At 34.6% G+C, this 71,179-nt stretch overlaps 9 protein-coding genes across 10 annotated transcripts; 2 read left to right on the top strand and 7 right to left on the bottom strand.

Moving 5' to 3' along the window:
* The first annotated feature begins 23 nt into the window (after positions 1-23).
* Positions 24-4,060, top strand: LOC140805900 (probable 1-deoxy-D-xylulose-5-phosphate synthase 2, chloroplastic). The gene is made up of 10 exons (XM_073162260.1): positions 24-263; positions 544-687; positions 1,228-1,392; positions 1,473-1,623; positions 1,711-1,982; positions 2,103-2,376; positions 2,464-2,771; positions 2,862-3,143; positions 3,297-3,581; positions 3,691-4,060. The coding sequence occupies exons 1-10, from the start codon at positions 153-155 to the stop codon at positions 3,838-3,840; spliced, it is 2,142 nt and encodes a 713-aa protein (XP_073018361.1). The 5' UTR covers positions 24-152; the 3' UTR covers positions 3,841-4,060.
* Positions 4,061-14,366: 10,306 nt separating this feature from the next.
* Positions 14,367-15,815, top strand: LOC140805898 (zinc finger protein CONSTANS-LIKE 5-like). The gene is made up of 2 exons (XM_073162258.1): positions 14,367-15,166; positions 15,251-15,815. The coding sequence occupies exons 1-2, from the start codon at positions 14,456-14,458 to the stop codon at positions 15,617-15,619; spliced, it is 1,080 nt and encodes a 359-aa protein (XP_073018359.1). The 5' UTR covers positions 14,367-14,455; the 3' UTR covers positions 15,620-15,815.
* Positions 15,816-26,682: 10,867 nt separating this feature from the next.
* Positions 26,683-30,032, bottom strand: LOC140805897 (probable alpha,alpha-trehalose-phosphate synthase [UDP-forming] 11). Its single transcript, XM_073162257.1, has 3 exons — positions 27,676-30,032; positions 27,328-27,601; positions 26,683-27,248 (listed from the first exon to the last, which is right to left on the bottom strand). Exons 1-3 carry the CDS (start codon positions 29,673-29,675, stop codon positions 26,955-26,957), a joined length of 2,568 nt encoding a protein of 855 aa, XP_073018358.1. The 5' UTR covers positions 29,676-30,032; the 3' UTR covers positions 26,683-26,954.
* A 3,938-nt stretch (positions 30,033-33,970) lies between these two features.
* Positions 33,971-36,573, bottom strand: LOC140805895 (uncharacterized). 2 transcript variants are annotated; one of them, XM_073162254.1, is made up of 5 exons: positions 36,363-36,573; positions 35,447-35,565; positions 34,601-34,714; positions 34,392-34,493; positions 33,971-34,293 (listed from the first exon to the last, which is right to left on the bottom strand). In XM_073162254.1, exons 1-5 carry the CDS (start codon positions 36,427-36,429, stop codon positions 34,249-34,251), a joined length of 447 nt encoding a protein of 148 aa, XP_073018355.1. In that variant the 5' UTR covers positions 36,430-36,573; the 3' UTR covers positions 33,971-34,248. The 2 variants fall into 2 exon arrangements, with proteins under 2 accessions (XP_073018355.1, XP_073018356.1); XM_073162255.1 differs by having other exon boundaries at positions 35,447-35,525; positions 36,363-36,561.
* A 1,068-nt stretch (positions 36,574-37,641) lies between these two features.
* On the bottom strand, positions 37,642-39,549 carry LOC140805893 (RING-H2 finger protein ATL13-like). The gene has a single exon (XM_073162253.1). It carries the CDS (start codon positions 39,297-39,299, stop codon positions 37,839-37,841), a length of 1,461 nt encoding a protein of 486 aa, XP_073018354.1. The 5' UTR covers positions 39,300-39,549; the 3' UTR covers positions 37,642-37,838.
* A 1,825-nt stretch (positions 39,550-41,374) lies between these two features.
* LOC140805892 (mannosyltransferase APTG1-like) lies at positions 41,375-45,009 on the bottom strand. The gene is given in 10 exon segments (XM_073162252.1): positions 41,375-41,618; positions 41,714-41,876; positions 41,974-42,125; positions 42,288-42,489; positions 42,712-42,993; positions 43,707-43,828; positions 43,830-43,994; positions 44,169-44,273; positions 44,486-44,603; positions 44,678-45,009. Coding segments are annotated over 10 exon segments (1,611 nt in total). The 5' UTR covers positions 44,896-45,009; the 3' UTR covers positions 41,375-41,534.
* A 1,002-nt stretch (positions 45,010-46,011) lies between these two features.
* LOC140805891 (GCN5-related N-acetyltransferase 7, chloroplastic) lies at positions 46,012-48,871 on the bottom strand. Its single transcript, XM_073162251.1, has 5 exons — positions 48,497-48,871; positions 47,854-48,009; positions 46,871-46,966; positions 46,455-46,575; positions 46,012-46,319 (listed from the first exon to the last, which is right to left on the bottom strand). The coding sequence occupies exons 1-5, from the start codon at positions 48,794-48,796 to the stop codon at positions 46,147-46,149; spliced, it is 846 nt and encodes a 281-aa protein (XP_073018352.1). The 5' UTR covers positions 48,797-48,871; the 3' UTR covers positions 46,012-46,146.
* A 978-nt stretch (positions 48,872-49,849) lies between these two features.
* Positions 49,850-53,691, bottom strand: LOC140805890 (very-long-chain aldehyde decarbonylase CER3-like). Its single transcript, XM_073162250.1, has 11 exons — positions 53,435-53,691; positions 53,073-53,293; positions 52,360-52,592; positions 52,014-52,233; positions 51,774-51,901; positions 51,332-51,588; positions 51,131-51,238; positions 50,839-51,045; positions 50,636-50,746; positions 50,384-50,557; positions 49,850-50,246 (listed from the first exon to the last, which is right to left on the bottom strand). Exons 1-11 carry the CDS (start codon positions 53,483-53,485, stop codon positions 50,076-50,078), a joined length of 1,881 nt encoding a protein of 626 aa, XP_073018351.1. The 5' UTR covers positions 53,486-53,691; the 3' UTR covers positions 49,850-50,075.
* Positions 53,692-64,074: 10,383 nt separating this feature from the next.
* On the bottom strand, positions 64,075-65,831 carry LOC140805887 (tetraspanin-8-like). The gene is made up of 2 exons (XM_073162247.1): positions 65,230-65,831; positions 64,075-64,549 (listed from the first exon to the last, which is right to left on the bottom strand). The coding sequence occupies exons 1-2, from the start codon at positions 65,725-65,727 to the stop codon at positions 64,247-64,249; spliced, it is 801 nt and encodes a 266-aa protein (XP_073018348.1). The 5' UTR covers positions 65,728-65,831; the 3' UTR covers positions 64,075-64,246.
* Positions 65,832-71,179: the final 5,348 nt, after the last annotated feature.

The raw sequence follows: 71,179 nt of genomic DNA, 5'->3' as shown, positions 1-71,179 counted from the left end.
TTTCTGCCGAATATATTCTATAAATTACAGTGTCTCATTTCATTAATCATCTAGCCATCTCTCCTGCTTGAGCCAAAAAAAAAAAAAAAAACTATATATATATACAGAGGTATATATCTCTCAAAATCTCCAACTTCGAAGCAATATCAGATATGGCTTCTTGTGGCGTTGTGAGGAATAGTTTCTTTCAGTTGCTCCATTCTCATGATAATTCAAGCTTGCTATCTTCATCATCTTCCACACTTCCCAGCACAAGGCAGAAGGTAAAATTTCCATTCTTTATCTACAATCATGTCTGGGGAGAGTAAATGAAACGTGACGCGTAAGCTATGGTATATGTGATTCGACACATTTGAGTTATGCATGTTACACTATTGTTATTATTATCATCGAGTGTAGCTTTGGGTAAAGTAACAAACATAGCGTATAGTTCGACAAGTAAACCATGATATATAGCAGAAATAGTGCCGAAGTCATCTTGTTTATATAACAATCACGGCCTAAATATCATCGGTCAAGCTCATGGAAACCATTGATTTTCAGTTTTCGGGGATTAAAGCTATCAAAGAGGACAACGATGGCAATGGAAGGATAACAAGACCCCTCAATTTTACAGGAGAAATGCCTTCAACTCCTATATTGGATACCGTAAACTATCCCGTTCACATGAAAAACCTTTCTATTGAGGTAAACTTCACGAATATAATACTATTTTTTTTATGATGTATTATTCAATTGTGCAAAACATGTATTACGCTAATAAATTAAATTTCTAAGATTCAAAAATTATATAATTAGAAAATTTTATAATTAAATTTCAAAATTTTATAATACAATTGCTGTTGCATGTAGTATTACTGCTGTTATTTAGGTGCAAAAATTCTTTCGTAAATTAATTTTATTAACTGGGTGGCGAATAGAATTTGGCTAAGTATTACAATACTTAGTCAAATAAATAAATATTTAAAAAAATCCAAAATTTGAGTGCATGAAATTTGCTACCACTGAATTTTCTTGACTAACCATGATAATACAAAAGGCCGTCAATATTTCAAACTTTGGCTTCTCTGTGCTAGAGGTAACTATTACTACGAGTAATTTCCAAATAAACCATGAAAAAAGATATTAAAAAAAAAAATCGAACTTCTTTATGGAATTAAATATGTTGTTTTCTTACATTCAACGTATTGTTACATTCTAGTTTTAATAATGTTTCCCCCCTTACAGGAACTAGAAACATTGGCTGATGAATTAAGGGAAGAGGTAGTCTACAATGTGTCGAAAACAGGGGGCCATCTGAGTTCAAACTTGGGTGTGGCTGACCTTACTGTCGCACTCCATCACGTTTTCGACGCACCTAATGACAAAATTATATGGGATGTTGGCCACCAGGTATGTATGTTTGGTTACGTAAGGTCGATTTTCTCGTATGAAGCCAGAGTCTGATGATTGGTTTTATGCATCATACGTAGACGTATCCGCACAAAATATTAACCGGGAGGAGATCGAGAATGCATACGATGAGACAGACTTCCGGGCTAGCTGGTTTCCCGAAGAGGGAAGAAAGTGCTTATGATGCCTTTGGTGTAGGTCACAGTTCAACTAGCATCTCAGCTGGCCTAGGTAACCATTTACACTAAGATAAGAATAAGACTGATTGTTGAGGTAGATTTATTTAATTATGTGAGAGAAAACTTTTGTCCTCCTCAGGAATGGCAGTAGCAAGGGATCTACTAGGGAAGAAAAACCATGTAATATCGGTTATTGGTGATGGGGCCATGACTGGGGGACAAGCATATGAAGCATTGAACAATGCCGGATTTCTTGATTCTAATCTCATCATCATCTTGAACGACAACAAACAAGTTTCCCTACCGACTGCAACTGTCGATGGACCTGCACCTCCTGTAGGTGCGTTGAGCAAGGCTTTGACAAGACTTCAAGCCAGCCGAAAATTTCGCCAATTTCGCGAAGCAGCTAGAGTACGTAACTATTAATGTTCCCCTAAGTTGTTTTGTAACTTTCGAACTGTCTCCTGCATCAAAATTTTTGTCCTGTCCATGCTATTGAATCAGATTTCACGGGATTCAACTTTTTGACAGGGCGTAACAAAACAAATAGGAAGCCAGGCTCATGATGTAGCATCGAAGATGGAAACTTTGGTTAGAGGGATGGCAGGGAGAACTGGATTTAGTCTTTTTGAGGATCTCGGCATATACTACATAGGTCCCGTGGATGGTCACAGCGTGGAAGATCTCGTCCATATTTTGAAGAAGGTAAAAGAGATGCCAGCACCAGGGCCTGTAATGATTCACATTGTCACGGAAAAAGGCAAAGGATACCCTCCTGCTGAAGTTGCTTCCGATAAAATGCATGGTACGTGTGCACAAGAATCTAATTCATCGGGTTTCCGCAACAAGAAAGTATGATTTTACTCACGTATAAGAGTTTTATTTTGATCAGGTGTAGTGAAGTTTGATCCCAGTACAGGGAAACAGATGAAGGGTAAATCGAATACGCTTTCCTATACTCAATACTTTGCGGAGTCCTTGATAGCTGAAGCGGAGCGAGATGACAAGATTGTAGCAATTCATGCTGCTATGGGAGGCGGCACCGGGCTTAACATATTTCAGAAACGCTTCCCCGACAGGTGTTTTGACGTGGGAATAGCCGAGCAGCACGCTGTCACCTTCGCTGCTGGTCTAGCTACTGAAGGGATCAAGCCATTTTGCTCGATTTACTCGTCTTTTTTGCAGAGAGGCTATGATCAGGTGAAAAGAACTAAAAATAGAACCTGATCTCTAAGCCAATTTCTTATCAAGTACTCGGTCTTTTTACCAGTGGGTGATGATTTGATACAGGTGATACATGATGTAGACCTTCAGAAACTCCCGGTGAGATTCATCATGGACAGGGCCGGACTCGTTGGAGCAGATGGCCCGACTCATTGTGGTGCATTTGATACTACTTACATGGCCTGTTTACCGAACATGATAGTCATGGCTCCATCAGACGAGGCTGAGCTGATGCACATGATAGCCACAGCTGCGATCATAGATGACCGGCCTAGTTGCATCAGGTACCCCAGAGGAAATGGTGTGGGCACGGTTCTACCTCCGAATAACAAAGGAATTCCTTTGGAGGTATAATAGAATAACCTTTTTTTTCCCTGATTCTCAACATGTTGCATAATTTGTTCCAAAAACAAACTCCATTAATTCTTCGAGTTTAAATGGCCAAATTAAATATTGCTGATTCGTCCCTGTATCTTAATGTTACATTCCTTTTCTACACAGATTGGCAAAGGAAGGGTAATAAGGAAGGGAAGTAAAGTGGCACTTTTGGGTTTTGGAACAATGGTACAAAGTTGTTTAGAAGCAGCAAAACTTCTTGAAAATTATGGCGTCACGGCCACTGTTGCGGATGCACGATTTTGCAAGCCTCTCGATGGAGACCTGGTTCGGAAGTTGGCTCAGGATCATGAGGTCCTCATTAGTATCGAAGAAGGGTCGATCGGAGGATTTGGTTCGCATGTCGGGCACTTCTTGAGCTTGAATGGATTACTTGATGGAAATCTCAAGGTAAGATTGTTTCTTTTGTAGATTAACTATATACAAGACTCGCATGATCACATGCATAAACAGAATTCAGATTTTGATCGATGGTTTTGTTTTTACTATGTTGATGCAGTGGAGGGCAATGGTTCTACCAGACAGATACATTGATCATGGAGCTCAGAATGACCAAATTGAAGAGGCGGGTCTCAGCCCCAACCATATCAAATCCACTGTTTTGTCGCTCATTGCCGAACCTCAAAGGGCAACAAAAATCTCTCGTTGATCTCGGGAAGAAATCTTCCCCAACTCCATGTATATCCGCGCCGACCCCGAAGATTTTGTTTAACGGCTTAGCTACTTTATAAATAAATAATCTTATATAAGTAGCTAGCTAGTTCTTCGTGTGTGATGTGGTTCAATTCGTATTAGTTAATTTTTTGGTAACAAAATATTACAATATGATAATCTTTTGTATTTATAAAATTTCAGATGCTTCATTTTTATTATTGTTTTAGGCTTTAAATGAACATGCTCCTCTCCTCCGTTACAATATTAAATTGCAGATATAATTTAGCATAAAATGAAATACTTTTAACATATTTTCTATAGAAGGAAAAAAAAAGAAAATATATTTTTATACAATTTTTGAATAATTTAATTATATAAAACAATTTGTCAATACCAAACCCATGCCCAACAGCATTTCCAAGGAACGAACTCATCGGTATTCTTAGAATTAAATAATATTTAATGAGACACCTCAATTAAATTATATTTTTTTCATCGAATTTTATAATAACATATGCTTTGAAAAATACACACACACGTGCGTGTGTGTGTGTATTTGAGGTGTATTTTTGGGAAAAGAACAGAAGGATCGAGTTCGCACAGCAGTTAGTGCAAGATGGGTCATAGATTTGAGAAACACTGACTGCTTTGGAATGCATTATTGTTGTCCTTTTTTTTTTTATTTCATGACGTATGTCATTGCGTCATGCAAACAGGGGCCAACTTCAAAAATTTTGTGTTTTATCCCACTTGGGTAGCTCACCAAATTTAGTCATTATACCTCTACCGAGATTATCAACCAAAATTAAACGAAAAAAAAATGAGAAAAAAATATAATTATTTTGTTTTCTGGATAAAAATGAATGATTATTGTTGGGATGGACTGATTTCTATGTTAAACTAACAATCAAAAATCAATGTATTTTGTAAACTGTCGTAATTTTCATGGGCTTGACCTATATGATATGTTCTTGAGCTCGATCTTTTTTGAAAAAGATTATATGTTCGAAATTTTCAAGCCCCTAGTTAATAATGACGTCTAACTCTTAACGGGCTAGGCCAATTTCATATATGAGCTCGGATCCGGCTATATGTGGTAATTTTAGGGGATATCGATATCGATTGAAGCATTTATTTTGCAAAATTTTCTCATTCCATTTTCCACCGTTTCAAGTAATAAAACACGCATTTTTTACTAAGTATATTATTACCCATACGATTAATGAGACATGATGATAAGTATAATTTTCAATTATTCTCCTAACTAAATTACAATAGTTTTGAATAATAAAATAACAAACATGTATGTTTATAAATGTAAGATAATATATTTATCCACACTTTTAAATAGGAAATAGATTAATTAATTGATAATAACAACGACAACAATATGTCATAAAATGAATTGAATCCTATGTATTTAATTTGGAATTGCTCCAATATATTGGAATTTATATGTTTTTAGCGACAATTAAGCTAATTTCTATTAATTTAATTGATTATTAATTGATCGATATATTAAGCATAATGTTAAAAAAATTATCAATAACTCTTAATGCTTTTGTTCATATGAAACTAACAATATTTTAGAATCATTTCAGTTTAATTTTCTCTCTTCAATCCTCTCATATCTCTATTTTGAATATTTTTGAAATAATTTTTTTTATTTTTAAATTAATTATTAAAAAAAAAACCCTTCAAATGTTAACATAAGAGCAAGACAGAACACACCAAATGTGTAATAATGGCTTTTCTTCCTCGATTTACAGACAAGTGACGAGATGAATGGAAAAGAAAATTTATTAAAAATGTAATAATATACAATTGTGAACACTTGAACATATGTTTTCCATAGCTAATGTAATTTTAAATATTTTTCAAGATAACGTCAATTACTCGATAAAAATATGTATAATATTAAAGGCAAAATTCATTTTACGACAAAAATGGTCTATAAAATGTTTTAAGTTGAACCCATAGCAACTTTTCATGGCATCCAGTCAAGTCAATACGAGGTATCAGAAATTTTCAGTCCAATTTCCTAATTACTTGGATTGATATTAATATTTGCCAAAATTGAGATAGTCTTTTCTAAGTTGAAACACTTAAAAAAACGGATGACTTAACAACGGTTGTTTACAAATAGTCGCTAATTTGCGACGGTACAACCGTCGCAAAATAAAATAAACGACGGTTTAATAAACACCGTCGCTTTTTTAGCCACGGTTTAATAAAAACCTTCGTTTTTTTAGCCACGGTTTACTAAAAATCGTTGCTTTTTTAGCCACGGTTTATTAAACCGTCGTAATCTTTTGCGACGGTTATAAACACACGACGGTTTAAACAAAACAGTCGTTTTTTTAGCCACGGTTTAAACAAAACAGTCGTTTTTTTAGCCACGGTTTAATAAAAAACGTCGTTTATATTGAAAATAATTATGTTTTATTTTAAAAAAAAATTTATTAGCACCATTAATTTTTATTTATTTTTCATTTTTTGCTACATAGTTATAAAAAAAAAAGAACAAACATGGTAAATGGTTGGAATAATAATAATAATATTACTAATAATAATAATAATATACAAAATAAAATAATATTATTAATATTACTAATAATAATAATAATATACAAAATAAAAAAATATATCTAACCTTACGTCCTAAGACTCCTAACCCCTCAATTCCCAAATCCCATTCTCGGTTCTCCTATTCACTCACGCCTCCAAGCTCCAGTGCCCAGTGGTCTAATAATCCAGTCTCAGGTTCCACTCTCGATTCTCAAGGGCCAACCAACACAAGAAAGGTATTTATCAATTCTCAAATCCAAATTTCCTGTTTTTTTAAATCTGATTGTGAGGTGGGAGTTTTGAAAATATTTAATCTACTGGATGAATGTTTTTTGTAGTCAAGAGTAAGCTCTCTCTGTTTGTAGTGATTATGAAGGGAATAAAAAGCTTAGATTGTAATATTGAGGTACCCTTTGCTTCATACTTTGAGAGAAGAAGGATTTGATTTCCTACTTAGTCATGTAAAAGAAGTTTGTGTCAAGTATGACATTGAGATGCCTCACATGGAAGCTCGTTATAAATCTGGTACAGGCCGTTCTTGTCAACATATTGATTCAATCACAGTTGAGCACCACTATCGATTTGATGTATTTACAGCTGCAATAGATTTTCAAGTTGAAGAGCTTAATAATAGATTCAAGTATGAGGCAGTTGAACTTCTTAAACTTAGTTGTGCTTTGGAACCTAAAGAAAACTTTAAGCTTTTTAATGTTGATCATATCTGTAGTAGTCCGAATTCCAAATTGGGTAATTAACGGATTATTGGTGATTAAGAAGGTTTAATGTGTAATTTTGACCAGGGTCATGATCGGACGGACCGAAGAGTTCGGAAGGTCCGAAGTGGGTTCGGTGGATCCGATCATGAGGTGTCAAGAGCAGCTGGACACGTGCATGTTCGGACGGTCCGAAGTGTATGATCGGAGGATCCGATCATGAGCTGTCAAGAGCCAATGGACACGTAAGAGTTCGGACGTTCCGAAGAGGGTTCGGACGATCCGAACATGGCCTATAAATAGTGGTCGGATTTCCTCATTTTGACTCGCCAATTCAGAGAGTTCCATAGCATTTCAGTCGTTTCTGACAGGTTCTAGTCTTATTTCCGAGTTTTGGGCACTAGCGGGGAGCTGCTGGTCTTGTAGCAGAGCTGTGCTCTAGTTGGGAGCTAGCGGCATCAGCGGGCTAGCGACGGACGAAGGTTTGGAATTTTATCAGTATTTATCTCAGGATGATCTAGTTAAGTCTGGTAGATAAGTTTAGTGATGGTTTTCACTTGTTGAATAGGCTTGGATTAGACCTGTTGTCTGGTTGTTCCAGTGGATTAGGATTGCAGTGATAGAGGTACGAAAGTACTATCCGAGATATCCTGGTTGAGTATACATTCATATATGTGTTGCATGATTATGTGGTGCATTGATATATGTCATATGATGCATGCTATTATGTCACGTTTATTACTGCACGTTGCATTTCACGTTGAGCCGTATTCTCCTTTGAGATAGCCTTTACTGTTGAGCTGTATCTCTTTCGAGATAAGCTATATCTTGGGGCCGCTCAGCCCTGTCTTGTGGACGCATGGACACCGAGAGTACACAGTGGCCGACGGGTCGGGAGGGCTTCGGTGGTCCGGGACATTTTAGGTCCACGTCTGTCTTGTAGTGGATGCAGTGACCCAGAGGTTGGACCGCGCGGCACTATCCACTTGGCGCCTCTAGACTGAGCATTGTTGAGATCCTTTTGTGACTCCTGTTTCTTGACTACCCCGGTATCATGATCATAGCATGTGCATTTCATATAGGTCTGTATACTCATACTTTTGTACTGGGCGTTCTTATCGCTCACGTCCTCGGTTTTGTTTATCTTGGACACCCCATTTCCACGGGGCAGGCCTCAGGTTGGACAGCTCAGGAGGAGCAGGAGGAGGACGTTGAGTAGCTGGTTGGTTTAGTTTATCGGTATTGTTTTGATTCGATATGGTTGTACTTGTATTTTTAGTTGAGTTATTATAGACTTCGATTGGATTGTATATTTATAGTTTGTTGACTATTTCCGCTGTTATCTCTGATTACTGTTATTAAGTAAAGTGCATGCTTAAGTTCTTGCTTAGTAGGTGATCCTGGAACGGGTCACTACATTTATGGTATCAGAGCAATGCAAAGATTTTTGGGACATTAGTAATTCTGTTTTGAGGATTTAGGAGTTGATTTTAGTTTCCTTTCAGATGTCAGGAGATGGAAGCAGTCACGGTAGTGTGGGACATGGCCGTTATGGCGACGATGAGGCTGGCCGAGAACATCATCGTAGAGATCGTGATGGAGGACGTCACCGAGATCATGATGAAAGGAGACGTAGGAACCGTGTCAACATTATAGATTTAATGAAGATTGGCACCAACAGAGATGAAAGAGTTGAAACAACAGTTAGCAAGGTTAGCTAACGGAGACCACACATCTGGTTTTGCAATCCAAACAGATGGAACCTTGTGTCTGTCAGGAAGAATCGTAGTTCCAGAAGATTCTAAATTGAGAGATGAGATTTTATCTCAAGCTCATAGGAGTAAGTTGAGTATCCACCCTGGAAGCATGAAAATGTATAAGGATTTGGAAACCAAGTTTTGGTGGAAAGGTATGAAGAGAAGTGTTTACCAGTTTGTAGCCAAGTGTTTGGTGTCTCTGAGATGTAATAACAATGATTGTTATTTCATTTTGTTCATCCTCTAAGCTTGATTTCGAGGACGAAATCTTTTTAAGAGGGGGAGAATGTAGTAGTCCGAATTCCAAATTGGGTAATTAACGGATTATTGGTGATTAAGAAGGTTTAATGTGTAATTTTGACCAGGGTCATGATCGGACGGACCGAAGATGGTTCGGAAGCACCGAAGAGTTCGGAAGGTCCGAAGTGGGTTCGGTGGATCCGATCATGAGGTGTCAAGAGCAGCTGGACACGTGCATGTTCGGACGGTCCGAAGTGTATGATCGGAGGATCCGATCATGAGCTGTCAAGAGCCAATGGACACGTAAGAGTTCGGACGTTCCGAAGAGGGTTCGGACGATCCGAACATGGCCTATAAATAGTGGTCGGATTTCCTCATTTTGACTCGCCAATTCAGAGAGTTCCATAGCATTTCAGTCGTTTCTGACAGGTTCTAGTCTTATTTCCGAGTTTTGGGCACTAGCGGGGAGCTGCTGGTCTTGTAGCAGAGCTGTGCTCTAGTTGGGAGCTAGCGGCATCAGCGGGCTAGCGACGGACGAAGGTTTGGAATTTTATCAGTATTTATCTCAGGATGATCTAGTTAAGTCTGGTAGATAAGTTTAGTGATGGTTTTCACTTGTTGAATAGGCTTGGATTAGACCTGTTGTCTGGTTGTTCCAGTGGATTAGGATTGCAGTGATAGAGGTACGAAAGTACTATCCGAGATATCCTGGTTGAGTATACATTCATATATGTGTTGCATGATTATGTGGTGCATTGATATATGTCATATGATGCATGCTATTATGTCACGTTTATTACTGCACGTTGCATTTCACGTTGAGCCGTATTCTCCTTTGAGATAGCCTTTACTGTTGAGCTGTATCTCTTTCGAGATAAGCTATATCTTGGGGCCGCTCAGCCCTGTCTTGTGGACGCATGGACACCGAGAGTACACAGTGGCCGACGGGTCGGGAGGGCTTCGGTGGTCCGGGACATTTTAGGTCCACGTCTGTCTTGTAGTGGATGCAGTGACCCAGAGGTTGGACCGCGCGGCACTATCCACTTGGCGCCTCTAGACTGAGCATTGTTGAGATCCTTTTGTGACTCCTGTTTCTTGACTACCCCGGTATCATGATCATAGCATGTGCATTTCATATAGGTCTGTATACTCATACTTTTGTACTGGGCGTTCTTATCGCTCACGTCCTCGGTTTTGTTTATCTTGGACACCCCATTTCCACGGGGCAGGCCTCAGGTTGGACAGCTCAGGAGGAGCAGGAGGAGGACGTTGAGTAGCTGGTTGGTTTAGTTTATCGGTATTGTTTTGATTCGATATGGTTGTACTTGTATTTTTAGTTGAGTTATTATAGACTTCGATTGGATTGTATATTTATAGTTTGTTGACTATTTCCGCTGTTATCTCTGATTACTGTTATTAAGTAAAGTGCATGCTTAAGTTCTTGCTTAGTAGGTGATCCTGGAACGGGTCACTACAATATCTATCGACTTGCTGAGAAATTCTATTATCTTGATTTCGATTCACAAGATTTGCATCACTTGAGAATGCAATTGGATCACTATAAACTTGATGTTGCTGGCCATGAAAGATTTCAGAATTTATCAACTATTTCTGAATTATGTCGAAGATTAGTTGAGACAAATAAGTCAGGAACCTACGATTTGATTCACATGTGATTTATATATTTTTATCTACGTCGTTTACTTATTTATCGAATCTGATATATTTATTTAACTGACAGGTTGATTCGTCTTGTTTTAACTCTCCCTGTTTCTACATCAACAACGGAACGAGCATTTTCAGCAATAAAACTTGTTAAAACAGCTCTTCGTAACAAGATGGAAGCAGAGTTTTTCGGAGATTCTATGGTAATCTACATCGAACGAGATTTGGTTGAAAAAATTGATAACGATTTAATAATTAATGAGTTTTATTCTAAGAAGAATCGAAGAGCACAACTTCAGTAGCGTTTTAGCTCCATGTTTTTGAAGGTATTAAATATTAAATACTCTTGTTCTATGTTTTCATTAATTCAATGTTTACATATTTTTATTTGAATTTTTTAGTTAATTATTTATTTTATGAAATGCAGCATGGGACGGAGTCAGCCCCAGGTAATTTTGAATCCTAGCTCCGCCCCTGGTTTTACTTATCGTCGCTTATTATAGTGACAGTGTTTAAAACAGTACAGACCGTAGCCTAATATAGCGTGTATTTTCTAGTGTGTTTTCAGGCATTTATAGCAACAAAATAGTTGTCGATAATTTTGATCCTAGAAAATTGTTGCGAATGCCTGCCTTTCCAAATCATTTCCAAATGTGGCCATTGTTGGTCATTCCATTTCCATTGTTTCAGGAAATTAAGCTCATGTTTTGATGATAAATATATATTATTTACCATTTACTTAGTACTGCATAATGATAAGTGTAATTTACATATATGTCCTAACTAAAATACAATAATGATGAATAATAAAATGACAAACTTGTAAATTCACAATTCTAAACTAATAGATTTATTCACACATATAGATAAGAAATAATTAGGTAGATTTATTCATATATATATTCACATACAAAATGTTTTAATGATAATTATATCGACAAATCATTTACATTTATGTCATAACTAAAATGCAATAATGTTGAATAATAAAATGACAAATTTGTAAATTCACATTTCTAAATAGGAAATATATTTTATCAATTAACCCAAGGGTCAACCCAAAAGTACTTAATTACTGTGGTCCTTAATTAGATGTTAATTCCTCGTGTCCCCAATCTAACCACTAACTAAAGTATTGTTTCAAATGGACTAAACAAGTAAAATGTGAATGAAGGTCTTTGTAAGACGGTCTCACGAATATTTATTTGTGAGACAGGTCTATCTTACCAATATTTACAATAAAAAGTAATACTCTTAGCATAAAATGTAATATTTTTTCATAAATGACTAAAATAAGATATTCGTCTACAAAATAAAACTCGTGAGACCGTCCCACACAGGTTTTTACCAATGTGAATATTGATCTTTTTATTTCAATGAAATTTCGTTTTAATTATGTGGCTCTACCAAAATATGGAAAAATCGTTTATTTAATGCACTCATCTATATAAGTTGGTGTTAAAGTCAAAAAAATATTTCATTTCTCGTGATCTCACTTGATGATTCTAGCCAGCCTTACATCTTTAAACATTACTTTTAATTGGTTTGATACATGATATTATAGTATCCAATAATATGAATATGTAATATCGGCGAAAAAAAAATTAAAATATAAAATTTATTTATGTAGTGCGATTAATTATAGCAGTTAAATTTTTTTATGTTTATGTTATGTTTTGTTGAGCTGAATTTCAATATTAAAATATATAATTTATTTATTTAATGCGATTATTAATTATATCAATTAATTTTTTTTATATTTATGTTATGTATTTGTAGGACTGAGTGCTTGTCGTTTTACCAAAAGTTATTGCTGGTGGTAATGGTGCAACTCAAATCATTTAAACCACACAACAGCTCAAGCACCACGGTTCGATCGCTCTACCAAGCATGGACAATTATTGCACCCAACAATCTCTCTTCCAATAATTGCACTCATTGTAATCAATGGGAATCGAACACGTGATCAATTGTAGGTCCGAGTGCTTGCCGCTTTACCAAAAGCTATAGCTGGTGGTAATGGTGCAACTCAAATCTTTTAAACCGCTCAGCAGCTTAAGCACCACGGTTCGATCGCTCTACCAAGCAGGGACAATTATTGCACCCAATAATCTCCCTCCCAATAATTGCATTTTGTACAATCAATGAGAATCGAACTCGTGATCTTAGCTCTGATACCAATTGTAGGACCGAGTGCTTGCCGCTTTACCAAAAGCTATAGCTGGTGGTAATGGTGCAACTCAAATATCTTAAACCGCACAGCAGCTCAAGCACCACGGTTGGATCGCTTTACCAAACAGTGACAATTATTGCACCCAACAATATTGTTGAACTGAATTTTAACTATGTTTATAACTTTATATGACATAAATAAGTGATGCGAGAGAGTCAAATAGGTCGGGAGGAAAGAGTATGAGCTCCCGTTGGATGACATACACCTTGGTGATTCGAATTGTTATGAATTCAACGTCTAACAAATGTTTTTTTTTAATTTCAAATTGATCACAGATGAGCTTCAAAAACACTTTAATAATAAAAAAAAAAAAAAAAGGCTTTTGAATTTTTGTATCGTAACACCTTCCTTGTGAATGCAAGGAAAAAAAATGTATTTAAATCTTCAATGCTTATAAATTTCATACCTACCCCTTCTCGTTTGATTGCTTTCTAAATCAATGAAATATAAATTTGTATTTTACCGTACATATATATTGTTTGGAACTGAAATAAAGGCATCTTTATATTTTAAAAAAAAAACTTTTAAAAATCCGAAATATTTCTACAATTTTTTTAAAAAAATTCGTAGAGAAATTTCTACAAAAATTTTTAATTTGGAAGCCTACTTTAAAAAATAATAATAATTTGCAATCTTTCTTTGCAATAAAATAAATTATTACAGATCTAATATTTATTTTTTCAATACTATCATGTAATACTAGCGCAAAAACTTTCATTTTGTATAATTAATTTGATTTATATTTAAATATGAGAATGCTAAAAATTAATGAAAAATTATATTATCATTTAAAATTATTATATTTAAATAGAATCATATCATAATTATGAAAATTAACGAGAAGTTAAATTATAATATAAAATAATATAATTAAAAAATAAAAAAATATAGAAAAATTAAAATGCAGTTTGAAATAATGAAATTAAAAAAAATAAAAAAAAACTGACACCAATTTGTTTATATTATAGATATTTTTTAATAAATAAAAATAGATTTTTAAAAAACGTAAAAAAAGAAAAAAGAAACATAGATGCATAATTAATAAAATAGAACTAAACGATATTCCAAAGAATTCCAAATTGTGGGCCCTATGCCGGTACCTATAACTGACAACAATAGCTGAATATAAAGAAAAATGTAATATATATAAATTGAGTTATAAAATATTTTTATTTTATTTGGATTAACAATATATTTAATATAATTTTATTAGTTTACATGTATTTTTGTAATTTAATATATAAATTTTAATCTGGTCTTAAAAAGAAAACATTTATGTGGCTGAAAACATATCCACGTGTCCAGAAATAGTTCTACCTGTGACTCGGATATAGATACACACTCTGCTCTGGTAACTGGCACCCATACATCCCACTATTTCACGCTTACTCATCACCATCATTTTCCAAGAGAAGATCCAGATTTACAGCTGAAATGTCCATGCATGGAGATGGAGGACCGGGGACCAAGTATTTTCCGGCGGCCAGGAGCTGCGACTATTGCGAATCAGAGGCGGCGCTGCTATTCTGTAGGTCTGACTCGGCCTTCTTGTGTATCGCTTGCGATTCCAAGCTGCATGTTTCCCACACAAAACACGAGCGCGTCTGGATGTGCGAGGTGTGCGAACAGGCCGCTGCTGTCGTCGTCTGTAAAGCTGACGCCGCCGTGCTTTGTTCCGACTGCGACAGCGATATACACTCTGCAAACCCCCTAGCCTGCCGCCACGACCGGACGCCGGTGGTTCCCTTTTACGAGAATGCCGAATCTGTTGTCTTGAAGTCCTCCGCTGCGCCGTTTGTGCCCATCTACAACCTCAACAGCAGCAGCGGCGTAGAACAGGCAGACCTTTTGACCAACGCATCTTCATGGATGCCAACAAAACTTCCTGCTGAAGGCCCGGACGTTAAATCCATTGAATTCTTGTTATCTGACTCAGATCAGCTCCTGGATTTCGAAATCTCTCAGCAAATCTCGTCACACCTTCTCGGCGACTGTGTTGTCCCTGTACAAACAACCACCAAACCGCCGGTGCCGTCTCTTTCACCCCAGAACTACTCATCCGATAAACGACTCGAGATCGATTTCACGACATCCAACGTTAATTCTTACCACAGCAGCTACACCACCTCATCTCTAAGCCACAGTGTAAATTTAATACATATTATTTTCTTTTCCATCCAAGTTAAATTGTCAATGATCCTCATTGAATTTTATTATTTAATCTTTCAGGTCTCATCATCGTCCATCGATTTGGGTGTTGTCCCCGACGGTAGCGCCCTGTCGGACATATCGTACCCTTTTCCGAGCAACGTCATGAATTCCGTGGTCGATCTTAGCGGACATCAAGGTTTCCCTGCCATAGGACTGGACAGAGAAGCCAGGGTGTTGAGGTACAGGGAGAAGAGAAAGAATCGAAGATTCCAGAAGACCATCCGATACGCTTCCCGCAAGGCGTACGCCGAAACCAGGCCAAGAGTCAAAGGCCGGTTCGCCAAGAGAACCGACGGCGAGCTGGAACTGGAAGGCGAACCGGTTTTCATCTCCGGCTCACCTGATTATGTCTTCGATGCCAGATACGATGTCGTTATGTCGTTCTAATTCGGAAGATTGAATTAGGTTTGTTAATAATATTATATATTATAAAATATGAAATAATTGAACGCCATTCCTGCATCTTTTCTGTCTCATCGTAAATTCCAGGACAAGTGGCTCCTCTTCCTTCATTAGGCAATAATTTGGTCAACTTTGCTTTATTTTGCGTTTCGTTGTATGATTATTAAAGTGAAATTGTGGATATATATATATATATATATATATATATATATATATAGCTTCAATTAAATATGTTTGACAAGATTCAGACGGTTACCAAATCAGCTTAATAGCGTCCACACATCATGATTTAGCAACCATTAGTTCCAGCTTCAAACCATACGTTATTCATACGCAATGAATTTGAAATTCGGCTTTATTGATGTAAGAAGAAAAACATAGTAGAATATTAATTGTCTCACGTTGGTTGGATAAGTAACATTTGAGTTGTATATATGGGTTTGGACAATCTTCTCTCTTTGAGCTAGCTTTTAGGGTTTAATTAGGTCCAAGTTTCAATTTTAACATGGTATCAGAGCTCGGGTTCCACTGTTATGTGTTGGACTGTCTATAATTAGGCCACTCGTTCTGCCCATAATTGGATCATTTGTATATTCCACGTTCCAGATGTTCATTCTTGGGCGTGAGATGAGTGTGTTAATTGTCATACATTAGTTGGATAAATAACCTGAGAGTTGTATATAGGGGTGCAAACGAACCGAATCGAGCCGAATAATAGTAAAAAAGTCAGGCTCGAATTCGGCTCGAAATAGGTATATTCGAGTTCGAGCTCGATTCGAAGTTCGATAATTTCAAATATTTGGGCTCGAGCTCGGCTCGAAATGAAGTTCGAGTTCGAGTTCGGCTCGAAATATTCGAATATATTCGTGAACTATTCGAATTATTGCTCGGATATTAAGGTTTGAAAGCTCGAAATGCTCGAAATATTCGAAATATATTTATATATATATAATTATATTATATTGATAAAATATTAAGGCTCGCGAACTATTCGCGAGCTATCGAAAAAAATAATTTGGGCTCGAGTTCGGCTCGAAAAAAAGTTCGAATGTGTTCGAGTTCGGCTCAAATTCGATAAGTTCGAATACGAATCGAATATTTATCGAGTCGGCTCGAAAAACTCGCGAACATGTTCGGTTCGTTTGCAGCCCTAGTTGTATATATGGACTTGGACAATCCTCCCTCATTTAACTAGCTTTTGAGGTTGAGTTAGGTCCAAGTTCCAATAGAACACATAAAATTCTTTTTTTGTTGTATTTTTGGATGTATTTCAAGATATGTTGTAGTCAAACATTGAGCATAACGAGTTTTCGATAGATGAAAAAGACTTTTCGAATTATGATGCAATTTCCATTTATATTTGTTTCCAAGCGTGGAATAAATCAAAGCTGGGTTTTATATTTTCTTTACTATATTTCTTACAACAATTAGAATATCTTCCTATGTTTCATTAAAAATGTCGTCCAATCAAAGGTGTCATTCAATAACACATGTGGCAGGGATATAATATAATAAATAAAAATAAACGTGGCAATTTATTTTTAATACCGAATAGCATAATAGATTTGTACCTTTCATTCCTGATACATACATATATATATATATATATATATATATATATATATATATATATTACCTTATATATATATATATTACCTTTGATGTTATATATATATGTATGTATGTATGTATATATATATATGTATGTATGTATGTATATATATATATTATGAAAGTTTGGTGTAGCAAAGATTAAATCTCCAAGGTTATATTTGGAGAAATTTCAAATTCATAACAACAAATCAATTGATTTGTTTGGAAAGATCCACTTGAGAGATTTGAAATCTCATATAGTTAACTTTTAAGTCATTATTATAACGGTTTTCGAATCTATAAATCCTCTCGAATGCTTTTTCAAGTCCAAATATTATAAGGCAAAAACTTGTGTGAGACAACTTTACATATCGTATTTTGTGAGGCATGTCTGTTATTTGAGTCATTAATGAAAAAGTATTACTTTTTATGCTAAGATTATTACTTTTTATTATGAATATCGTTAGGGTTGACTCGTCTCACAGATAAAGACTTGTGAGATCGTCTCACAAGATACCTACTCATATTACAATTCAGATTCAAAACAAGCCGTATCTAACGAAAATTAGTTATAGACCAACAAATTGGCAAGAATTGACTCTTTTTTTAAGCATAATCAATTTCAATTTTATATCATAATACATTTTCTTGTGTTCCCTACTGAACTTGGTCCCCAATTTTATATATTTCGTTTATTGCTCTCCCAATATTTCACTTTGATTTATTCTTGCCAACTGTTGGTGGAATGCCAATGCAGCAATCAACTGTAGATTTGATTATTGTGCTAAGAAAATGGTCCCATAGACGTGAAGTTCATGTGGGTTGCCCATACTGTTGCATAATGGGACCGGTGATTGTCGGGCGTAGCCAAGTCACTTTCTAATCTAACAAAAGATTGCCCATCTGATTGTCTCCAACTACGTTTCAGTAAAGGATTGATTTTATGAAACACGACATTTCCAATGATACCATGTTACACTGGACTTGTTTTAAAACTTTAATATGGTTTCAAAGAGTATTCAAAACCGCTCGATAATGATAAGATCTTTATCTTTGAGCTCGATCAAAATATAATCATGTTATGATAAGTGACAATATCAAGTATCGGATATGTCCACGGATTAATTATTACCCAAGATCATTGTAGCGAAACCAATGGGCACATTGACATTGGTTGTCAGAACTTTTTGAGAGATCATCCTACGACCTCCGAGGTTAAATTTCACTTTCCACCCCCTTCAAAACTCCAATGAACACAATCTTCATATTTAATCATGTTTTCAATGGGTCAATGTCAATTTTTTTTAAAAATGTCCAATTCACATACTATTTAAATGTAGACATCAACAACATGAGACCAATGATTTTTTTTGAGTCCCAATAAAGGCCGGGCCCTGAGGCGATGGCCTCTCTCGCCTCACAAGAGGTACGGCCCTGGGTAACGGATGGAACCCGTTCCCCATCTTCAGCCTCATCTTTTGTCTTGTCCAACCTAAGCGCCTCCAAAGGAGCAAGATCCATGGCCATCTTTCTCCACTTAGTATACCGTCTACACGCCACCTGGACGAAGCAGGCTGCCCTTGTAACCCATTCTCCTAATTAACTTATCCTCATTTCATTATGAACCAATATCAGTTAAATATATCTACACTGAATTACTCTGTTTACATTCTTTCAACTTAAATTTGTATATATTTATCTGATTCAACAACAATTATACGACCTGTACTATTTGTCTACATTTGAACAACTGAAAGACAAATAATGTTACATAAGATAATCATGTTCAACTGCAGATATCAATTTTTTTTAATAATGAAGTCAGTTTGTTAAGAAAAAATAATAGAGGTGAATGAGTTAAAAATATATTATAGAATATTGGGTGTAATAATTGTCCCTGATGAGTAGAAAAATCGACCGTGACATTTGTGTTGTTGTGCTGTTTAAAATATTCGAGTCGCACTGTAAACACTGTGTATAACTTTTGATAAACGGTAAACATTCGATTCTACATATTTGATTTACGTTATTTGTTTATTTTATATATGTTGCTATTAAATGTATATTTTCATTTCATTATAATATAATTATTGTTCATAAAAAATTAGGTATATTAATAAATATTTTATTTTACTTTAGTTGTCCAATTGTGAAAATCCAAAATCATCTACATAAATCGAAAAATTTCTTAAGGACATATATTTAAATTTTTAATATCCTAAGATATATATGGAAATTGTATTATATATTATATTTATTAATTTTAATTTTCTAACATAATTTATTCTTTAAGTTAATGAGTCAATCACTATGAATGTCAAATTAAATGCTAATACTAATCAAGATTTAAATTCTATAATCATTATTTTTCCATATAATTTCTTTGAAACTCACAAAGATTCCACATTATTTCAATTGTTGTTTAGAATATTTGTAAATGGCTAAAGACTTAAATTGACAAATTTGATATTTTCTTCAAATTGCCTTTGGAATCATAGTTTTGCCCTTCATTTTCTCTCAAAGATATAATTGCACCTGGATAAATGCAAAAGGAACAGAGAACAGTTCATTTGACTTACTTGTTAGTTGTCCTTTTCTTTACATTTTTCAAGTGTTATTTCATCATTTTTTTTTCCTAATTGTACTTATTATTTACTTCTAGGATATATATTTAATGAGATGTGCAATCATAGTAGAGGATTTGAATTGGCATATGATGTATTATTTATATATTATTCGTGTCATTTCATCTCCATCTAAATTGATTTTAAAATTTTCCTAATATATAGTTTGTGGATGAATAAATATTTTTTTGATTTGTTTCCATCCATATTATTTTATATGTGTTTTGTGTATTATCATTCGTTAATATATATATATATATATATATATATATATATATATATATATATATATATATATATATATATATATATATATTATAATTCACATATTATATATAATTTGTATCAACGTCTTCATGCTAGTTATTACAAGTGCCTCCATTGTAATAATTCCATCTGAAAATGTATTAGCCAACATTATATTTATTTTTTCCATTTATTACCAATTTTTCTGGGGGAAAAATAATGAAAACTGTTGAAATAATATATTTGAATATTGAAAAAGTAATAGTTGAATATTTGAATGTTGAAAATAAGAGTTGTAAAGTTAGAAATTTGTGTGTGATGATGTAGGTAATGATGTATTTTATTTTTGGATTATGTGTAATGAAACTCTATAAATAGATCTCTCATTTGTGAAGAAAATCACAATTGAGTAGAGAGAAAAATATTATAAAGTGTGTAGTTTGATAAATTTTGAGAGTTTGAGATTTTTACTTTTTACCATAAATTTTTACTTTTTCACAACACGTTATCAGCACGAAGCTCTAAAAGTCCTACATACCTTTTCCAGCTCCAAACAGAAGAAAAAGGTAACAAAAGTAATTATATTTATTTTACTGTTATTTATTTATTGTGTATTTTATTTAATATACAATATAATGTTATTATTAGAAATAATAAAAATAAATTTTTCATAAACTTGTTATAAATCCTGGGAGGATGTTAAGACGACATCCCACACTCTCGGTAAGGGATACGACAAGTATAAAAGCCTATAAGGTTTTTTTTAAACAAAATAAATTATGACACTTATTATAATATTATGATATGATATACATAATTATTTAAACATATCTAATATTATATATACCATATTATTACCATAAAATTATTCAAATACATATCTTTTTTTTTTGTACACCAACGGTCATAAATGGTAAAAAAACGGCTAGTTTTTGCCCTATAAATATGATCTCACAAACACATTCAATCACTCCAACTTTCTCTTCTTCTCTAAAAATTATTCATCATCAAATTTTTCGAAGAAAAAAGAAGATGGCTTTCTCAAAGATATTTTTAATTATTTTAGTTATCATACTCACGAGTCTTGTATTTATCGGAGAATATCCTCCTCGTGCGTTTTCTTTATTTTTACAAATACTTGTACTTGTTGTTTATCCGTTACTTTGGATTGCAATATTTATTAACTAATAAAATGCATCGTAATTTTTTTTTAGTACCACCATGTCAAATTTAACAAAGCTCGAATTTGTTGCGCTCGACATCACGAGAAAGAATTATATGCCATGGACTCTCGATGTAGAAATGCATCTTGAGTCATTGGGTCTAAGCGAGACTATTAAAGAAAATGACATATGTACATCACAAGAAAAGGCAAGAGCCATGATATTTTTGCGTCGACATCTCGACGAGGGATTAAAATGTGAATATCTGACTGAAAAAAATCCCATGGCTTTGTGGAAAAGATTGAAAGAAAGATTTGAACATATAAGGGAAGTTATACTTCCGACCGCCCATGATGAATGGAATATGTTAAGATTCCAAGATTTTAAGAAAGTCAGTGATTATAATTCAGCGATGTATCGAATAATCTCGCAGCTAAAATTTTTTGGACATGAGGTCACAGAATCTGAGATGCTTGAAAAAACATTTTCCACGTTTCATGCATCAAATATTACTCTACAACAACAATATAGAGTACGTGGATTTGCGAGATATTCTGAGCTCATCACCTGTCTTCTTGTGGCGGAAAAAAACAACGAGCTATTAATGAGAAATCATCAGTCTCGACCCACTGGATCACCAGCATTTCTAGAAGTAAATGCTGTAAGTAATAATGAATTTAAACCTCCGAACCAAAATCAAATTCAAAGACAAGATTTTGGTCGAGGTCGTGGACGTGGACGTGGACGTGGAATTGGCCGTGGTCGTTGTCGAGGCCGTGGTTTTGAAAACAATAGAGATAGTTATTTTTATAACTCATCTCAAAAGAGCGTCCCAAACCATCCACAGAAAAGGCATCATGAGAATACAAGTGTTAATGAGAATCACTCAAAAAGATATGAAAGTTCTTGTTACAGATGTGGTACTCCAGGACATTGGTCCAAAGTTTGTCGAGCCCCTGAGCACCTTTGTAAACTTTATAAAGAATCATTAAAGGGGAAAGAAAAGGAGACCAACTTCACTGAACGCAGTGAGCGTTTGAGTGATTCAACTCATTTTGATGCTGGTGATTTTATGAATGATTTCTCTGGAAATTATCAATATGTTGGTGGGATAGAAATGAATAATATTGATGCTGCAGATTTTTTCAACGATTTCTCTGAAAATGAACAATATAATGGTAGAATATAAATGTATAATAATTTATTTTTCATGTATTCATAGAATAATGTTTTATTGTATAATTATGATATGTGTTGTATTTAAATATATATTGCCAGTAATTTATTTCATTGCATATTTTTTTGAAGTTCAAATATGGAAAATGCTATGAGCAAAGCTGAAGTTTGCATACCCGATAGTGGTACAACGCACACTATCCTCCGAGATAAAAGATATTTCTTGGAACTAAAACCAACAAAAACAACGGTGAATACAATATCAGGTCATGTAGACTTGATTAAAGGATGTGGTAAAGCACAATATTTGTTGCCTAATGGTAGAAAATTTTTGATCAATGATGCTTTATATTCACCACAATCGAAAAGAAATTTGTTGAGTTTTAATGATATATATTCTCATGGGTATGATACTCAAACAATGAATGAAGGGAATGAGAATATATGTGCCTTATCACATATAAATCAGGAAAGAAATATGTGATTGAAAAACTACCAATGATCCCTACTGGATTGCATTATACACATATAAGTCCCATTGAATCAAACATGGTAGTTGATAATTCTTGGATATTAACCAATTGGCATGATCGATTGGGACATCCTGGTTCAACAATGATGCGAAGAATTATAGAAAATACACATGGTCATCCACTGAAAGACCAGAAGATCTTTCAGAATAATAAGTTTCAATGTAAAGCATGTTCTCTTGGAAAACTTATTATAAGACCATCACCGGCCAAAATCCAAACTGAATCACCAATGTTTCTTGAACGTATTCAGGGTGATATTTGTGGACCAATCCATCCACCATGTGGACCATTCAGATACTTTATGGTATTGATTGATGCCTCCAGCAGATGGTCACATGTATGTTTATTGTCAACTCGAAATGTTGCATTTGCAAGATTACTTGCTCAAATAATAAAATTGAGGAATCAGTTTCCCGATTATACAATCAAGAAAATGAGACTTGATAATGCTGGTGAATTTACTTCCCAGACTTTCAATGATTATTGTATGTCTATGAGAATCATTGTTGAGCATCATGTTGCTCATGTACATACACAGAATGGATTGGCTGAATCATTGATTAAACGTCTGCAAATGATTGCTAGACCACTGATTATGAAAACAAAGCTCCCTATTTCTATATGGGGACATGCAATTTTACATGCTGCTTCATTAATTCGCATCAGACCAAGTGCATATCATAAATACTCCCCATTACAGCTTGCATTTGGTAAAGAACCAGACATTTCTCATCTGAGAATTTTTTGATGTATGGTGTATGTGCCTATTGCACCACCACAACGAAAGAAAATGGGACCTCAAAGAAAGGTTGGAATTTATATCGGTTATGATAGTCCATCAATCATTCGATATCTTGAACCTCAGATAGGCGACGTGTTCACAGCACGTTTTGCTGATTGTCATTTTAATGAGGAAATCTTCCCGATGTTAGGGGGAGAACAGAAACATACCGAAAAAGAAATTACATGGTATGTATCATCATTGTTACATCTGGATCCAAGAACAAAACAATGTGAAAAAGATGTACAACAAATTGTACACTTGCAAATAATAGCAAATCAAATACCAGATGCATTTGCAGACACAAAAAGGGTAACTAAATCATATATACATGCTGCAAATGCCCCTGCTCGAATTGAAATTCCAAAGAAATAAATGGAAGATACTCATGATGTCATTAAACGCCTGAAGCGTGGAAGGCCAGTCGGTTCCAAGGATAAAAATCCTCGAAAAAGAAAATTCATAGAGAAACACGATGATCACAAAATAAAGAATGATGTTTCAGAAGAAACACATGATGATCACAAAATAGAGAATGGTGTTCCTGAAGAAACACATGATGATGAAAATGTTCTGTCAGAACCACAAACTGACGAGAATCATGAAATCTCTATCAATTACATTAATACTGGAAAAATATGGAACCGAAAAGATATAGATGAAATTGATGATATATTTTCTTATAATGTGGCAATCGACATCATAAATGATAACGAAGATCATGAACCAAAATCTTTTGGTGAATGTAAAAATCGGCAGGATTGGATAAAATGGAAAGATGCCATCCAGGTTGAATTAGATTCGCTAAATAAACGTAATGTTTTTGGACCTATAGTCCTTACACCTGAAGGTGTAAAACCTGTTGGATACAAATGGGTTTTTATTCGAAAGCGAAATGAGAAAAATGAAATAGTAAGATATAAAGCTCGACTTGTTGCACAAGGTTTTTCTCAAAGGCCTGGAATTGATTATGAAGAAACATATTCTCCTGTGATGGATGCAATTACGTTTCGGTATTTGATTAGCTTGGCGGTATCTGAAAATTTAGAAATGCGTCTTATGGATGTTGTTACAGCTTACTTATATGGATCATTTGATAGTAATATATATATGAAAATCCCTGAAGGATTTAAGATGCCTGAAGCACAAAGTTCAAAACCCAGGGAATGTTATTCTGTGAAATTACAAAGATCATTATATGGGTTAAATCAATCACGTCGAATGTGGTATAATCGACTAAGTGATCACTTGATGAAAAAGGGATATGTAAATAATTCAATATGCCCTTGTGTTTTCATTAAGAAAACAACATCCAGATGCATAATTATTGCTGTATATGTTGATGATTTAAACATCATTGGAACGAATAAGGAAATTCAAGAAGTTGTGTCATATTTGAAGGAAGAATTTGAAATGAAGGATATTGGAAAAACCAAGTATTGTCTGGGTTTACAAATTGAACAAAAAGAATGTGGAATGTTTGTTCACCAGACAAATTATACAGAAAAGATCCTTAAACGTTTTAATATGGATAAAGAAAATCCTTTAAGTACTCCAATGGTTGTTAGATCATTAAACATAGAAAATGATCCATTCCGTCCATGTGAAGATGATGAAGATATTCCTGGTCCAGAAGTACCATATCTAAGTGTCATCGGTGCCCTTATGTACCTTACAAATTGTACAAGGCCTGATATATCTTTTGCCGTGAATCTGTTGGCAAGATTTAGCTCATATCCAACAAAGAGACACTGGAACGGAATTAAACATATATTCCGTTATCTACGAGGAACGACAGACTTGAGACTTTTGTATTCAAAAGATGCTAATCCAAGTATAATTGGTTATGCTGATGCTGGATACTTATCTGATCCACACAAGGCACGTTCCCAAACTGGATATGTATTTACTCGTGGAGGCACTGCAATATCTTGGCGTTCACAGAAACAAACGCTCGTAACAACTTCATCAAATCATGCCGAGATTATTGCACTACATGAAGCAAGTCGTGAATGTGTGTGGTTAAAATCAATGACCCAACATATCCAAATTTCATGTGGATTATCATTCGATGAGAAGCCTGTGATACTATATGAAGATAATGCTGCATGTGTTGCTCAAATGAAAGAAGGATACATAAAAGGCGACAGAACTAAACATATTCCTCCTAAGTTCTTCGCATTCACCAAGGAGTTTGAGAAGAATAAATGTATTGATGTTCGTCACATTCAATCAAGTGAAAACTCATCAGATCTCTTCACAAAGGCACTTCCTACGTCAATATTCAGAAAGCACATATATAATATTGGGATGCGCAATCTACGAAATTTGTGAAGAATTGTTCATGTCAACATCAGGGGGAGTTTACATGACTGCACTCTTTTTCCCTTACTATGGTTTTTATCCCAATGGGTTTTTCCAAGTAAGATTTTTAATGAGGCAGTACAAAACACGTAATGAAGACATCATCGTATCATGATCATCATCACAAGGGGGAGTGTTGAAATAATATATTTGAATATTGAAAAAATAATAGTTGAATATTTGAATGTTGAAAATAAGAGTTGTAAAGTTAGAAATTTGTGTGTGATGATGTAGGTAATGATGTATTTTATTTTTGGATTATGTGTAATGAAACTCTATAAATAGATCTCTCATTTGTGAAGAAAATCACAATTGAGTAGAGAGAAAAATATTATAAAGTGTGTAGTTTGGTAAATTTTGAGAGTTTGAGATTTTTACTTTTTACCATAAATTTTTACTTTTTCACAACAAAAACATGTATTTTAAAAATAAATATGAGTATTAAAGAGAAGACAATTACTCCTTCCCATACTATTTCTGAGTGTTTCTATTAATGAGTTGCTAGCTTTCCGCCGCAATATTGAATACTTACATCAAAAAATTAAAAAAAAAATCATCCATAATAATATATATGAAACGTGGAAATAATTGCGAACTTGAAAGAAAATATACATCATGAGAGACGATGATGTCCTAGAAAAGAAAACTGATTTTATAATTTTAATAAATATAAAATCTAATATTTTGTTGAGAATAATTCTTGGCCAATTAGCGTGAATTCTAAGATGCTATGTTGCACTATAAATCTGTGATCTTCTGTACAAAGCTGCATTTCCCTCGATCTCTAGTTCAATCTTCGTTTCGAGCTGATTATGGCTTTTTATCCACCGCATTTTGGCTTCAAACTAAACCAGATTTCTGTTCTGATGCGAAAGCTGAAAGGCCCTGAAGCATTTTGATGACTTCAAATGTGTCGTCTAGATAATATTTTGCCATGCTTGGTTTCTGGCCGACGGTGCAGGCGAATACTTCTGCTGCAGCAGGCAATACTCGGTTGACAACCGAGCTTGCTATAGCCTCGAACATGTCCTCATCGGATCTGTCATCGCCTATGCACAGAACAAAATCTGCCGGCTGCCCTTTGATCTGCATCGTTTCTATGGCATTCTTTACCACCATGCCTTTGCTCACGCCCTACAAGACGTCATTTCGCTTGTCAAAAATTTCTGAAGATCGAATACAAATGATCAAATACATTATCCAATATACACACCTGTGGTTTCACCTCGACTATTTGCTGGCCACGTTTTACAACCACGGGATCGTTAGCAAGCACGCTCTCCAAGTGATCAAGAAGTTCTTTCGCTTGCCATGAACCAAAATCAGGATCGGCTTCTTGATGGTGCCAAACCAAGGCACTTTCCTTAATCTCAATCCAAGAACCATCTGTCGCCTCCGTGTAATGTTCCATCACTGGTAACACAATCTTTCTCCAATCCAAGTCAACTGCTAATCCGCAAGATTCCCATTGAGAAACTTTATTCCACCTAGTTGCAATTAAAGAAACAAATTTAGCAATGAAATACAGAAACAAACCCATCATCATATTAGATTTCCTCACCTTGTGAAATAACCATGTTCTGCTGATAGCCCAAGCCGCTCACACTGTGAGAACCACTTCCCCAATGAATCCTTTCCTCTGCCACTAACAATAAACACCATATTTTTTGGGTCACTGCATAAATCGTTCAAGACCGATATGACTTCAGGGCTTGGGGTTTTGTCCACTCTATCTTGTGGCATCACAGTACCATCATAGTCGAGAAGTATAAGCCTGTTCTTCGTGCTGTTATATGCAGCAACGATAAGTTCCACAGAAAGTTTCCTGAAATTCGGACCCAATGCAATTACTCTCGAATTCAAACCGAATCCAATACCCCAACACCTCTTGTTGTATTGCTCAGCACAAGCTTTCTCAAGATCCTTATCGAAACTCCTAGCCCAGTAGGCAATGTCATGCGACAAAATGTACTTGTAATGCTTCTCGTGGCGCAACTCTTTCTCAGAGTCGGTCATCTTGATTCCTGAAACCATGGCCTCGGTCACGCTATTAATATCCCAAGGATTTACCCGGATGGCACCACTGAGGGATGGAGAACACCCGATGAATTCTGATACTATAGTAACACTCTTCCTAGGTGTGGCAGAACCGTGAAGTCCTAAAGCCTTGTCTAACTCAGGGCTGCCTTGTCTAGATACAGTATACTTATATGGCATCAGATTCATTCCATCTCGAACGGCATTAACCACAACACATTCTGATATGGCATAATATGCGACTTTTTCTTGAGAAGACACTGGCCCATTGAGACAAACAATTGGCTCATACCCCGGCTTACCATGCTTTTGATTAACCTCGGTTGCAATTTTCCTCATCTCATTCTGAACTTCTTGAATATCCTCACCTCGACTCCTCGGTGCATTCATGATCTGAACTAAAACCACACGTCCCCTAAAAATGGGATTCTCATCCAAAACCAGCCCCAATGCCATAAACTTCAAACTTATCCCCTTGAACATGTCCATATCATCTATACCTAACAACACAATTTTCCCATCATATTTTTCCTTTAGTTCCCTTACTTTATTCGTGGTATCTGGTAGTGCCATGAGAGATTGAATTTGACCCATGTGAACCCCAATGGGGAGGATCTTAATACTAATAGTTCTACCGAAGTAATCCAGTCCAATATAACCCCGCTTGGATTGGTAGTCCAATCCAAGCATCCTACCGCAACAAGACAAGAAATGCCTAGCATAATCAAAAGTATGGAATCCAATGAGATCACAATTCAAAAGAGCCCTCAAAATCTCCTCTCTGACAGGTAACGTTCGATACATTTCCGACGAAGGAAAAGGAACGTGAAGGAAAAATCCGAGTTTTATCCGATGATACCTCTTTCTCAAGAAAGTTGGCAAAACCATGAGATGATAATCATGCACCCAAACATAATCCTCATCTGGATTAATCACTTCCATAACTTTGTCAGCAAAGATCTTGTTCGCTGATACGTAAGCCCGCCACCAGGCTTTATCAAACCCGACCCCATGATTCGGTGACAAAGGCAGCATATAATGAAACAAAGGCCACAAATAATGCTTACAAAAACCATGATAGAACTTGTTAACCAAATCTGAAGACAAGAAAGTCGGCACACATTTGAACTTATCAAATAATAACTGAGACACCTCTTCTTGTTCTGATAAATCAATATCCACAGATAAACAGCCCACATGGACAACCTCCACGTCCGATGAAAAACCATCCCTCAGTTGCAAAGATACGGCATCTTTATCCCAATCAAAGCACCATTTTTTACCTTGAGAAGAATCTTTGTAACACTTCAAAGGCAGCTGGTTGGCCACAATTATTCTCCTCTTTTTACTAAAAGGAGAGAATGGATAAGATTCCGGGCTCTCAAAGTCACTTTCACTTTCACTTTCACTTACAAAATCTGAAATGATCCCTGGTACGGAAATCACTTTCGGAATCCGGGTTCGGTCGCCAATACCCGAATAGTCCTCGAAGTTCAAGAGATTAAAATAAGATCTCGACAACATGATGAGAAAAACAAAATCTTGGGATTTTCTTGAGTAGATAAAACAGAAAAACTCTCAAATGTACTTGAAATGAAACAAGATTAAGATTAGACAAACGGGTTTTTTTTTTTATCATTTGTCAGGTAATGTGTGTGTCAGCATGTTATACTGCATATGGGGCTAAAAATCGAAAGCTACGAGGTTGTGGTTCATGGAGCTTTACATAGGAAGTAAGGAGTTTTCGAATATTGTCGAACAATAAATATTCAAGGCAAGTTTGAAATTTTAAAAATTATTGTTATTTTGTTATTGATTTTTTGTTATTCAGCGGTGGTGAGGATAAGAACGAAGGAAGATGGATCGACTTACAAATACGGTACTCTGATCTACGTTAGTTTGAAATTTGACACCCAAGATTGACCAATCCACCTTTATATTGTGCGTTTATTTATAATATATATTAGTGTCTTGTGAGGTAATCTCACGAATTTTTATCTTAGAGACTGACTGGTCAACTGACATGTAAAATATGATTATGTGTGAACGGTTTAATATTTAATTATTTATTTATTTGGTGATATAACTTAATGACGTCCATATTTTCTAGCCTTATTCCCATTTTCTTATCCAATATATTCTTATTTCAAATAAAAAAAATATTTAACTCAAACTTTTATCGGTTACCAAAAATACTTGTGCTATACTATATTTTAACCTATATATATTACTCCCAAAAGGCGTGCTTCGGGAGAAGACCGTGAAGTATGTAATAATTAATTCACAAAGTTTGCCCATTTGGTTGTGTGTATGTCTGATTATATATAATAATAATAATAATAATAATAATAATAATAATAATAATAATAATAATAATAAATAAATAAATAACTTTTATTTGCCGTATCAAAAATGACATTCTTACCACACAATTCTTCTAATGCATGTTTCTTAATTAATATAATACTAGTATATTAAAACAATAAAAATAAGGTAATGAAAAAAAATTGATTTTTAATTTCTTTTTCAATTCATTGACTCGCAAATCCTTTGTCACATCGGTCAAATGATGCGTGTCGAGTTTCGGAGTGGATGACCAATTTTTACTTTGACTAATTACCCACGATGGACGGCGAGGATGGCAGGTGACCTTGCGACTTTGACTCTGTATTATCCAATTAGCGACTGACACGTAAGGAGAAACGTACAGTTGACTGTTTTCATAAATTTGAAATTGGGACCCACTTTATCCTGTTTTAAATTTTGAATTTTATTTATTTAATTTTGTACTTACAAAAATATATTACCTCACGTGATTGTAAATTTCCGGTGTCTCTCCATTTCACACCGGAAAATGAAATAGAATTTGAAAAAACTATTAAAAATATGCATTTTTTATTTTTAATTCACTTAATTTATAAAACGCACTAATTAATTGATGACAAAAATTTGTGTTAAACGATCTTACGGATCGTATTTTATGAGACACATAACTTATTTGGGTCATCTATTAAAAAATATTATTTTTTATTCTAAGAGTATTACTTTTTTATTGTGAATATTAGTAGGATTGATCCGTCTCACGAATAAAGATTCGTGAGACCGTCTCACAAGAGACCTACTCTTAATTGATTATAAAATATTGTTGTTTTGTTTGAGTGAGATTATCTACAACTACTTTTGAAATTACGTACAGAAAGTTTGGTGAGAGTACGGGAAAAATTAATGAAAAGAGGTGTTAATGCCGGGTCATTTGATTCAAATAGCTGGAAGCATGATCGGTCAACTCAGCGAGGTTGCCCTTACATTTATTGTTAGAATTTTGATCGTTTGGAAGGGTTGGATCAGGAGGAATACCCCCACAAACAAATAAGAGCAGATCTATTGTGAGACGATCTCACGAATCTTTATCTAAGAGATGGGTTAACTCTACCGATATTCACAATAAAAATAATACTCTTAGCATAAAAAGTAATATTTTTTCATGGATGACCCAAATAAGAGACCCGTCTCACAAAATACGACCTATGAGACCGTCTCACAGAAGTTTTTGCCTATATTATATAATATTATTAATTTTATTGATTAAATCTATTATTAGCAATAACTTACAATTTTAAATGATAAATAGTATTATGTTTGGTTTTATATCTTAAGACTGGCAATATGTGTGTGTATATATATATATATAATTCACATGAATAAGGGGTTGATGATACATAAAATGGGATATATATAATTCAAATAAATGATAATTTTTTTTAAAGATACATAATAAGTTCACATTTATGTAATATTGGGTGAAACGCATTTTATAAGGGGTATAAAAAAAATGGCAAAAATTTGTGTGAGACGGTTTTACAGGTCATTTTTGTGAGACGAATATCTTATTTGGGTCACCCATGAAAAAGTATCACTTTTTATGCTGAGAGTATTACTTTTTATTGTGAATATGGATAGGGTTGACCCGTCTCACGGATTATGACCCGTGAGACGGTCTCACATGAGACTCACTCATAAAAAATTGTTTGATTGATAATGTAAGTCAGTTTCTTAGATATTTTATATGGGATTCTTCTGAAAAACAGTGTTTATATGTGGGAAAACTAAAATAAAAGACAATGGGTGTGTTTCTTATTAATTGTAGAAAAATTCTTCGGGGGGTGCTTGAAAAGAAAAAGGAAGCAACGGTGCTGCTGCAAGGAAAACTGGCTTTTCCTTCCCAAAAATGGACAATCTCACTTTTCCCATGAATATTCAAATATTCTTAGTCAGTGGACATTGGACAGTGGGAGAGTTTGTTTAGCTACTTGCTTGATCTTACTCTCAACTCAAAGGTTTTGTTTTTCGTTTTTGTTTTACATAGTTTCCACTCAAAGTTTTTAAGTGTGTGTGTGCGCTTTTATATATATATATATATATATATATATATATATTATATAATTGTATATTTATTTAATAAATATATTAGACTATAAAGTTATATTTGAATTCAAATTCAAATAAATTATAATCCATTGAATTAGTCAGTAAAGTAAAATTAAGAAAATTATTTATGATAAAAGTGAAATTTTTGAAAAAATAAAGAAACTTCCAGGGGCGGATCTAGGATTTCGACACTGGGGGCCGCTTACAAAAGACAAACAAAAATTTAAAAAGAAAAAGACAAAGACAAAAATTCTACGGGTTACATTGAACAAAACATCAACAGTACGTTTCTTAACAACGTACAGTTTTTACAATAACCGTCGCAACATAGCGACGATTTTGACAATAACCGTCGCCGATCCGACGGTTTGGTTAAACCCGTCGCTATATACTAAAATTTTTTTTTAAATTTTTTGGGGGGCCACGCCCTACACTAAATCCGCCCCTGGAAACTTCGAATTACTTGTCCCCTTAACTAAATTTTTATAGAAGATTTTTAATAATTTGTTGATCTCGCTTAATAGATTTATTTTATTAATTGAGGTTGATATTTTTTACAAGGATAATAACCCCCTTATCGCTAGGGCTCTCTCACAGATAACCTTGCGTCGTTAGTTGGTTTAGCTCAATTGACTCTTTGTTTTACTGTTACCCTCAGAGGTTATCCACAAGTAGCTTTTCCTGTGTGGTGGTGGTATTTGATGAGTCACACCTTACTTGGGATTTTACAAAATCTAATTCAAGACTTGAATGATGAACTAAATTACAGTCTTCGACTTTTTAATTATTTATCAAAAATTATGCAGAACAGAAACTTTGACTTTATTAACGTGTTATTAGGTGTGGTTTACAAATCTGTTTTTTTTTTTTTAAAAAAAAAAAAATGTACTCTAGAACTTCTTCCCACCCTTCGTTGATCAAGTAATTAATAATTTTTCTAACGTTGGAAAAATGGATTTTGGGTCAATTCAAAGTTTTTTCTTTGTTGATGACTGCCATGCTCCCTTTTAGGAACTTGCATATAGGGATAAATGAATGAAATATTATGAAATTCTAAGATTCGAATTAGACTTGGCTTGATTTGAAGTTCGAAAAAATTAATTTTTTTTTTATTGAGTTCGGTTTGAATCAGCGTACAAGTTCAAATTCGGCTCGAAATGTTCATAAGTTATTCAAATTATTTCTCGAAAATAAATACTCGAAAAACCATAATCACACATATTTATATTACATCAATAAAATATCAAGTTTTAAGAATGGCTCACGAACTATCAATTAGTATAGTTCGAGATCGAGATTGACTCGAAAAAGTTTGAACATGCTGAGTTCGCCTCAAATTCAATAAATTCGAATACAAATTAAATTATTTTTGGCGTGAAAAGTTCGTTTACACCCCCTAATACTTACATCCATTCAATAACAATGTATAAATAAATATATAATATTCACGATATACATTAAAAAAAAAGAACAATTTTATCAGAAGAAATAGTTTTGGCGTGCAAATGTAGAGTCATTTAGGAACAAGATATCGTAGTATCACATTTACAACACTGCAAAACAACCAAGAACTTCAGTTTCACCCTGCCATATTCAAGGAATCAGTTTGGAGCAGAACCGATGAGAGTGATTAGTTAAAATCAGCTGTATATTAAACCCGAGTCGAACCTTATCTCACAAAAAACCCGATAAAAGCCGCCCAGTATCCAGCCAACTGTGATAAGAACAAATTGAAGTAGCAAAACGACTCGAACTTTGTTACATTTACCAAGAAAAATCCATCTTAACGAACGAGTAAGGGTATGGTCTTACCTGAGCTATAATGCTTTTACCAGTTCCACCTTCAATGACCAATCCTGCGGTAAGACCGATCATGGCCCAAGCACCATTGATTGCTTCAATTTGGCGTTGTTTCTGTGGTGACCGGGTCGAGTCATTGTCAAGAACATAGATATGGAACGTCTCAAACATGTAATAACTAATAAAGAAGAAAACTTTCGATAACATTGTTATCAACTTACTCTGAGTTTCTCTTCTGCTTTGATTTGAGCCATTTGTTTTGATGCCAATCGCTTGGCTTCCAATGGATCGACCATGACCACTTCTTTCTTTGAATTTCCTTTGTCTGGAGATACCTATATGAGAGTCAAAAAGATGAAATTTTTGTTACTGATTAGCAAATATGATACTATCGTTGCATTTGACAGAAATCCACCTTACTGAAAGATACACCCCTTCAATTAGAAATTTATTTGATTCTTCATCCATTTTGAAGAGTAAAATATCTTTTATCGTACAAAATAAGCAAAACAAAAACATAAAATGGTAATTCTTTCCATTAATACAATATGCACGAACCTATACCAGCAAAAGTGCAAACTCACATGTCTCCATACAAATTACAAAGATTGACTCGTAGCTCCACGAGTTTCCCTAGCTTTAACTAGCTCAAAGAACAGCAAAAACTGGTTTCTTCAAAACCTTCTTTGAAAAGGGGGTCCAATGACGGATATCAGCAGTTGAATAAGCAGCAAATGCTTGGTTTCTTAACAAACTATTCCCTAATAAATGACCCATTGCCTCTCGCTAAGGACAACTCTAAGAACAAACTATATGGCATGAAAGACAACCTCAAAAGTCAAATGCAACTTGTTTAGTATCGAAACAACAAATTAAGGGCTAGTTAGTTTTAACAACCTATTGACTCGGCTGACGATAAAACAAATAATCGCGTTCAAGCAATCTCTTCTAAGTTGGACACCAACATGCTGGTTGAAAGCCACCAATCACATACCTAAAAACCGCTTTGAGCATATTCAAACCATTAAATTGGTATTATACATGCAGAAGCCTTGGTTGGTGCATACATTTGGATTCGCCAATACAAGGATTGCTTGACTCCTTCGAGGATGCAGTCTCATATCTTGTTTTCTTTTGAATCCCCACCTGCAAAAGGAAGGGGAATTGGAAGAATTGAAACTGCCAACTGAAAAAAAAAAAAAAAAAGATGATTCACTAATTTTTTTTATTAAAATCGATGCATATTTCGATCAAGCTCACACAAGATCAGGTGACAAAATATTAGCAAGCATATTCTCAGGTCGGACGGAGCAGTGGCGATTGTTCCTAAGGATAACATCTTTCACTAATTAACTTACTATTACACTCACAAATCTTAGTACATTTTACCATAAAGATAACTAAAAGATTAGGTAAAAAAAAGTTGAAGTCAAAAAAAAGTTGGAAGTATAGTAACAAAATATTAACTAACATATTCAGCAACAAAACGAACAGGGGCAATCGCTAACAGGAATAAACTTCACTTGCATATTTCGTGGCCCAAGAATCCTGGTCCACCCCTTCACATATTCCATTATATTGCACTAAATACAACAAGCGGCTAGCTCACACAAATTCAAATTAGGTGAAAGCAATCCCAAAACAGCTATCTTTGACATGTCCAGCCCTTTCAAGAAATGGGAATAAAACAAGAAAAACTCAAAACTACTGCTGAAAATCAGAAATCAATGAAAAATACGCAGATCTCATCTTCTTAAGTCGTACAAAGAAAGATTACAAATTGGGGCCTGGGGAACAGATAGCCAAGCTCTTAAATTAACTTCAAGAACCACAATCTGCCGACATTTATGAGCCTAAAGCCGTTCACCCAGTGTGCTCTATAAAGATTACAACTCAGGTCCATCCCCAAGCTCATGGGATGAACGAATAAAAAAATTGAAGGCTAATAAAGAATGGGCATCAGAAAATTGGAAAAAGACTTACCTACACGTAGTTGGAGGCGGAGAAATAGATGAAGATAAGCGGCGAGCGGAGAACACGACGGCCCCATCCATAATGGACAGTGTTAAAGAAGACAACATATTTCCTATCTTACGGAGGAATGATTCAGATTTTATAGTTATAATGGCTGGAAGGATTGGGATTGGTTGGAAACGTGGGAATCTTTGTAGCCATTGCTGCAGTATGATTGTAATAAAAATAGCACGGCGCAAACCAACCCAGTCGATCGTGGCCGTTGATATATCTAAAATAGTTGGGCTTATCTTGTGGTTTGTCAATCCACCTTCGGATGAAATTGTAGTATTTTGGACTTTTTTGAATCTGCATTTGTGAATCAGTGGAATATTAACTCAAAATAACAGTTTTGTGAAGGGTTTTTTTTTTTGTTAAGATAAAAACTTGTGTGAGACGGTCTTACGAGTCGTATTTTGTGAGACAGATCTCTTATTTGGGTCATATATGAAAATGCTAAGATTATTACTTTTTATTGCGAATATCGGTAAGATTGACCAGTCTCATAGATTAAGATTTGTGAGACGTCTTATAAAAGACATATTCTTTTATTTAACGTGAATAATAAAAATATTGTGTATTAGATATTGAGGTTGTCTAAGATGTTGTTACAAATAAATAAATTAAATAAAAATAACTCATGTCTATAGCAAAATAACCACTAAAAAAATTTGTTGATTTTACAAAACAAAAAATGGTGACTTTATTTTTTTAAAAAAAATTATCTTTCCTCGTAAGTTAAAAGAATCAAATTGCATTCCAAAACAACAATAAAATAACCAAATAATGTAAAAACTATGTGCAAAAAACTAGAGATAAAAAACGAGATTTTCAATCAACACATTAACAAGTGTTGTTTTCAGATGTCTCTAACAGCCACTGTAGAACAGTTGTAAATAATTGTATTCTTCAAACAATGGCATCTAAGACTTAATTATCTTTACCTCTCTGTTCATTTGTATAGCATATGATCCTCATATTTATAGGGATGTTTTTTATACCTACAAATAACTCTAAGACAGAGTTTATAAAGAAATAAACATTTTTAAGCATATCAAATTAAATATAGAGTCGATCTTTATAAATTTCTAACAAGACAAAACTCTTAATCAAATATTTAACAAAATCTTATCAATAAAGAAAAAATAAGAGGATACACTTTATAACATTGAAAATGACTCGTGTAGTAAGATGGGGCAATCTTTCGATAGATATTAATGTCATGCAAGAAAAAGTAAGAAGAAAAGAAAAATCAAATCTTGATAAATCCATAGCAAATATATCAAGATTCAAAATACTTATACACAATAACTCCTAACATTTTATGCAAAGAATAAACCAAGAAAAATTACAAATTTTGATCTCATTTTATTTTCCAATTTCTCTACCAATGAACTGCCAAAGAAACACACACCAATTTTTTTTTTTTTTTTAAAAAAAACCCCTCTAAACATTAGAAGAAAAAGTTGAGTGAACCACTTTATTTTGCCTTCCCATAAGCCAAAGCAGAGTCCTCCTAGCATAAGATGGCGCATTTGTTTCTGAATCCAAACTGTTGCAACTTTGTTGTTCATCTTCACCTCCATTTCGCCACCTACTTATGCCGATCTCCGAAATAGTCCTCCCGCATCCACTACCGTTCTTGGGCTTAATCTCATTGGCACCCACCGGATTCTGATGCAAGGGGAACCGGAATGAGACCGCCCGTCTTGACGACTCCATTGAAACTCCATTGGGCCTATCTTTCCTATCCCGGAGCAAAATTTCGGAGACAGACAAACTTTCCCTCTTGCTCCTACCAATGGACTTGTTACCATTGCAATGACTATTACCACTTGTACCCTTTTCATCACCTTGTATTTCAAGAATCCGAAAGGCCTCGAAGCCGTTAAATTCGACCCTCGAATCAAATCCACATTCGGACATAGCTTGCCTGTGCCCCGGTGTCAAAGGCATACTAGGCTTCTTGCTAATTTGTTTCTTCATGGGAGTGTTTCTTATAGGAACTTGCAAAGATAAATTCTCATCCATTACATAAGCAAATGACCCCATTGAAAAGCACCGTCTTGCATCAGCATTAGTTTCACCAACACTGCTAGAACCATCTTCATGACTTCCATCATCAAGATTCTTAAACTTCCCAAGCTTAACTGAAACAACTTTTTCCCCACTACCCATAATTACTTTTTTTCCCTCGTGAATCTCGCAAGAATCCTGCGGTATATCTGCATGATGCAGCTTAAAATCATCTCCACATTCATCATCACGAGGAGGACTCAACGGGGAATTCACTCTCGCAACGTCTCTATCAGAAACAATATCCCTCGAACTTTCACCGCCAGATTCAAGAAGAAGAACTATAGGGCAACAGTTTGTGTTACCAGTATTAAAATCAGGAAGTAAAGTTGCTCTACAAAGGGGGCAAGTGGAGTGAGACAAAAGCCAAGTATCAATACAATCCATGTGAAAAGCATGGCTGCATTTAGGCAGTAGCCTGAGCTTATCTTCACCCTCAAATTCACACAAACACACCGCACAATCAAAAGGATCCTTCACTCCTATAATGGCTTTGTAGTTGAAAACGGGGAGGGTATCAATAAAAGACTGGTCAACCCCAGAATCATGCAAGTGAAAAAGTTGATGCAACTGGCCCTGAAGGGCTGTCACGTTCTCCATTTCGTCCGGATCCCTGTTTGGAGGTCTTAACAAGAATCTAACAAGAAGGTGAAGTAGTCCGGATATGAAGAAAATAATAGCGATGATTATTATGATCAGAAGTACACTAGGGCTTACCTTATTATTCAGATTGAACCCAGAACCGGAATATTGTGAAGCGGGGATAGGGGGTGGGGGTGATTGGAAGAGAAAATATGGCTTTTGCTCTTTGATTTCAAGAACCATATTCATATTTTCTTGAAAAAGCTTGAAACAAATACCAAGATTGGATCTTTATTCAAACATCATAAATGAGTAGACGTGGGAAAACATTGGCTAAATGGATAAATGTTTTCAGCAAGTTTTTGAATAAAGAAGTTTGTGACAAGGGCTAAAGGATTTCTTTTCAGAGTGAATTTTTAGCTTAAAGAAGAAACCTGAAAGGTCAAATTCCAGAGGAGGGGAGAGCTGGCAGGAGGAGGAAGTAAATGTGATGCACAGAAGGTGATATTTGAATTTGCATTAATAAATTCATCACCACAGCCAAGCAGCATTATTATAATGCTGCTTGAGTAGTTAAAAATTGAATTTTCCTTGTGAACCCAAACAGCCCACTTCCAGTACTGTATCTTAATTAATAATTGTACACATGGGGTTTCTAAATAATTTGTTTTTGCATCTGATCACATTCTTATTTCAGTGCTTCTATTCTATTCCCTTTTGTTTCTTTGAAATTTTAAAATATTTAATTCCCATGCAAATGCAAGTGGAAAAAAGACAACAAATCATAAAACTGGAAGTCAAAGGTACAGGTAAACCCCAATTCATGTGAAAACGGAGACCCAAAAGCACAAGAAAACATCACATTTTTTGTTTCTTTGAATTTGAGACAAATACAACAAAAGCACACTGCTCAAGTAACTCCAAGTCTCCCAAAATTCATGCAATCCCTACTAGATTAGTAAGCATAACATATACACACAAATATATATATATTATATATATATATATATATATATATATATATATATATATATATATATATATATATATATATATACACAAATAATACAACTAGTTATATCATCCTCATTTACTACGATAGCAATTGACCTCGCCAGGTAAATCTTGCTGGAAAGGATGATGTATTATTTACTTTTATTTGTAAGATAAGGTAGGATAATTAATTCTTTGTATGACATTTTTTTCTTACCAAAATAATAATAAATATAAGGAAAAAATTGTTGGATTCCATTACATTTACGAGCATTAGCCAAGGACGGTCTTTTCCTTTTTTCTTGGATTTTTTAATAATTTTGCAAATAAATAAATATATAAAATAAAAAACGAACTTGTTAATTATATATTTGCATGAGAATGAACGGACACACCCAAAAAGAAAAAGGAAATTACATGATTGTGTATATAAATGACATTTATAAACTGACAACATAAATTGAATTATCATTATAGTCTAATTATAATACAAAAAATCAAATTTAAATATGTTTTGCATTATTTGAGCATTTTAATCAATTTTATTAACAAACTATTTTTTCAATCGAATTAAATTTAATCATGTACATTGTTCTTTTAGTCAATAAAATAAAATTTATCCAAACATTTTTATGATATACTATAATTTGAATTAAAGTTTGAAACAATGACGATTATGTATCCCAAGGGATCCATCACAACCTGCCCTGTGCAGCAGTTCTTGACCGATCCCTATGTCATATTAATATTTAAATGGCGATTAAGAAGGTCACCTCTCCCATGTGCATGCGTTTGATTTTTGAGACCATGTATTGTATTAGATTAAGTCCATAATTTTTCCGAACTAACTCTTTGAAATCTTGATAACTCTGTCAAACAACTATTTAAATCAGTGTTATAACATTAAATTTAATCTATGATGTAATGGAATAGAGACGAGTCCTAATAAATTTAGTTGAGACTTGTAAGTATATATATGATTTAACGTGTTATATATGATGATACCTCATTAATAAGCTCATCAAGATCAGGCTCAAACCGAACTTTCCTAACCAATGTAGGTGTTCCATTATGACAGATAATCTCCTATAAATATTATATTTGAGAGTCTAATTATTCATTCACTATATTGATTTTTTGCAGAGTTGTTCTCTTATTCTATTCTCAATATTTGACATGAGCGTCGGAAAGGCTACGCGGGGACACCCTCTCGGCCCCTTTCTAACGGTCTCCTTTGTGATTTCAGACCAGAGCAGATTTGAAGTTTGAATTCGGTCTAATCTCGTCCATCGGAGTTGAACCGTATTTTTTTAGTGAGTATCATATGTGTTTTGTATTTTTTCATTGCATATATTTTTATATGACTTGAATCCAATTCAAGGAACCCCAGGAAATCAAATACATCCTCTACCTCAAACAAAGATCACGGGAATTAGTATTTCAAGAATAGTGTAATGCCTAATTTAAGGAACAATGTTCATAAATGAAAAGTTAGTAGCCTTGGAGCGCATAAACAACAACGGATGACTGTAATTCTCGATCCACCTTGAAGTGTGCATGAAAGAATCGCCTTACCTGTCCGTGGAAAAACAATTCCTTGTTATATTGCCATCTACCACATTACAACATATCATAGATTAAATAAAATGTGGTCGTATAATTATGTATACCTCGCGGAAACCACGCGCCAAAAAGAATTCCTTTAATAGCTTTTCTTGTGCATCAAACACTACAATGTGGCTAGGTAACGACCAGTTCCTGACCAACTCGGTTGCAAAACCAAGTGGATGCAGTAAAAATTGATCAGACTCATCCAAGATTCCTTTCTCTTCGCTGTTTGAACAAACAGTTAAAACAAAAATGAAGTAATATCTCGAAAGGAAGATCTGAAATCTTCAATAAAGTATACCAGGAAATTCGATATTTCCACCTTGGTGTGCAATCCAAGAAGCGCATGGGAAGATCGTGATGCAGTGTTGAGTAGTATGGTGTAGCATGGCATGGTGTCAAGAAGAGTATATTTTTCACTTTGTTCTCACTAGCCTCCTTTGAGAGATAGTTCATTACATCCTCGGTTCCTCTCTGTAAAGTAGCAGACGAGTCAAATCTGATGGGTGAATTTGTAAAAAATCACAATACAAATACATAGTAACCATGTGTATCAGAAAACCAACAGTTTTCTGATAAAAAATAAAACATATTTCGGTTGAAATATTGATTAGTTCAAGAATTGAAATTGTGTACCTGGTGAACCATACTCATATATAATGCCATTGGGATATTAGTAAGGAGCAATAAAAAGACCGCCATTTGCAGCTTGGTAAGGCGCTTAACATACGAGCTTGAGGTCTCTCTCAGTTTCCTCTTTGACAGTTCAGACGGGCTTAACTTTGCTAATGAGTACCCAGAGAACATCAGTGCTAAAGGAAGCACAGGAAGAACAAACCTGATATTTGGATTCTGGCAATAATGAGAAGCATTAATGTTTGAAAAATGAATTTAGCGCACTATATAAAAGTATTGGGGAACAACAATTTCTTCTACAGGTGGTATTTGAGCTATTGTACGGTTTAAAATGATCTAAAATGCACTGTTAACTGTCAAGGATGACTTTCGGTACAGCTATAGGCACTCAATCTTACAAATAGAACAACAAATTAAACAGTACCTGAATTCTTTGTGACCAAGGAGACTATATGTTCCTAAAACCCATGCAACCAGTCCACAAAGCTTCCACTGTTTAGACATGATAAAACCAGCCAAGGAAAATGGAAGATACGTAAATACCATGACAGTAAATCCTTGAGAAAAGTACCAGTGCCATGGATGAGTTCCATAATAGTCTCCACCAGAAGAAAGGAAATTGAACTTTACAAAGTTAAGAGGTACAATCACCCATGAGCCATACATTAAACGATCCAATAATGTAGTGAGACCGAGCACCAGTCCCCTGGGACAAAAATTTGGAACATAAAGCAAGCATCTCTAGTTAGTTCATAAATAAATTATGAAGTGGAACATAAGAAGGTACTTTGCATGGTAAATGTTGTGGATCCAAAATATATTATTAGTTAGCTCATATCGGAATAAAGTAAATGACAGGTAGTATACAATAGAGCTAACACAAAATGTCCATTATGACTAAGATAAGAAAAATAAACACCTGAAACGGATGGAAGCATAAACAGGTACTTTGCATGGTCATGGACCTGTATAAAAAGTTAAAATATAGTGGCACGCTAGTGCTGCCAACTTTATTGAACCAGAGGCAACTGGAATTGGAGATACTTGGAGATACTATAATGCGGGGCAAGTGGCACAAATTTACAAGCGTGAGAACCAACTCAAAACATTTAGATGAAGTACAAGTTACGCAGAACAGACATGAACCAGTTGGTCGGCTGTGCAAAGAGCTGTGGCCTATCTTGCATAAGCAGGTAATTTGCATGGTCATGGACCGGAATAAAAGTGAAAAAATAAGTTTGAAACCAATAAATAGAAGTAGTGAATCCAAAAAATATTGTTAGTGAACTCATATTGAAGTAAGGACAACGAGAGGTATTCTTCAATAGAGTTCACCCGAAATGTCCATCATGACTCAGGTAAGAAAAATAAAAATAGAGAGATGAAAGTAAACTAAAAGTCAAAACTTGAACTACTCACCCAATTGGAATGACATCGAGAAGGACAAATTTTAGCTTATCACGAGCCAACAACAACTCCAAAGTACCAACATAAATCCATATGATAGCACTTGTTGGCCGAATGGCACATGCTAGTGCTGCCAATGGCCAGTGCAAACTTTCTTGAACTAGATGAAAGTGCATTGGGAGATACTCTAATACAAGGCCAGTAGTACAAACTCACAAGCATGAGAACCGACTCTAAACAATTAGATAACGTACGAGTGATGCAAAAAAACATGAACCAGTTCGTCAATTGTGCGAAGAGCTGTGGCATATGTTAAGTACTTCATCACAGTCCATTAAGCGAATCAACAAACCAAAGTAAGCAACATGAAACCGTATGAAAGCCATCAATAGGTAAATCACAAGACATTTAAAATAAAGTGGGAAAACAAAAACAAAAGGAAAAAAGATGAGCATCGATCCCACATGAGGATACTGCCCAACTTGCAACACTGTCCCCAAACAACATCTTGGATAATTTGTACGAGTATAGATCACCAAAAGCTGCGAATATGGACTGCAGCAATCGAGGAGTCCTTGTCTGCAAAAGGTTCCAATATTTCTGACTGTGAATTTTCCAGAAAAATGGGTATATTATTATACTAACAGACTGAAGAAATCGCAGAGATAACCTTTGCAACATGACATTTCTTGTCGATTAAGATACAGACGACAATATAACAAGATTAATATCACAATAAAGCCAAGAAACTGACTCTATGAGCAATAACAATAAAAAAAAGCAGAATTTACCATGAACCAAGGTGAATCAAGTCGAAGAAATGCAAGAATTTTATAAATAGCAGCAAAGAGAAGCGGATGCAAGTAACTCCTTAAACCCTTTCTCCATTCCCACGTCAAATGACCATATCTGAATAGAAATGCGAAAACAAATTATAAGATATAGATGGTCCACAAGTCAACAAAGTAGAAAACTTGGCAGACCCAAAAGCGATTCGATGAGAAACTTCAAGAGATTGCCAGTGTTCATCTGGATTGAAATATGTCTGCACAAGCAATGAGTTAATTATCCGCAGAACCAAACAAAGCGTAAATATCTTGTTCAGTGGCAAAGAATATTGATTTGGGACGAGTTTCTTGCTGATATCTTCATCAATGGGTGCTTTAATTGCTCGGTATTTCCTTCTACTCATAGATTCCATAGCTTTCTCTCGCTGGATCCGAACGCCGCGAGTTGCCGGAGATTGGGGCTGCCGGTGGAGTGGCAAATTTCCGGTTCGCAAGTAGGAGGGTTTTTTTGGGGAAAAAAAAGTTAAATACAAAAATAATCATTTTTATTAGGAGCCTCTTTTAATTTTTCAAGGGCACTTGTATATTTTTTATTTATAATTGTAATAAATATTTTTATTATTAAAAAAAACCTAAAAATATCGATATAAACAATAATAATAAACCATATGAAATAAAATTAAAAATAATGTTATAAATTTTAAATTTGACAATAAAAATATTTCTAATTTCAGTTAACCTAGAATGACCGCTACATTTGATTTAATTTTAAATAAACCAAATCCAATTAAAATCGATTATTTTGGTTTTATCCAAATTAAACAAATATTTGGAAAAAAATTAACTTTTATATATATAATATAATATTGTCACAAATGTTAAAAAATATAACTCAGATAATTGGCAACTACATGATAATAATTTCAATTTCCTAGTTTTAATTCCAAATGAATCACTTTTGGGTTTAAAGAGTATATTTCGAACTTGATGTGAAGGTGGACTGTCAAACTTGCAACTTTGCATTATAAAAAATCTTGGTTCTTTATCTTGGTTTTTTGTCTCAAATTTAATGCATGATTTGTCCAACTTTGATCAAAGCTTCTTGTTAATATATATTGTCTCATGACATAGAGTGAACTTCTTTATTTCATTAGACAAAAACTCGTATGAGACAATCTCACGAGTTGTATTTTATGAAACAAATTTCTTATTTGAGTCATATATAAAAAAATATTACTTTTTATGCTAATAGTATTATTTTTATTATGAATATCGATAAGGTTGACCTGTCTCACAGATAAAGATTCGTGAGACCGTCTCACAAGAGACCTACTCATTACCTTATTATTTTTTAAATCATTTATGTACCTCATTACTAATAATTTCTACATTTTGTTGAGATTTTAAAAAAAATAGAATCACATTGAAACCAATGTAATACAGTAAGATTGCGCCCACAAAAAATACTTAATTCTATATCTCAAATTTAATGCACGACTTGTCCACATATATTACATCATTTGAATTGATCTTTCTTAATGGGATTAAACAACATATACAGATGTAGATAGATGAACTGATGCAAGAATTTGATTTTCACTCATACTACACCAAAAAAAAAAGTGTGTGCGCGCGCGCGTGTAAATAAAAAAGATATGGTAGGGTTACAATTCGTAAGCAACGGGAAGAGCGGTCCATAGAAGAAGCCTTCGGGGCCGGTCCAAAAACCGGGCTTGCCATGCCGGTTCATCACTCTCAAATGAGAAACCACTTTTCATGTAAAGATTTTTTGCTGCCTCATTATCCACAGCCACATGAACATACAAATCACTTATCCCTGATTAAAATAAAAGAAAATGATGGCGACCAAAACTCAAACTTAGTTGAAAAGGAGACTAAAATTTAAGAAAAACGTTGTTCGGGCGAAGCCAGCTAAGGGCAAGGATTAGATAGATAATTTGAGCTATTTTACCCCAGGCTTCAGCAACATTCTTAGCCATTGCCATGAGCTCATACCCGAAACCATTTCTCTGGAATTCATTGGCCACACAAACATTGCTCAGGTACGCCCTGGCAAAATCAGCTCCAATCGTCTGTTGAATTCGAATCCAAATTGATGTCAAGTCATTAAATAGGAAAATATTCATCTACTTATCAAAGCCTGAAAAAATTGAATAACCCATTGAAAAATTTGAGGATGATACATTCGTGAATGAGAAAAAAGCATCCAGCAGTAATTCATAACAACTCCTTACACTAGTAAAAAAACACAACGGTTTTAAAGACACAAAAACATTCAATACCCAGAATTTACTCTTAATAACTACTGTATTACTGCATACAAAATAATACATGATTTTGTACATAGTTTGGTGCTAGAATATACACCTTAGGCTTCATCCCGACTAATTCATGAGGGAGGCTGACACACTGATTCAGATCTAGAGTTCCTACGACAACTCGGTCTTCTTCGTTAAGCGAAAACTGCAAGGAATTGAGAGAACACAGTTTATATCATGTCACTAGGAATCATGCATAACACAGAAAAATCGATAAAAGAAAATTTAACATATTATTATGATCTCTTTTACTGTTATCTTTCAGCATTTCTTCTTTCATTTTCGGGAGTTTGGTTCAGGCCTCGTAGCTAGCACTCAGTTCATGAATTAAATAGCTTGTTTACCATTGTTGGCCATATAAAATTTATATGATTAGTTTTTCACGTGAGCTTCAAGACAGTATCACAGGTAATGCATAATTTCAGTTCCAACATCATGTTACTGCCAAAAACTACAAAGCTTACACACGATAGCTAAATGAAATATATGGATGAATCTAAGTTATTGGGTAATATATGCTACAAATAAAAATAAAAAAATAATATTCAAAGGAATCCAATTTTAAATATCAAAATGGATTAACTCAATTTCTAGAATCAAACGCATCAACACTAAATCACAACTAACAAGAACAATATCTCTGTATATCAGAAGCAACAAACAGAAGAGGGTAAGATTTTAGCAAAAAGCAACTTAGAGATATCGCCATGAACTTAAGTTACCCAGAACATAGGAAAAAAATCTATAAGCAGCCGATATAATTTTTGCTTCTTGTGGCCATGTATCACCTTAAAGTCTATTAGTCATAATTCCCAACTGACACGACACAATATCTTAGAAATCAATATAACAATACTTAAAAAAAATAAACATGACCATCCAGATTCCCCCAATCGTACTAATCAGCATCATGCCCATAAATGATAAAAGAACATTCTCGTTGGGACAGCTTACTTTGCAAAACTGCAAAATTGTACAAACTAACATCATTCACATAAAACGATAAAGATCATGGCAGTGTGGAGAGCTTACTTTGCAAGAAGTGCACAAATCATGGGAAATGTTTGAAACTAGAGATATTGGCAGTGTAGCATTGATACAGGAAACTTTTCTAAAGCCCGTCTTTTTTCCTGCAACACGTTCTTTTAAAGCTTCGAATTCAAGATCAGCCAAGTACTTTTTATGATCCTAATAGAACTTGACAAGAAGAAAATAGCATCAGAGTTAAATAAAATAAAATGTGAATGAATTGGTTTCTTACATCTAGCCGCCGATGAATCAAGCCAACACTTAAGCTTTTACATACTCAAATTACACATAAACATATTGTCCGGCGTGCAATAGCTTGAAATCAAGTCCGAAATGGAACTTGAATTCGAAATCTGTTTCAAGTTCAACTCAAACCAAGTTTTAATCGAACTTCGTATTAAAACAATCCATATTACTCAAACCAAGTTCGCATCATACTTTAGATTCAAACAATTCATTTTCAAAGGTGCAATTTGCTCAATAAATTTCGGGCTCTAACGTGAATTTCAACCCTGCTCGTAATTACTTAACATTGCAGTCTTTCTTACAGGAGCATGAATGGCAACAGCAGGACATAAATCACTACGACGGGAAGCAGCTGAAAACAAATGAGAGACAGAGGATAAGGTTTTGAGATGACACTCACTTCGATGCCGAAGGTCTGTTCATTGAATTCATAGAAAGTGCGCACGCGCAGATTAGCTGCGGCCCAGAGTTCCACCTCAGAGCAGCTTTCCGACACATTCAGCAACGACTTGTCAGTTCTTGAAATCCTCGACCGCGGCAGAGGTGATACCAGGGGTGTTTGGTGGTCCGATAGTTGACAATAACGAGGAGACGTGCGAGAGACGTTGGGGAGGTGAACGGAGGCGGGAAAGAAAACATCGGCGGCGGCGGTGGAGGGGTACGCGTAGGAGCTGTGATGTAATGGTATTAGGATAGCCATCTCCCGTGTCCACTCGATTGACTTTGGAACGATCGATGCAACGGTTGTTGCTAAGCGTTCAAAGCAGATTCGATTGTGCACGATTTTTAATTAGTTTATTTTTTTATTTAAAAAACAATTAATTAAATTTTGGGTCTTGAATAAGGGCTTAGGAAAATGATATTCTTATGTAAAATAAACTTTTTAATGTTAATTTAACCATTAAATTATTAAATACTATAAAATAGTAACTTGAATTATAATAGAACATATGAAGTTTTGTTGGTATATTTATGAGACAGATCTCTTATTTGGGTCATCTATGAAAAAGTATTACTTTTATGCTAAAAGTATTAAATTTTATTGTGAATATGAGTAGGGTCGACCCGTCTCACAGGTTAAGATCGTGAGACGGTCTCATGTCAAAGATTTGACAAAAACTTGTGTGAGACGGTCTCACGGGTCGTATTTGTGAGATGATCTCTTATTGGGTCATCCATGAAAAGTATTACTTTTTATGCTAAAAGTATTACTTTTTATTGTGAATATGGGTAGGATTACACATGAGATCCACTCAAAAGATTTTAAGCGAAATAATAATTATTTTAATCAGAAAGGAATTAATTAATCAAAAAGTTATTATTCTATATAGTTAGTTTAATTTTAAAGTTTTAAAAAAAAAAACTTATCATTATTTTAAGGGTAGGTCTTTTGTGAGACGATATCACGAATCTTTATACATGAGACGTATCAACCTTCACACAAATTTTTGTCTCATTTTTCAATTCTAATATTGGTAGAATGAGTCTTATCATTTTGAAAATTAAAAAGTATATGAACAAATCTGATGAAGCTTAGTCGGTGGATTAAATAATTGAAGTATCAAATTAAATTTCGATGGAAACATTAATGTGTACTACTTTTATACGAGCAAAATTTTTGTCTAATCTTAAATTTTTTATTTATCAGATGTTAAAAAACAATTACTCGGTTATGGACATTTTCAGAAAAATTAACGTAGAAATATATTATGTATTATGCAGTTTCTTGAAATCTCCTACTTGATTGAATTCGTGGCAATCAAATCTTTAGTATTGCTTCATTGCAGTAAAAATGAGTTATCGTCTACTCATGATAATAAAAGGATATATAAATATATAGTTTTGATACAGAGAGCATCTGCCACGAGACCTATATGAGTACCGATGAAATGGTGTCTTGCATATTTAATAGGCGGACTTCGTCATCTTAGTCGGTGCTCACATAGGAGGCTCGTGAGTGGATGTTCACCATATTAAAATTAAATAATTATATTGGACACTGGCTTCAAGCCATGCTTCAATGCTGCTTTCCATACTACATCTATCATGTCCACCTCCAACGCCCCAACTTCGTGGTGAGTCCATCCTTCCAGCGAATGCACAACTCCGCCAGCGTGGCAGGCGTGGACGACCCCTCGTCCCATCGTATACTGCAGCCAAATTGACAAATTTTGAGACAATTGGTGCTGGAGTTGAATGGTGTGAAACAACTACTTTACCTAGTATGATTATTTGCACGGGTCTGAACAATGGAATTTGATTAGGGGTGGTTTATGTATCGACTTACCTCGCAAGATCCTAGTCCTTCGACGTCTTCGGGTAATTTCATAGCAGCAAGATCACCATAAGTGCAGTCTCTTCTGAACTGAAGCACGGGTGGGACAACAAATTGATGGAAATGAGTTCCAGATGGGGCAAACCTTTGCTCTCTTGCTGTGATCCACTTTCCAACTATCCATGTCTGTCATAAACCAACACACTTATCAAGCTTACAACAAGTTCTTGTATATCTGTTCTGAAGGTGTGGAAAAACTAGTACCTTGCAATGTTGTGCTGCTTGGTACTTGGTCACTTGGACTAGATACTTCTGATGATCAGCTTGTGCTTCTTTCTGAATTTTTCGAAATCTTTCGGTTGATTGAGTTAGCATCTGCATAATCATACATTCATTATATGTCTTGTTAAAAAAAAAAAGGAGCATACTACACAATCGAAATTCACAGAGTTTTCATATCTACGCACAAGAACTCGAACTCCTTTTCTGCAAAGATAAAGGGCAATAGCCCTTCCGAGTTTTGAAGTTGCTCCAGTCAAAAACACCTCAGTCACATCCTCAGGGATCTCATTTAGTATCACTGCAGCTGTTAAAGTATTCCCGTGGACAACTCGAACCTTAAGGTCGGGATGCTTGTCAACAAATAGTCTTCCACCTCCATTGAGAGCCTCATTCTGCACAGAGATTTAAATTTAGAAACTAAACATAATAAAAACGACAAACAATTCATGAAATCGGAGCATTTCTCCACATGCACACCTTATTTAAAGCAGCGAGACTAATAACTTTAACACCCAATCTGTTAGCCCTCAGTATAGCCTCTTCAATCTGCTGATTGATGCCTTGTGCAGCAAATGGCAAGAAGTACTGCAAAATCAAAATTAGAAAAAAAAAATCAGAGATTCTTTAATATTTCCTACCTTGCCAAGATTGGTTTTAAATCAAGTCTCATTTACAAACCTGAAAACCAAATCTTGGAACAATCCACGATTGGTGCAACCGATCCCTAAGCTCGTAGAATGAGTACAAGAACGTCTTGGACTTAGCCCACATGATTAGCATAGCCAAAAACGATAATGGCAAGAAGGGCATCAAGTAGATTCTGGTGTAGTAAGGCAGAGCTGCAATATTTCTGTTGCAAAAGGGAGGGTGCATAGCCGATGACATGTCTACTACATGGGCTAGAAACACGAAATCAGGGATTCTCACATTTTTTCCTGCATTTTCAAAAACATGGAGTTGAGTTTCTCGCTTGTCATGTTTCCTGATTAAATACTTTTTTTGTTCGACCTTTTTCTACATTACTAATTACACAACAAGCACAGTTTAGGGGACTACAATATCCTACATTTGACAAAATAACAGAGAACTGCTAGTCATATATGATGTTGGATTAGCCGACCTGACTCTACACGGTTTCTCTTGTGCGTCTCCCATGATTTTTTGTTCAAAGTATTTCCTAATGCATCAAAAAGGGGCATGAAAAGGCAATAATTGGTGTCCATCTCTGCGTGATGCAGGCTGTGGTACCTGCGGTGAAAAGGAAATACAAACAGAATTACAACTGCAAATGGACCTTAAATTCATGTTGGCATATATCATACACGATTCACCAAAGTTAAGCAAATGACTTAACCCTTACGTAGGCGTATAGACGACGTATTTGAGAAAAGGGATGGCCTCAAAAATCTGATGGGGAATGATTTCCACATTTGAGTGACCCAAACATCTCAGCAAATCGAAGATCAAGATGTAACCATAGATCAAGCTTAAAGATCCACAACCGATCAAGAACGAACCCATTACTGGTATCCCGATCAAGATAGTCAATAAAAGTTGTTCCAAAAAAGTGCCATGTCCAGCTGCAAGAAAGATCGAACATGAAACGAGTCACAAACTGGCTCTTATTCATCGACTGATCCAAAAAAAATTAGTCCATCAAGTATCAAAGTTTGAGGTATAAAGCTGCATAATTTAATCGGTCTAACCTGTATAGGCTTGTGGCACAGGAGATGAATGATGGAGAGAATGGTAACTATTAAAAAGATAATCTCCGTGGAACCATTTGTGCACGGAATAATAAAGAGGCTCTGAAATGGCTATGTGAAGTGCAATGGCTGAAGTGATGCCTCTCTTGTTCCATACAGGCATTGTTTCAAAAATTGGAAACATGTACATAACCAAAGTAGCCACCATAGCTTGAAGTAAGATAAAATTATCCCTGTTCAACCAAGAAATTCTTTAAAAAAGCAAACACAATATTGTTAAAAAAAATAATCATAATAATAATTATGTGATCATAGTGATTACCCAAAAAATATAACAATTTTCATACTATATTTTTAAAAAAATATGTTACTGTGAGCTGTACTTTATTATGTTAACAAATAAAAACAAAATAATCATCCATAAAAGAAATATAAAGAAATTTTCACATATATATGATATTCAAAATTTAACACTGAAAACCAGAACAATTTTAAGGTTTGGATTCAGCCCTCCAAAGATGATTACTTTTATCTTCTTTTTTTGCCAAAAAAAAAAAAAAGGATTTGCTGCAGAAGAACTTTATAGGGGTTTCTTAATCAGCCTCTTTTAGAAGAGGCTCTGCGTACATGAATGATCTGTTTCTTGGGGAATATATTCCATTGCACGTGAGAAACAAAAAAAGAGAATATTAAGAATCCAAACAAGAAATTACCAATGCCATTCTTTATCAATCTGCTTAAAATCAGCCCCTTTCTTCACAATCAACCGATTCCGAGTAAAAAATAGCATGTTGCAGTAACATGTCCACCCTTGGTACATTAAAACTCTAAGCGCGCATAAAAGGAAGATATGAAGGAACCAACAATCTTTCAGGGACTCCTCTTGATATCTTGAATACATGATTTTCCCAGCAAACAGCCCATACAAGACATACTGCCAAAAAACAAACAAAACACCAAAAACTAAATCCCCGAATATGTTTCAAGAAATCAGAAAATTTCACATGGGTTTCGTCTAAAATCTATAAAAAGAAAAAATTGGCAAACAAAAGTTGTCTTCTTGTTGCTAAAGTACCTTATATTTACCCAAGATTTCCCATGGCCAAGCGGAAAGGGGTGCAGCCATGTCTGAGTAGCTGCAGAAACCTTAATTCCTCTCTGTCTCCCAGAGGTGTTTCTCAAGCGTAAGTATATTGGAAACTCCCCCAGTTGCTTTGGAGGAAGAGGAGCAAAACTATATATTATGTAGAAATATAAGCTTTGGAAATGAATAATGCTGTTTAATTTGGATGACACTTTCAGATTGAAACATTAATTTTCCACACCAGTGTTATTTATAAACACATAATATACATTGATGATTGATGGTTAAGATTCGAGCTGTGTTTTTTTTTTAAATTTATCAACCAAATAAACATAAAACCAGACAAAGTCTGTGTTTAGGTAAGGAGGAGTTAAATTTGATGAAGGTCAAGCCATTATTTGTGTCACCTTCAATGTCCTTGCATTTTGTACTATTTTAGCTAATAAACTGCATCTTGAGAAGCAAATTTCCATTTCCCACAATTTATTTTACGTAAAAATCTTTGTATGCGTCATGATTCGCAGTCTAATCACCCCCCAATCACTTTATTTGAATTTTAAATTCCATTCTTACTTACATTTTTCAAGTTCACATGTCACTTATTGATGGGATTTTGACAATTTTTTTGAAAAAAAAAAACCAATGAAACTAACTGATGGCCTTTTCAGTTTATAAATCAGACCGACTTTATTTTTCTAGAAAGAAAATGGGATTTGAACCAAATTTTGTTGCAACTTTTAATTTGTACCGTTTTCATTTATTTCTTGCGGAAAATTGGATCATAGAGAAGACAATATAAGACGTTTTTATAGACTAGAATAGATAAATAATTAATGTGATCTTCTTGCCAACAGATTGACGGTCACAAATAATAACATTTTGGAAGATCAAAATTGCATTTGGTAGAAGCCATCTTTTTGTGACTATGCGTGTCCACATGCATGGATTTAATGTGGCCTTGGAGTGTGTAGGTGAGTTGGGGGGAAGGATATGGGCTGGCAGCAGATGAGCAAATTTAAGGGTCTTCTCCACAAATAAAATTATTCGAAATTTATTTCAATTTTCACTTGGATATATGAAGATGCTACATATGACTATAGCTCATGGTACTTTTTATTAGCAAAATTGACATAAATTTTGATATATTTCAATTTTGCACTTGGATATATGAAGACGCTACCTATGACTATATAGCTCATGGCACTTTTTATTAGCAAAATTGACATAAATTTTGATATATTTCAATTTTGCACTTGGATATATGAAGACGCTACCTATGACTATATAGCTCATGGCACTTTTTATTAGCAAAATTGACATAAATTTTGATATATTTCAATTTTCACTTGGATATATGAAGACGCTACCTATGACTATAGCTCATGGCACTTTTTATTAGCAAAGTTGACATAAATTTTAGGGGGGTCGATTCGAGTGGATTGGGTCGGGTTGAGAAACAGTACTATTCAAAAATTGTTCAACCCGAACATAACTCGAGCCAACCCGAAAACTCTCAATCCGAACCTGAACTCGAATCAACCCGATCAACTCGTATAACCCGAATTTGAATTTTTTAGAGAAAACTAAATAAAATTCAAAAAATAGCAATAATATTAAAAAAAACAATAATATTTTAATTTAAACACATAATAAAAAAATCTCCCTCATATATATATATATATATATATATATATATATATATATATATATATATGAAAGTTAGTAGGTCTCTTATAAGACGGTCTCACGAATCTTTATCTGTGAAACGGGTCAACCCTACCGATATTCACAATAAAAAGTAATAATCTTAACATAAAAAGTAATATTTTTTCATGGGGCAAAAACTTGTATGAGACGGTCTCACAGGTCGTATTTGTGATACAGATCTCTTATTTGAATCACCCATGAAAAAGTATTACTTTTTATGCTAAGAGTATTACTATTTATTGTGAATATGAGTAAGGTTGACCCGTCTCACAGATTAGGATCCGTGAGACGGTCTCACATGAGACTCACTCTTTTCATGGAAGACTCGAATAAGATATACGTATCACAAAATACGACCCGTGAGACCGTCTCACACAAGTTTTTGCCTTTAAAAGTCTAATCGTATAAAAATAAAGTATATTTACTAAATCAAATAAACAATTTTAAAAAATAAAAAAATATTCAAAATAAATATTAAATAATGAAAATATATAAAATAAATATACAATAAATATTTTTTCAGACATTAAATATATAAAAAATATAAGTAATATTTATTAATTATATATTTTTTAAAAAAATTAAATTTTCGGGTCAACCAACCCAACTCAACCCGATCATTTTTTCCGGGTCAGCTATCGGGTCCAACCCGATCTGACGCGAACCCGAAAACTCCAAACCCAAACCTTATTTTTTTCTCGTTAAACCGTGTCGGGTTGATGGGTCGTATCGGATTTTGATACCCTTAATAAATTTTGATATATCCGCAACCGTGTGTATTCATATACATGTAAAAGGGAAAAAAATGCAATACTGATAACTTATTCAAAGTTTTTTAAATAAAATGACCAAATTGAACAATACTTTTAATTTAAATGTCTATTAGAAAGGGAATTCAAATTAGATAAATTCAGTGAGAAAATGGATAAATAATAATAATTTTAAGTTTCCCCACCCACCATCATTTTCACAATCTCCCATCTTCCAGCTGCTATTGTTTCTCAGAGCTGGACTGACCATCACATTTCGCGTTCTATGGTACTAATCTTTCACACCTTATGCACCTCATAATTTCTTCTCTCGTACAATAATAATAAAAGCATAAAAACTTCACACATTTGCATGAAATTTCTATGTATCCATGGTCAAACCCCATGGACAAAAACTCACTTATATACAATGTTATGTGTTGGTACGGGATATGATCGTTCAAGTCTATATATACAACTCTCAGAGATTTTATCCAACTAACGTGAGACAACTAACCGTTTGCATTTGATTATTTCAAGTTTTTTTAAACTAAAACAAAAGCTAATTATTATCACTTCTGTTCAACTAAAAATCTTGAATTCAAATAAAAATCCTTTTAATTTGCTGACATGCAATTGAATGTGTGGGATGGTCCAACTTCCAAGTAGTCCATCATGTCTTTTGGCTCTTATCTTAAATACACCATGTGAATATTATAAATCCCTATTAAATTCAATTGCATTCATCTTCACATTCACTGTCTGCTGCACTACTACTGCTTCACTTGAAATGCTTTCTTACATATATTAATAATCCTACACACTCATTCCAATATATATAAAGTTACAGCTTATTGTGATATATAAATATTAGAAATTATGATTTTTAAAAAAAAATTAATTAATAAAAGAAAAAGTTAGTGTGCATGAGTTGCATGGGAAGATTCACATGTTTGTCGTTTACCTGAACTTTGTTGTAATCCTATGAAAGCATTTGTTCTTTTTAAGGAAAGTTCATGTCTTTTAATCTTCCTTTCTTTCTTTTTTTTATGTGCATGATCCACAACTTGAATATAACGACTTGTTCAACCTTTACCCAAATAAAAAATATTTGTTTAACTTCATTCAAGTTTATAAAAGTTTAATGAATACATCATGTTTAGAAAAGTGTTTTATTAAGTACAAAAAGAATTACTTAAAGAGTAGGTCTCTTGTGATATGATCTCACGAATCTTTATCTGTGAGACGGATCAATCCTATCGATATTCACAATAAAAAGTAATATTCTTAGCATAAAAAGTAATATTTTTTTATGGACGACCTAAATAAGATATCTGTCTCACAAAATACAACTCGTGAGACCGTCTCTCACAAGTTTTTGTCTTTGTTAAAATGATTATTTAAGTAGGATATAATTTTGGCATTTTCCAAATTTATATTATATAATAATTATGTGGATTTTTTATAATAGTCATTTTGTAACCATAACAAGAGATCGTGAACACTTATTTTAATTATGAATAAGTTTCTTATGAGACGGTCTCATGAATCTTTATCTGTGAGGCGAGTCAAACTCTACCGATATTCACAATAAAAAATAATACTCTTAGCATAAAAAGTAATAATTTTTCATAGGATGATCCAAATAAGATATCTGTCTTACAAAAGACGACCTGTGAGATCGTCTCACACCAATTTTTATCTTTAATTATAATTGTATTATGATATGAATATATGCATGACATAATAGGTTACAGATTTCATTAGAATACTTATTAATTTTTAATCCAATAGTCTGATATTCTTTTTCTCCGCTACAAACGCGACATGGAATAAACTTATTATTTTTTTTAAAAAAAAAAGGTACATTTTACGTAATTACTTTTTTTAGGGTTTGTTTCTAATTATGTCAATCACATCGAGATTTTTTTCCGAAAGTTTGTCAAGTTTCTCTCTATTGCACATAAAATAATAATAATAATAATAATAATAATTTAAAATCACTTCTACAAAAGAAAGAAAAAAAAAAAATTCCGAAAGCAAAAATAATTCAGAATTTAGAGAATATTAATAAGTTACAAGTAAAATCTGAGATTGGACACGGAAATGACTCGTCGCTGTTGCCATCGCTATATTGTCTTTTTAAAATAAAAAATAAAAATTCAATACATTGATATTGGTGTCAGCACTAATTAACATTGAATTTTCCCAAGCTAGCGCTTACCAGATTGTCCAGCATCCTACAGCCAACAATGAAACTGAGTTTTTCTTTCAATTATTACAATTTTGAAATTTTAAGGATAATGTGAGAACGTAACATGATTGTTTTCTTTTACATATTCATTAAGTATTTATTTATTTATATTTTTACAATAAAATTACAACTTCGTACTTGTTTTTGGCCCTTTTCATGGAACTAAATAGACCCATTAATCATTTGTAAAACAAGTCAAAAATTCTTCTCGAAATGAAAGGTCAAAGCATTATATTGAAAGTTGAAACCATTGCCAGTGGCGGATACTAAAAAAAAGGGTGAACCCCACCCCCGAGGGCTCCATATAGAGCCGTCCTAAGCTCCGGCGTGAAGGGAAGGTAAATCAGGGTTATGCACCAGTTTAGGTACTCAGAAGAGAGGTTGGCTGGAGAAATTCTCCATATAGAGAAGGAGCCGAGACTCGATCCCTCACCAACATGGAGTAACAGTTCTTCATTCCAGGTCCTTACCACGCGGCCTATGCCCTTGGGGGCCTAGTGGCGGATACTAGAATTTAAGGTTTGAGGAGACCGCATATTAAGTGACGATAATGTGCGGCGTTTTGGAGCTACCGATTTCCAAAGGGGCTGGCCGATTTGCTCTTCAGACTTGTAATGCGTATGTTACTTTCCAAAGACTTTTCTAATTGAGTGTGATAAATATAAAAAGAAACAAATTAAGAAATATATACATATAAGAAAAACGTTGTTATATAGCAATATGATTTTAAAATATTTCAGAGGTCAAGAAGATAGGTCACTACTAGCGAAATTAATTTTAACTTAATAAAAACCTGAGTTTGTTTTTTTCATTCTCTTTTTTGTCGTTGTATACCTTATTTTTAAATTTAATGTAAAGTGCAGAAATTATCTTTTAACTAATTTTTAAAATCTTTTTATACGAAAAACGAGTAAAAAAATTTAATTTTTAATTTTATAGGAGATGTTCACGTTAAACATCGACATATCATAAAGATAAAATTGAGTTATCATAACAAATGTTCAACTTGAGTTCAATAATAGATATTGAAATTGGTCTAATTGAAAAACAACGAAGGTTAGACTTATTAATCACTAAGCCCAACAATCACAATCACAATCACAATCACAATCACAATCACAAATAAATAAAAAATTTAAAAACAAACTTGAAAATGGAAATGAAACCATCAAATAATCGAACCAAACACTTCTAGCATAGCCTAAAAAATCGAACCAGACACTTCTTAAAAAGGTGTCTTTCCATTTAAACTAGTTACTGTCTAATGCTAACTTAACATTTTTATCACTATATATATACTATAGAAAAAATAACTAGTATATAATAATAATAATAATAATAATAATAATAATAATAATAATAATAATAATAATAATAATAATAATAATAATAATAATAATAATAATTGATACCCTCGTAAGAGCCCGGGTCATGGATGACCCGGAACATCAAATGGATTCCCAAATCCGAGTGAGTCTCCAGATGGATTCTTCTAGAGCCAGGCAGGTGAAAGCCCATGCTCTACTCCCCGAGCAACCAGACGCCCGGGCTCTTGTATAAATCTCCCGAGAGGCATTCTACTCAGGCACCTCGACAACAGTGTCACACTCGAGTGGTTCAGAAGATAAGATATTGTCTCGAGAAATGTGCCTGACAGAATCCTATTGATGTAACACGATGGAAAAGTAGAGTGGCTTGACAGGAAATCAACATCAAAGGCTATAAGTAGTAGGTATACACTGGTTATCATTTTCACCTGCTGACTTAAGCATCGGAGTGGCCACGTCGGACACCCCTCCGGCGCCCATTCACGAGTTCATCTCCTTGTCTGCAGGTCACATTGGAAGCTATAGCTCACATGTTCATCTACTATGCTCATTTTCCTGAACAACATTATTGATAGCAGATCCGTTGGAGCTCCTTACTCGGCTCACCCATTTCAACGAGATCATATCATTGGCGCCGTCTGTGGGGACTTGAGCTCAAGGCGTAGATATGGTTTCCATTCAAAAGTAAGTCTGACCTTGCTCGGCATCTCAGTAAGCCCAACTCCGCTTGACAAACATACAAGTCCGACCAGCTCGGCATTCAGATCTTATATGTGGATTTTATATGGGCTCAAAGCTCATCAACTATCCCGGATTGGTTTGGAAGAGCATTTGCTATGCACTCAATAGCATACAACTATATTAGTCACGAGAAGCAAAATCTTTTAAGTCCGGGAGGTATGAGGCCCCGGCACCTATCTAAAATCCGAGAGACATGAGGCCCCGACACTCTTATTTAAAGTCCGGGAGGTATGAGGACCTCGATACCTTCTTGTAAGTACGGGAGATACGAGGCCCCAGTACATTCTTGTGAGTCCAGGGCTCCGTAACCTGGCTCGAGGCTCCGCACCTCGACCATTCCCAAGTTCCGAGACATGCTCCCCGGCCCAAGGCTCCGCACCTTGGTTATTTATAAGCCCAGGGTTCTCAAACCTGGCTCGGGGCTCCGCACCTCGACCATTCCCAAGTCCCGGGACATGCTACCCCCAAGGCTCCGCACATTGGTTATTTATAAGCCCAGGGTTCTCAAACCTGGCTCGGGGCTCCGCACCTCGACCATTCCCAAGTCGCGGGACATGCTCCCCGGCCCAAGGCTCCGCACCTTGGTTATTTATAAGCCCAGGGTTCTCAAACCTGGCTCGGGGCTCCGCACCTCGACCATTCCCAAGTCCCGGGACATGCTCCCCGGCCCAAGGCTCCGCACCTTGGTTATTTATAAGTCCAGGGTTCTCAAACCTGGCTCGGGGCTCCGCACCTCGACCATTCCCAAGTCTCGGGATATGCTCCCCGACCCAAGGCTCCGCACCTTAGTTATTTATAAGCTCAGGATTCTCAAACCTGGATCGGGGCTCCGCACCTCGACCATCCTTAAGTCCGGGAGACACGAGGCCCCCGATGCTTTTATAGATGACTCAAATAAGAGATCTGGCGCACAAAATACGACCCGTGATACCGTGTCACACAAGTTTTTGTCACTCACACATATATATGTATATATATATTGTGCAGCATAAAAATCATTATAATTTAAAATTATACAAATTATTATGATAAACAAACATATATTGTTGAAAATGTGATACATTCAGCTTATAATTATAAGACGGAAGGCGACCTATATTGTTGGTTAGTGTTGGTTATACTATTGTAAGAGAAACGTGTTTCCATTAGTACGCTTTCCTTTCCTTTGTTAATTGTTTAATTGTTAGGTTAGCATTTTTACGGTTTAGAGTATTGGACATATAAATAGCATGTATTCTTCAGTACGTCTTTCTCAATACATTGGAATTTCAGCTCCACGAGAGCAGAGCTTTCCCTTCTTCGTTTCTTCATTTGACATAGTATCAGAGCCCGGGTTTCACCGTTATGTGTTGGACTGCCTATAATTAGGTCATCTGTTCTGCCCATAATTGGGTCATTTGTAAACTGCACGCTCCAGTTGTTCATTCATGGGCGTGAGAGGGGTATGTTAATTGTTCCACATCGGTTGAATAAATAACCTTTGAGTGGTATATATGGGATTGGACAATCCTCCCCCCTTAAGCTAGCTTTTGGGGTTGAGTTAAGTCCAAGTTCCAATCTTAACATATATATATATATATATATATATATATATATATATATATATATATATTCCCAAAGACCAGACATTATTTTACATAAATATATTGGCAATAATTCAAAATGGACAACGTACAAAAAGGCTTCTACACTTTTCACCAGGGCCCCTCGACTTAATTCTCTAATAAATGATTTTCAATGCTTTATATATATATATATATATATATATATATATATATATATATATATATATATAAAAGACATAAAAACATTATCCAGCTGTTCTAAGTTTTTAAATACATATTTTTTTTATATTATTAAACACATAATTATTTGTCTACCATACATAAGCACAAGTACGTCACACAAGATATGCAGGCACAGAAAAGGGATACATGAGATAAGCTTATTTGCACTACCAGATTATTCTTTGCTAACTTCGGAGATCGCGGTCGCTACTTTTTAGTATGCATTGAACAAACTCGAGTCTCATGCCCCGTCCCGTTTTTTATTTAGCTTTTCCTAAGTGAGCAAATTCAAGTTCCATTCCCATCTCCCTACTTTTTATTATAGCACGTGGTGCCGCGAACGTGTACAATATTTACTCTAATTAATTTCTATTAAAATAAAATCCATATCATAATATTTAAACTTGATTGAGATAATATTACAACTAAGTTTCAATGACCATTTTGGGCAAAAAAAAAAAAGAAATTAATATTGAATTCCACCCGTGAGGCAATGACATTCCAAATTGAATAATTCCCCAACTAATTCCTCAACTGTACCTAACAACTGTTGTATTTTTATAAAGAAGCACAGATGGAGCGGCAGTGCACATGCTGTGTTAGACCATTCCAGGCATCCAACTGAGAGTGACATTTCCATTAATTAAATTTTGAAGGCCTTTCAGCTCAAGCCCACCTAGATTAGGTCTGCACCTGAGACCTACCCAGGTTTATTTTTATAATTAATTGATTAATTAATTAATATCTTGATTATGGTACCTTTTTTTATTTATTATTAACAGAGACTTACTTGCCCCCACCCCCCTTAATTTTTTTTATATATAAACTAATATTTTATGTACAAATAAAGTAAAATATTGATATTGCTATTTAATATTAATGATCCTATCATTTGTTTTTCTTTAATTTTCAATATACTAAATTAAGATTCTTTTCCTATAAATATATATATCCAAAATAGTAAATATCAATATTACTATTTAATATGAGTAAATGTAAAATCCATATTCATTAGATATAGTGATTTTTCATATTCTCTAAGATGAAATATTTTTTTAAGAAAATAATTACCCCCTCGTAATAAGGTCTAGTGTGTGTATATATATTTTAAATAAGAGTGATGTGTCCTGTGGGATTGTTTCAAGAATATTTATTTGTGAGGATCAACCCTACCGATATTCACAATAAAAAGTAATACTCTTAGCATAAAAAGTAATATTTTTTCATGGATGACCCAAATAAGATATCTGTCTCACAAATACGATCTATGCAGACTGTCTCACATAAGTTTTTTGCTTTTAAATACTATAGTATATAAATAAAATTTAGAGGCAATGATAACTTGGAAACATGATCTTACTGAATAGTGAGGCCAACACCAGAAATTGAGGCCTAACAGGTGACTGAAATTGAAGCCCAAAATTGTATCTAAATTGGAATATATTAGAATAGTCTGAAATTTGAGAATAATGTAGAAAGAGCAATTTTTTTTTATTTTTTATTTTTAGCAGATCAACAATGTTCTACAAGTATGTCCGCACCATGCCAGTAGTTACAACATAACTCAAAAAGATCTGACATGCATCCTTGAACATAGAGGGCTGCTCATTTTCACGAGTCACCTGCTCGGCCGAGCGCATACAATGGCGAATAACTAAACCCGAGTGCTGCGCCCAAGGTCGACGGATGGACTTAAGGATAGAAGCTTCTGCGGATGATACAGAAGCTTTGGAAATGGACTTGATCACCATTAGACCATCCTTTTTTTTTATAAACCCTTGCAACCAGTGATTTTGAACAGCTACCAGAATGCCCTCTGGAACAGCCACTAGTTCCTCATCGATTCTTTTACATAAAGCAAAAACACAATACCTCATGATTCATCCCAAAGTGACCAGAATGCTTAAAACCAGTTTACCTGCTGGAGGAACGCTCCATCGAAACTCGACAGGCTTTGATGATTATAAAATAACAGAAAGAAATCAAGGCAACACTGTAAGAACATTCTGCGGATGAGCCAAAATGTGCAAGACAGGATATGAGTCGCATAAATGTCTAACAAACATTAAATTCCAAATGAAATATTATTACTGCATAAATCTAACTATAACAATTCAAAAATGTCCGAATCATCACGAGGGCCAAAAAAACAAAAATCAAAACAATATACTGCACATCATACATCCAAGAAACCAACATCGACTATATAATCCAGCCGAACCCTCGAGAATGTACGTTCAAGGGTATCGCTTCCATGAATTGTCCTCCGTGTTGTTTCGGAATGCACAACACCCCACCGAGTACACGATGATGAGGAAAACGAGGAATATGATGTTTATAACAGCCACCTTCTTCCATTCAGTCCTGATGTTGTCCAATAGTCCAGCCTTGCACGATTCGCAACCATAGCACAACTTACTCGAGTCGTTGTTCCAGGTAGCACAGTCAGTGTTGATGGCTGATGATGTCGAGTTACCGATCCAGTTCGTTGGGCTAACATATTGGAAGTTACAATCATTCGATGGCTTGCAGCAACCGGACTGTCAATTTAATATTACTATTTTAGTATACACATCTTTACCCAAAGTAAATATATTCTAATAAGATTTTAAGTCAACATGACATCTTATGCACAACGAAGGCAACATTCATAGTACTATTACAGTGTTTGATGAATGAAACTAATACAAATAATGGCGACTATCCGAAAAGGTGATGAGTTTGGTGGAAAAAGTAAAGAAGAACAAAATGTGAGTAAAGAAAGATCAAACGGTAAACTTTTTAAAAAGGTTAAGAGTCAATTACTAATAGTGGGACCACAATCACCAATTATTGATATTCTAATCAATACTCACTGACCAATTTCCTCTTTTGATTTTTTTGATCAACCACCACATATAGTTTCTCAATCTTTTCTAAATTAAAAGAACACCAGAACTTTTCCACCCAAAAATCCATGCCAGTTTACAGAAACAATCCAAGATTAAATTTGGAACAGAATGAATATCAAGATCTAATCATATAATGCTCCCACAAATTAAATACCAAGATCTGAATTAATAAGTCAAACTTTCCCTTCCTCGAGAACAGATCCATAAAAAAAAAGAGTTTAAAAAAAGGTATCGATTCTAGCAGGGCCGCATTTAAAAAAAGTTCCCAACTTTATTCAAAAAAATCAGAAAAAGGTTAATTTTGGAGTAGATTTTTAAATCTTGAATACCTGAAGAGCAGAGAGGTGCTTTCTGTAAAAATCATCCACTGGAGTAGACACATCATCGATAAGACTCTGGCAAATCTTACTGTCAGCCAAGCAGCTACTAATCTTTCCCCAATTCTTGTTAACTCTTTTCTGCAACCAATTCGAATAATCCCCAAGTCTATATTCTTTATACCCTTTCCCAGAAATAACCTCTCCCGCGCCTTTGTTAGTCACCACAAACGCGAAAATGGTGAAGCAAAACAATAGAACAATCAGCAAGAACATGACCAATAGATAAACCCACATCAGCCAAGAAACGCGGCAGCAAGAGCCCACGATTCCTGCAATCGATACCAGCAGAATGAACACTCCTATTGCGATCACGGGCTTGTCAAGAAACCGCGCGCACTCTGTGTTGCCTTGCTTCGAGAGCCATATTCCGCCGGCTATGATGGGGATCGATAGAAATAACGTGACTATGTTCAATATCCCAACCAGATTATTGCTGCAGCGCACCATTTTTCAAGAGAAACTTCAAGATTTGCCTCTTTCTAATTCAGCTGGAAGAGAAATGATTCAAAAGAAAGCCTTTTTGGGTTTGGAAGATAACAGTGAATGTATTGTGTATATATAGGATATTCTTGGCATCATGATGAGAAATTTCAAAGAAGGAATCGATCAGATTCGGACGAAGCAACATGAGATGCTGCGGCTTAGCGCGTGGCAGCGTAAGCGCGTTTGACAGCAAGAGTCAAATTTGATTGGATAAAGTTTAAGGCAAATTCTAACGTTCTCTTTTTTGTTTTCCAGGCAAAAATTAAAAAATTATGTTCTCCAAAAAAAAAAAAATGGGATTTCTTACATAAATACAAATTATTTTACAATATAATAAATTATATATCTCTTCCAACTACGTAAACGCTATTTACTTGTGAATTAGATAAAGTAAAGAATTTTCAGGTGTGAAACTTTGTTAGAATTCTTCCAATTATTAATTTTCCAAGTGATAATAATTTTTTTTGAGTAAGTCTGATGTGAGACCGTCTCACGGATCTTAATCTGTGAGACGGGTCAACTCTATGGATATTCACAATAAAAAGTAATAATTTTAACATAAAAAGTAATACATTTTCATGGATGACCCAAATAAAAGGTCCGTCTCACAAATACGATCCGTGAGACCGTCTCACACAAGTTTTTGCCATTTTTTTCTTATAAAAGTATATACTATGTTAATGTCTTTTTATCAATACCCAAATAATTTATATGTGAAAGAGGTAGAGTTGTCCTCTAATTAGGTGATTACATTTTGACCCGTGAATTTCTTAGACCATGACATAAGATTTGGTCATCCCGCCTACCATTTTTCCCCCTTTTTTAAAGTGTCAAGACTTTGTGTTATACATATATTTGCTTGTGGGTATGTATATATTCATACGTGTTTGTGTGTGTAATTACTTTGAAAGAGAAGTTGTGAAGTTGGAGTTTTCTTGAATGAGTGGATCTCTGTTGCACCGAGTCTATGTCTTTGAGACAGTCTCATGAGAATATGATATACAATTATCATGAAAAAGTAATTTTACTTTCTTTTTTTTTTTTGCATAAAATATCAGTGTTTTTATAACCAGACCGTTAATCGAACCGGTCAAGCCTTAAAAAATGGTTCAACCGGTTCCACCGAACGGTCGAACCGGATCAATAAAATTAATATTTTATTTATTTTATATAATAAATAAAATAGTAAAATATTGATTATTTATGTTTTTATAGTTTTTACTTAATTTTTAAGATGAAAATTACAACAAATATCTAAATAAACACCACTTTTCCGGTTTTTCCGGGTTTTAACCGGTTTCCGTTTTCCGGTTAAACCGGTTTTCCGGTTTTTTCCTTATCTCCGGACCGGTCTGGAGGTCGGTTCGCGGTTGAACAGGTCCGACCGGCCGGTCCGGTCCGGTTTGGAAAACAGTGTAAAATATAATATTTTTTATGAGTTGTGTAGGTTGAGAGACCTGTATCACCAAAATTGATCTGTAAAATGGTTTCACCATAGTTTTTATCTTCTTGAATTATAAGGTGGTTAATTTAATATATTGATAATTTCTTTGATTTAGTTATAGAAAGAATTAGGCATGTTGCCACTTGCTGATTTGGCCAAATCCAACTGGTTGAAGATGGTTTCGGAAAAGTATATATTATCACCTAATTTACCCTAAAAATAAGGACAATGGTAGGCAGAAGAAACAAGTTGAATTAAATAAATTGTTCATCAGAAATAAAATAAAAATCCTCTTGTATATGCAAGTATTAATTAAATTGCAGTTGGTAATGAGAATCATTAATTCAGTATATCATCGATTCTTACAGACAATAAAAATCTCGATTGTTTGAGAATCCTGCCGTTCGATAAAGATTAATTATTTCAAGGACAAATTTAATATTTTTATATACGGATTAAAGAACCAGTCTTCAGTCCAATACTACGAGCTTCGAAAAATATATAATTACGGGGTCTTCAAGTTTCTATTGGGAGATTTACTGGCAAATAGTGGCTACATATTTAGTAAAAATAATTGATAAGACAAAACGAGTCACATTTTTTTTCGACAGACTCTGTAAGAAAAAAGAATTAGAAGAACGGGTCGATATTTTTCTTGAAAGGGGAATTGCATTAATTAACAAAGTCAAAGGATATATTAAATAGTAAAAACATGTGTGAGACGGTCTCACGGCTCGTATTTTGTGAGACAGATCTTTTATTTTGGTCATCCATGAAAAAGTATTATTTTATGCTAGAGTATTATTTTTTATTGATATCGGTAGGGTTTACTCGTCTCACAGATAAAGATTCGTGAGACGGTCTCACAAGAGACCTACTCGTATTAAATATAAATTAAGGAGAACAATTGTAGATGCAATTGGTAGGGAAAAGGGACAAAGTTCAACAACATGAGTATAGGTTATTGGCTCCCCGCTGTTAACTCGGCAATCATCGTATTCTAGTCGTTTGAACTACTTAGGGTTCACTAATATTGCCGGCGTCGCAATCTGTGTTGAACATGTTCGTGATCACCACGGTGTATTTTGGTATCCCATTTGTCGATCTTAACCATTGGATCACTTGAATATCGGACTCGTGATGCCCAAGTCATTATTTTCACCCGCTGATATTTTTTTTCTCATTAGGATCCGTATTCATTGATCTCTCGGTTTCAGAAATCAAGATAAGAGAATCGAACAGGATATATTATTTATCTGGGATAGGGAATAATGAATTTGATTAAAACTATGTGGTAGGATTCTTGGTTTGACCATCGGCACGAAGCATAAGATGAGAGCTAAAAATACATAAATTTTGAGGTTAGGATCAGAAATAAGAATGGCCATTCTTGAATACATTGGGCATTCAGACGAAGATGATGCTTAAGAAGAAATTGGTTTCAATCTATATCTATATACCTATAAAAGTGTGGATCACTCATTTGTTTTCCAATTGTGAAAAGACACAAATGTCTTATTTATTATTATGAATTCAAAAAATCATGTAAGGATATATTTGTAAAATTGTAACAAATGCTATTGTCATTACAACATACATTGATTGTAGTAATTTATATCATTTCAATAATAAAATGTAACTAAATGCTAATAAATTGTCATTACAACATACATTGATTGTAGTAATTTATATCATTTCAATAATAAATGTAATTCCTATATTCATTTTATCAAACTTTGCTAATATGAAATCAAAAAATCATATAAGGATATATATGTCAAAAATTCTAATTAAATAATAAATAAATTATAATATTACAAGAAAAAATATAAAAAAAAATTAACTATATGTCCAATAGTAGAATAGCATAATAAATATAAAATAATATGATAATGTGAAGTTTAATACTAACATATTTTATGGGTTTTTAAATAACAAATTGAAAGTAAATAGTTTAATAAATTTATTAGAAGAATTTATATTATCATAATTTTGTAATTTAAAAATTCTTTAATGGAAAATTGTGAAATAAGAAATTTTGAAAATAATATTACATAAAAATTGAATAGATATTCGATAATAAAAAATACATTAGCAAAATTATATTTTTTCATACATAATTCTTACAAAAAAAATATTAAAAGAATATATTTTTTAATAAAAATATATATTTTTTATTAAAAATATTAAAAGAATATATATTTAACTATTATACTTATAAAAGGGTAAAAAGAATAACAAAGTTTTTCATTATAAATTTTCTATTACTCCCATAAATTGTGTGTTGTTAGATTAATTGCATGAAAATTTTTTTACACAATCATTAAATACATAAAGATCATAATAGTGTTTTTTTTAATATAAAATTTCAACATAAGTGTAGTAGCCCGAATCCCAAATTAGGTAATTAACGGATTAATGGTGATTAATCATGATCGGAAGGTCTGAAGATGGTTCGGTAGCAACGAAGAGTTCGGAAGGTCCGAAGTGAGTTCGGTGGATCCGAACATGAGGTGTCAAGAGTCGATGGACACGTGTATGTTCGGACGGTCCGAAGTGTAGGTTCGGAGGATCCGATCATGAGGTGTCAAGAGCAGCTGGACACGTGCAAGTTCGGACGGTCCGAAGTGTATGATCGGAGGATCCGATCATGAGCTGTCAAGAGCCAATGGACACGTAGCGTTCGGACGTTCCGAAGTGATGTTCGGAGGATCCGAACATGGCCTATAAATAGTGCTCGGATTTCTCATTTGTGACTTGCCATTCCTTGAGTTAAGTCTCCTCTTTGAGAGTTTTGGAAGGATTCTAGGGCTAGTTGTTGTTCGAGCGATAGCCGAGAGCTGCCGGGATTGGTAGCATAGCAGCGCCGGAGTTTCGAGGCAATCGACATCAAAGGGCTGTCGACGGACGAAGGTAAACCCTAAACCTTTGGTAGTACTAGGGAGTACTGGTTTTGCTAGTCGAGCATGGTAGAATTGATTGGGATATGCTTTTGATGCGTAGGCTTGTTCTAGACCTGTTGTCTGGTTGTTCCAGTGGATTAGGATTGCTGTGTTAGAGGTACGAAAGTACTATCCGAGATATCCTGGTTGAGTATACATTCATATATGTGTTGCATGATTATGTGGTGCATTATTATATGTCATTTGATGCATGCTATTATGTCACGTTTATTACTGCACGTTGCATTTCACGTTGAGCCGTATCTTCTTCGAGATAGCCTTTGCTGTTGAGCTGTATCTCTTTCGAGATAAGCTATATCTTGGGGCCGCTCAGCCCTGTCTTGTGGACGCATGGACACCGAGAGTACACAGTGGCCGACGGGTCGGGAGGGCTTCGGTGGTCCGGGACATTTTAGGTCCACGTCTGTCTTGTAGTGGATGCAGTGACCCAGAGGTTGGACCGCGCGGCACTATCCACTTGGCGCCTCTAGACTGAGCATTTTGAGATCCTTTGTGATTCCTGTTTCTTGACTACCCCGGTATCATGATCATAGCATGTGCATTTCATATAAGTCTGTATACTCATACTTTTGTACTGGGCGTTCTTATCGCTCACGTCCTCGGTTTTGTTTATCTTGGACACCCCATTCCCACGGGGCAGGACTCAGGTTGGACAGCTCAGGAGGAGCAGGAGGAGGACGTTGAGTAGACGGTTGGTTTAGTTTTCGGTATTGTTCTATTCGATTGGGTTGTATAACTCTAGTTTGTTGACTTTTTCCGCTGTTATCTCTGATTATTATTATTAAGTTAATCGCATGCTTAAGTTCTTGATTAGTAGGTGATTCTGGAACGGGTCACTACAATAAGAAACTTTGAAAATAATGTTACATAAAAATTGAATTAATACTTGATAATAAAAAAATGACATTTTCTTGATATATAATTATTATAAAAAATATTAAAAGAATAGATTTTTTAATTTAAAAAAATCATTAAAAATATTAAAAAATATATATTTAATTATTATACT

Source organism: Primulina eburnea, chromosome 11 (genome assembly GCF_022965805.1).
Source record: "Primulina eburnea isolate SZY01 chromosome 11, ASM2296580v1, whole genome shotgun sequence".
In the NCBI taxonomy this organism is placed as follows: Eukaryota; Viridiplantae; Streptophyta; class Magnoliopsida; order Lamiales; family Gesneriaceae; genus Primulina; species Primulina eburnea.
The sequence above is the reverse complement of the archived record's forward strand: the minus strand, read 5'-3'. Positions and strand labels throughout refer to the sequence as shown.

What these genes read in the sequence shown, in the direction of transcription:
- LOC140805895 (XM_073162254.1), bottom strand. Translation starts at nt 36,429, where the DNA reads ATGGGGCCGTCGTGTTCTCCGCTCGCCGCTTATCTTCATCTATTTCTC. An exon ending in CCGCCTCCAACTACGTGTAG is followed by an intron (nt 35,566 to 36,362) that starts GTAAGTCTTTTT and finishes TTTTTTTTTCAG; the next exon opens with TTGGCAGTTTCAATTCTTCC. An exon ending in TTGTATTGGCGAATCCAAAT is followed by an intron (nt 34,715 to 35,446) that starts GTATGCACCAAC and finishes ACTCTCATATAG; the next exon opens with GTATCTCCAGACAAAGGAAA.
- LOC140805900 (XM_073162260.1), top strand. Translation starts at nt 153, where the DNA reads ATGGCTTCTTGTGGCGTTGTGAGGAATAGTTTCTTTCAGTTGCTCCAT. An exon ending in TGAAAAACCTTTCTATTGAG is followed by an intron (nt 688 to 1,227) that starts GTAAACTTCACG and finishes CCCCCCTTACAG; the next exon opens with GAACTAGAAACATTGGCTGA. An exon ending in TATGGGATGTTGGCCACCAG is followed by an intron (nt 1,393 to 1,472) that starts GTATGTATGTTT and finishes CATCATACGTAG; the next exon opens with ACGTATCCGCACAAAATATT.
- LOC140805890 (XM_073162250.1), bottom strand. Translation starts at nt 53,485, where the DNA reads ATGGCTGCACCCCTTTCCGCTTGGCCATGGGAAATCTTGGGTAAATAT. An exon ending in ATTGATAAAGAATGGCATTG is followed by an intron (nt 52,593 to 53,072) that starts GTAATTTCTTGT and finishes TTGGTTGAACAG; the next exon opens with GGATAATTTTATCTTACTTC. An exon ending in TACGTCGTCTATACGCCTAC is followed by an intron (nt 51,902 to 52,013) that starts GTAAGGGTTAAG and finishes TTTTCACCGCAG; the next exon opens with GTACCACAGCCTGCATCACG.
- LOC140805887 (XM_073162247.1), bottom strand. Translation starts at nt 65,727, where the DNA reads ATGGTGCGCTGCAGCAATAATCTGGTTGGGATATTGAACATAGTCACG. An exon ending in AGCACCTCTCTGCTCTTCAG is followed by an intron (nt 64,550 to 65,229) that starts GTATTCAAGATT and finishes TTAAATTGACAG; the next exon opens with TCCGGTTGCTGCAAGCCATC.
- LOC140805891 (XM_073162251.1), bottom strand. Translation starts at nt 48,796, where the DNA reads ATGGCTATCCTAATACCATTACATCACAGCTCCTACGCGTACCCCTCC. An exon ending in AACAGACCTTCGGCATCGAA is followed by an intron (nt 48,010 to 48,496) that starts GTGAGTGTCATC and finishes AAGTTCTATTAG; the next exon opens with GATCATAAAAAGTACTTGGC. An exon ending in GAATGTTGCTGAAGCCTGGG is followed by an intron (nt 46,320 to 46,454) that starts GTAAAATAGCTC and finishes TATTTTAATCAG; the next exon opens with GGATAAGTGATTTGTATGTT.
- LOC140805893 (XM_073162253.1), bottom strand. Translation starts at nt 39,299, where the DNA reads ATGAATATGGTTCTTGAAATCAAAGAGCAAAAGCCATATTTTCTCTTC.
- LOC140805897 (XM_073162257.1), bottom strand. Translation starts at nt 29,675, where the DNA reads ATGTTGTCGAGATCTTATTTTAATCTCTTGAACTTCGAGGACTATTCG. An exon ending in GAACATGGTTATTTCACAAG is followed by an intron (nt 27,602 to 27,675) that starts GTGAGGAAATCT and finishes AATTGCAACTAG; the next exon opens with GTGGAATAAAGTTTCTCAAT. An exon ending in TAGTCGAGGTGAAACCACAG is followed by an intron (nt 27,249 to 27,327) that starts GTGTGTATATTG and finishes GACGTCTTGTAG; the next exon opens with GGCGTGAGCAAAGGCATGGT.
- LOC140805898 (XM_073162258.1), top strand. Translation starts at nt 14,456, where the DNA reads ATGTCCATGCATGGAGATGGAGGACCGGGGACCAAGTATTTTCCGGCG. An exon ending in CCTCATCTCTAAGCCACAGT is followed by an intron (nt 15,167 to 15,250) that starts GTAAATTTAATA and finishes TTAATCTTTCAG; the next exon opens with GTCTCATCATCGTCCATCGA.